The sequence below is a fragment of the Pleurodeles waltl genome, chromosome 5 (assembly GCF_031143425.1).
Source record: "Pleurodeles waltl isolate 20211129_DDA chromosome 5, aPleWal1.hap1.20221129, whole genome shotgun sequence".
Taxonomy (NCBI): Eukaryota; Metazoa; Chordata; class Amphibia; order Caudata; family Salamandridae; genus Pleurodeles; species Pleurodeles waltl.
This window is the reverse complement of record NC_090444.1, coordinates 1,017,999,139-1,018,071,227: the sequence shown is the minus strand read 5'-3', so window position 1 is coordinate 1,018,071,227 and position 72,089 is coordinate 1,017,999,139.

The window sequence follows — 72,089 nt, the reverse complement described above, 5'->3', positions numbered from 1 at the left end:
ACAGCAACAGGACACAGCACAAAACTCAGAAGAAATCACTATTCCTCAACCAGCACCAGCTCCACACAACCTCTCGCAATCACAGACTAAAAGACTGTAAAGTAAAAGTGAAAGTGAACTCACTGTACCATGTTTGCAGCAAGGATGTCCTGTTTCTTCACCTCCTGGGGGTGTGTGTCACGTTTTCTAATATGCGTTCTTATTTTTTACGGTCATGCATGTATTTTTTCCTTGAAGGCTGACAAGGTCTATTGACTTGCGATTGATGCACAGGGGCCAAGAGTCATTTTATTGATATGCAATGTATGGAGAATTGCCATTTGCATCAAAACCTTTGACACATAACAGGAATGTGTGGATTTTGTTGGAACGGCTGACAGTGCACCCAGATTCACATTCCTTGTTACAGGGGCCATGCGTCTATGTAGTCAGTATGGTATGGCCACGTGTGTGTGCATGTGCATTCATATATGTAACTGTAACATTTGAATGCGTTACCATATATTTGTATGTTTGTGTGATGCAAGTGATTACTGATACCGTTTGCATATGTGCATGTTTTGGTAGACTTTTTCCACATACATGTTACCACATGTGTACTAGGAATGAACATATGTGATTTAACACATATTTGTGGGAGTACCACATTGTCATGTCTTATTTTCAAATCTATGTTTCACAACACCGCTTTAGATATGATGGGCTATGTCCAATACATGTTCATGCATTTGATACCCTAGTCAAATCATACACAAAGGATGCTGTGGACTACGGCTGAGTTGATTTCACGTAGTCCAGGGCAATGTGAGTGCATGTGTGTCCACAATGTGGTGTGTTATATGATCCAGGGTTCATGTTGATATGCTACACGTGTATCGTATGGTTCCCCATGGATATATGATGGAGGAGATGGTGTACTGACATGTGTCAATGAAGGTCAGTATTTGACATGTGTGTGGAAAGATATTTTTCATGTAATATGTGTAATGAATGCCAAAGTTTGTGTTCATGGGATATTACACCGCCCAAATCTATCTTCCAGCATGCACATATGTTGGCCTTTGTTTCAATGCTGTGTATTCATATCTGTGCCACATATGTTTTCCTATGTGGGAATATACCTGAAGTTCCTATAAGTCTGTGCATAATCAGGTAATACATATACATTTTTATTAGTGGAAAGTTGACTTTTATGCATATTCCAATACACAATACCAAGCCTGAGCCATTGAAGTGGTATTTGTGTGCTGAGAATTCAGACATGTGTAAAATACACACACTTGATACATTAAGTCAACCAAAACATTTTTGTTTTGACTGTTACATACAACGGCATATAACTGTATTGCAGGGTTGCTGTCAGGCAATGATGGCACCCCAGTCATCATTGCTCCGTTGGCACTTTGTGGGCCCACGCTGACCCATTGTTGCATGTATTGACACAGGTTGACAGTGCTCCACTCAGCTCAGTCCACTGTGCACAAGCAGCAGGCCAATGACTGTGTCAAGAGTCATTGTAGCCTCACCAAGGGAGTTAGGGGGTGTAGGGCGGGTATCTACTTTCATCATGATTGCTTTTCAGCAGCGCATTGCGCAGACACCTGCACCAATGTGATCCCACTGCCTAGCATGTTTTGTTTCCTTTGGGGTATTTGATGTCAGGCTTGCCCTACCATGCACAGGGGACTGGCTGCTTGTTCAGGTAGGACATGTCTCATCATTTGGCATGGTTTGACACAAATGGTTATGTTTGGATTTTCCATATGATGCTTGTTTAGGGCATTTATATCTTGTATAACCTGCTTATATTTTCTGACCTGGGGACACATTATGTCATCTGTCAAAATAGTATGGAATGGCCAAGTACATAGTTGTTGCTGTTGCCAACAAGAATGGGTTATGTACTGACCTAGACATCATCTGTCAATATATGTCTGTTGTTCACATGATAACACTCTTGTGTTGTACAGTCAGTACTGGTCTATGTGTGTTCCTTCTCCAACATTAAAGGAATATCTTCTTTGGAATGGATGTAGTCTTACATTGCTGGCATTTTTAGGTTCCTTACCCTTTGTACACACCTTCTACTGCAGCATGTCCTGTCATACGTGGACAGGATGCTATGTGAGACTTGTGTATTTTGTAGATGAACACATCTTCTTCTGCTGGCTAAGTGATAGTATCCCTCCCATTCCCAGGCTTTGCTAGATCACATGACTTCCACCCACACATACATATAACAGTACACCAGCTCCAGCACTTGTGTAGTATCAGAGTGACCTCCCCATGTTGTATCGCCAAGTGTCTGAGGGAGTCTCTCAGCTGTTCTTCAACATCCTTTGGTGTACATGGGCATGCACTCACATCTGCATTCCACAACCTATGTCACTTTCCCAATGAGTGTATCTTGTTGGTGTGTGGAGTCATCTCAGCTATGATTATGTGAAATGCCACATGCAACATTTCTGTCTCCTTCTTCACCCATACACTTTTGGATGAGTCTGTGACATTTTTGGACAAAGCTAGACTTACATGCATAACCCAAACATGATTGGCTGTGGGAGACCTAGACATTTTAGGGTTTGGGTCCCAGTATGTCACTTTCTCTTGGTTGGTCATGTGAGTGTCATTGAGAGGTATGTTTTCATATGTCATTTGTGATTGTGTCATACAGACGTTACTGGGTTACCTTGAAGACACAAACCAACCATTGTAAGTAATTGCTAACCCTTTCCTGCCTAGGCCACACACCGGTACAGCAGTCTTCACATGTATTTCTAGTTTAGCTGCAGGCATAGGTACAGACAACACAATAGTATGACATGTGTCTACGAGTTACATTGAAAGTGCTACAGACTGTGCCTACATTCCACCCACACATTTATGTGGTGATGCATTCTGCCCTTGTATTAATCAGTCCTGGCTATGGGGCATATGTGTGGAGAGTTGAGCAGTACCCATTGCTGCCTCATTTGTCTTGTGGCCCTTAGCGCACTCCACAGCCATCATGTGTGTGCTATATTTGAGAGACAGCACACCATGCGGCAGGGGTGGGGGCAGTAGCACCCAATGTAACACCATTGATATACTGTGCAAGGTTAGGGCTAACGCTGACCAGTACATAATGGTCCAGATATACCAATGGTGTGCCCCCTTGTAACACCTGCTCAGTGCTGGCATTACAGCTACCATCTGAGATGTGACACAGTTTAGATCCCTAGTTTCAAGTCCACCATTTTGAAACACCCCTTACTGTAGCTACACCCCCCTTGCATACATCTTGCCTGGCATAGGCATGATGTGGTGCCAGGGCTTGGAATTTGTGCCATACATATATTACGCCACCTAGTATTTCTGGTGTGTGAATCTAGGCCTTAGAGAGACAGATGAGCATGAGTAATGTGATGCACTTGTGCGGCATGGAGGTATTAGACCCTCAAAAATCACAAGCTATGTTCCAACATTCTTTGCAACTGTTGTATTTTTTTCTGCTCTCTGAGGTATGGGCTTCTTACCAATGGTATATAAAGCAGATAATGAGTATGGCATGGACAATCTGGTGCAAAGTAATTTAGTGGTGATATTTGCAGGGTGACGTTTGTTGTACCAGTCTAGGTGAAGATGTTCAGTACAATTTGTTGTCTCCTGTGAACTCCTGTAGAAGTGTTTTGTTGTTCCTTTGTCACCTGTGCTGCACCATTGTCATCAGCCTCCTCATTAGGGGCATCTACCAGTTCATCCCAGGGGACATTAGTCCGAATACAAATGTTATGCAAGATTGGACATACAAGGATTATTTTGCATACAAGCGGTGGTGCATACAACAGGTTTCCTCCTGTCAGAGCCAGGCACCTGAACCTTGACTTCAGGAACCCAAATGTTCTCTCCACCACATTTCATATCCTTCTGCGGCATTCATTGTATGCCCGCTCTTCCTCCGTTGTCAGGTTGGCAAAAGGTGTCATCACCCAGGGCTGGATGCCGTAACCTGGGTCGGCTGGAAAAGGAATGTGAGAACATGTGTCAGTCATGCATATTTGTGGTTTCCTATGTGCCATGGCAGATATTAGTTTTAGGTGGAATGGTGACTCAGACTTGCATCTGGTATTGTATGTGTTCCTTTTTGGTTGAAAGTTTTCATTGGTGTGTGGTGGTGGACATTACTATCTTGGGTTGTGCTTCAGGGACCTGGGGATTGTCAAATTAAATCTGGACTGACACTTTGACCATGCCAAATATGTGTTGTGTTGACCATATTTGAGGCTGTGCCCTCATGTTAGAGCCTACCACTTCCTTGCACCATAACAGCGTCAATTGTATTGACACTATGGTAGCCCTGCACAGACAAATTCAGGCCACCATGTTTCCATGTGTCACTGAGCATGCAGTGCGACACTTAGTGACCCTTTGTGGCAGATTACACCTTTGCCAGGCATCATGTGTATAAGGGGGACATTCACACAATAGAAGGAGTAGCAACATTGGTGCAGAGAATTCTCCAAGGTTCCAGGCACGACTTTTCACAGATGCTTTCAACACCTGCACAGAATTTGATAGTGCTCATACCTCTGGAGACAGTAGGGTAGTGGTGGTCTTTGAGACCATCTGTGGCTGCAGTGGCAGCACCAGATGGCAGCCGTGTCGAGGTACGAGCGCTGAGGGGCTGTGGCCTGGGCTTCCCAGGAGGCAGAGACAAGGTGAAGTCGGGAAGCGGTGGCAGAGCACCTAGACTGGGTGGCAACTGGTGCCGCAGGGTTCTTCTGCACTATTGAGCCGGTGTGGAGGCCCTAACTCTCGCCCCCCCCAAGAGGAGATATACAATGCTAGTCAGAGGATTTGAAGGCAGCCCGCCTGGTAACAGTAAGTCTCCAATGACAATCAATAATAAGTGCAGGCGAGGGTGAGAGATATATGGACATGCCTGCTATATGAGGTGCCCTAGGATAGCCACAGTTTCAGCCTGAATAGTGGTAGAGGTCAGGCCAACCCCATCCATCCCCTCCCTTGGGCAGCTGATGGAGTTCACAGATGCAACACCAATGAGGCATGGGGACTAAGGGCCAGATGTAGGTAGTTCCGATTCGCAAAATCGGATGCAGAATGGTGTCTCAGATTTGCTATGGGGTCGCAAAGACCCACCTCATTAATATTAATGAGGTGGGCCGCATTTTGCGACCCCATAGCGAGTCCCTGCAATCACAGGGATGGTGGCCTGCTGAAGACAGCAGACCTCCATGTCTGTGACTGCTTTTTAAATAAAGCAGTTTTTTATTTTTATTTTGCAGCCCGTTTTCCTTAAAGGAAAACGAGTTGCAAAATAAAAAAAATACCAAAACCATTTGGTTTCGTTTTTTCAGAGCAGGCAGTGGTCCATTGGACCACTGCCTGCTCAGAAAAAACATTTTGGGCAACATTCACAAAGGGGAAGGGGTCCCACGGGGACCCTTTCCCTTTGGCGAATGGGTTACCACCAGTGTGACACTGGTGGTAACTGCGAATTGCTTTGCGACCGCATTCGCGGTCACAAAGCAATTTAGCATAGCGATACAAGTCGCAAATAGGAAGGGGACACCCCTTCCTATTTGCGAGTCGCATTCACAATTTACGAGTCTGTACCGACTCGCAACTTGTGAATGTGCATCGCTATGGGCATTTTGCATGGCGCAAACTGTGATTTTCGCAGTTTGCACCATGCTAAATGCTTGCTACATCTGGCCCCCAGTACCAGTGCAAGGGACATCACTACACCTGAATAGCCCTGGCAAAGTCCGAGAGACTCTCCTGAGCCCACTGGTACCTTCATATTCCCTGTACAATCTGGGCTATTTCACCCCACGGGTCTGGGGGACAGAATTGCGGCTGCTCCGGTACTGGGGCTGCCGGCGTATTGTGGTGGGGCGCAGAAGCTGGTGCATTGGAGAAACGCCTTGATGGCAAAGGGTGAATTCTGGCTGTGCCTAGTTACTGGACTGGAGCTGAGAATCCCGGTGACCAACAATTGGAAAAGACAGGGGGCATACACAGGCGCAATCTAATATAGACCATGACCGGGTCACAGGACAGATATCTGTGAGCGCCCCACATGATAAGGAACATGCGCAAGGACAAAACCCCCAATCTTAGGCAACATCAGAAACCTTAGCTGGAATAAAATGCTCAAGGGTGGTACTGAAATCTAAGATGGGTACCATTGCCATGGAGGTTGGTTGCCTTTGACTAGACCTACGCTAGGGGCTGAATGTGTGACCAGCAGCAAAGAGAATATTCAAACGCTGCAACAGGAGGTTAAAACATTGCAAGCCATTGTGCCAGGCTTGTGCTGCAGTACATCACACATGGAGTACAGAATAGAGGATGCAGAGGGGTGCGTGTGCCAAAATAATATGCATTTGGTGAGCTTTCCGAAATTGGCGAAGGGACCATCTTCAGAACTTTTCCTGGAAGATTGGATAGTGAACTCCAAAGTCCTGTCTACAATTTTTCAACATCGAATGGGGGCACCCCCCAGAGCCTAAATAGCACAGCTATTTAATCACAGAGACCATGATGCTCTCCTGCAACATGTATGCACCTATAGCCCCCCATGTTTGAGGATAAACAAATTCTAGTCTTCCCAGACTACACCCACAGGGCTCAGGACCTCCAGATGAATTTTCTGCCAATCAAACGCCGTCTACGGGAAACTCATATAAAATATAGGCTGCTGTACCTGGCTAAACTCCAGATCCAACACAAAGGTTAAGTACAATTCTTCGAATCTGCTGCAGAAGCTGGAGAATGCCTCAAAAAAACAAGCTTTTGGGAAGGGACAACATTCAGTGGAATGGATGGAGCTGTGCAGATGGGGCCTGTGGTGATCCAAGAGTCGTAGGGCAACCTAAGAACATCTTTCTCAATGGCCTTCACCGCAGTCTGGGGGACACATCTTGGTCTCTTCTGATGGAACGCTCGGTCATAAGACATTGGGAGTTCCAACTCAAAACTCCTTCCCCCTGCTGCAAGAAGGTCAGGAACTTTGGAGCAACAGCACAGATGCAGAAGGGCAGGGTGGTTCGGGCTGCCTGCTGACCTCAGGAGATAGTGAACCCTGTCATCCTAACACAAACTCATGATATCCTTAGGTGAACAACCACTATGCATTGTTGATGCTTAGCGGGAGGTGGGCCTAGGGGTTAAAGCACTTGAAGTGGTTTATTAGGTGGGACGATTACCTACCTGATATAAACACCTGTACAAGAGGAATGGTCTGGGGGCCTAGTTCTACTGAACAGCTACAGTACACTCCTGTGGGTCGTGAGGCCAAGGTGGGGTAATGGCATCTGAGACAGTAATTACAAGTTAAACTACAAGTTGCATCAACTGTTATCATGGTTGCTTGAGACAGGGAGGGTTGTGAAATCAGGGAGGGTATGTGGGGTGGGCAGCTATAGACCATGGGTTGTGTCTGAGGATTCCGTCTATACTGCCTTTGGGTGGGTTTTTGGAAGGGACAAAGGGAAGTTTCACTGTTTTTGTGAGGGTTGTTCCAAGGGGAAGCTTCCAATGTTTTCCTACATTGTTCACTGCAAGGCTGCAAAGGGAGACTGCATCTGCAAGGAGAAACACCACTACACAATGCAACACCTGAGTGATAGTCACAATTGTTATAAATTCTTCACGTGGAATATGCAAGGTTTAAATAGCCCATGAAATGTAATAGAGTATATTCATACTTTAAACGATATGGGGAACACGTGGGCTTCATGCCGGATACACATACGTGGGAGATTTGTATATGTGTATTACATAGAAAATGGAGAGGACAAATATATGCCACTTCTTACTTTGGCTATGCCCGAGGGGCACACATATGGGTGGTGAAAGGAACATCATAGGAAGGTATGTGATTTTGGAGGGCAGCCTGAATGGACACAATCTGTGCATGGTGACTGTGTACACTCCTAATGTAGATGGTTGGGACCTTTTATGTCATGTTACGTAAGTTGATGTGGGTCATTACTGTTATTGAGGTAATTATTGCAGGGCACTTCAACTATGTCCTAGACAGCATGCAGGATCGGGTTCCCCCTGGAATGATATTAAACCCAAGATGTCGGCTCACTGGCACAATTCCATGGTGCGATGGGGTTCGTGGATGTCTGGCTCTTGCGGCATCCCCATGCCTGAAAATATTCCTGTTATAGACCTGCGTCAGGTACACACAGCAGAATCAACTATTTTGTGACCCGGGCGGCCGCTGTGCAGCTTGTGCACGAGGTGTCATACTTGGGAAATTACATTTCAGACCATGCACCTCTATTATTAAAGTATTCATTACAACAACAACCTCCTGTTGTGTGACTGTGTCATACTTGGGAAATTACATTTCAGACCATGCACCTCTATTATTAAAGTATTCATTACAACAACAACCTCCTGTTGTGTGACTGTGGCATCTTTAGGCTGAGGTGCTCACAGACCCTGCCTTCCTTACTACTCTGCGGGATGTGCTACTACAGAATCTTGTGCTTAACTGGGGTAGTATGACTAGTCGAGCGGTGGAATGGGAGGCACTCAATGTAGTTCTCAGGGGTGTATGTATGTCCACCACAGTGGGTGTTAGGCGGATGTTGGAACAGAAATTGCAACGAGACGAAAGAGAATTAGCTAGATTGGAAAAACTGCAGGCTGAACAGCCAAAGCATACGCAAGAATGGGATAGACAAGAGCAAAGTCACCTACCTAGTGGACTTGCGGACTCCCAGGAACCCCTTAAGGGTCCTGTATGTGAACCGTCTCAAGCCACACTTTGAGTGGACTGAATTGTCCATGCTCCTAGCGACAGATGATGGGGTGGAGGAAGAGAGTGAGCCTCTTCCTGACCTGTCTGCTGGAGGATGGGTCTGTGGAGGGAGGAAACCTCTCCTCTCCCCCTCCCTGACCTCAGACCATAAGAGGGACTGTTGCCAGGTATTGGGTCAGTTCGCCTCCTTGTTCTCCTCGATCCCAGGGGTCACACACTTGTGTACACATGAGGTGGACACTGGAGACAGTCCACACATTTAACAGAATGTTTACAGGGTGACTAATATGATCAGAGCTAGCAACAAAGATGAGGTGTCAAAGATGTTATCCTTAGGATTAATTGAGTTTTCTAGCACTCCTTGGGCCAGCCCGGTGGTCTTGGTCCAAAGGGCTGCTGCTCCTGGTGCCAACCTAGAGCTACGGTTCTGTGTGGACTACCGGGGTCTCAATGCGGTCACTAAATCTGACGCTCACCTCATCCTCCTAGCTGATGAGCTCATCGATCGGTTGGGAGCTGCCAAATACCTCAGCACATTTGATTTGACATCTGGTTATTAGCAGATTGCCCTAACTGATGGGACCAAGGAGAGGTCAGCACTGTCTACCCTTGATGGACACTTCCAGTTTAAAGTGATGCCATTTGGGATGGAAAATGCCCCTGCCACATTCCAGAGGTTGGTTAACCAGGTGTTGACTGGGCTGGATGCATCCCTGGATGACATTGCAGTGTTCAGTTCCACTTGGAAGGAACACTTGCAGAACCTCTGCAGAGTGTTGGAGGCCCTGCAGAAGGCAGGCCTCACTACTAAGGCAAGCAAGTGCCAGATAGGGCAGGGATCAGTAGTGTATTTGGGACACCAAGTAGGGAGTAGCCAGGTGGCACCCCTACAGCCCCAAATTGACACCATTCTGCCTTGGGAGCCTCCCAAGACACAGAATGATGTTGGGAGCCTTTTTAGGCCTCACTGGCTATTACAGTAGGTTTGTCAAGAGATATGACACCATTGTTGCCCCCTTGAAGGAGTTGGCTTCCAAGAAGCAACCAAGGAAGGTGATCTGGACAGAGGCTGGGCCCAAAACCCCTGAAAATTAGATCACTTCTGGAATCAAGAGGAAACTCTGCCGAGGAGAAGAGCTGAAGAGCTGTGCAGAAGTGCTGCCCTGCCTGTGACTGTACTTTGTTCGGCTATTCTACAGTTGCTGCTGCTGCCTGTGAAAGGGAACAAAGACTGGACTTTTGTTGTGCTTTCCTGCTTGAGAAGAATCTCCAGGGGCTTGAACTGAGCTTGCCTCCTGTTGTTGAAGTCTCAGGGCCATCAAAGACTTCCTCTGCCAACACCTGGACTCTCTGCTGAGACTCCTACCCTGCTAAATTGTGCCCTATACAGTCCCTGGGCCCTTGAAAGGTGAAGTTGACAGACAAGAACTGAAAATCCACACACAGAACACCATGCAGGGAAATTTACGACACACCTTCCGCAATGCAACTGATAAATGACGTGCCACCGGCTTCACGGCTGAAATCAGCACTCTACCTCATTGCTGCTGGGAGATCCACACAACACAGCTGGAGAAACGGCACGCAACACCCGCTTATGGAGGCTGATAACAATGCAAACCCCTGCAGTGCGGTTTTCTAACACCCTGCGATTGGATTTTCCGCTCATCGTCCCTGGGCATCCAAGTCAGCCTGACTCTGCGCTGATCCGAGTTGCCCCGTCTGGAAATCAATGCATCGCTCTCTTGCGAGGGAGAAAAATGACGCACTGCCGACCTGACCAGAGAAGGAAACGATGCACATCCTCACTTTCTAGTAAAGAATCAACACATCGCTACCCTTTTCTGACGCACACTCACCCGTGTGGGTTTATTTCTGACGCTAACCAGGTACTTTGTTTAACAACAGCATTCTCACTGTTGTCTAAGGATTAAGACTCTTCTTTTGAAAATTCATAACTTGACTTGTGTAAGTTGGATTTTTGTTGTTTTGGACTTGTTTGAGTTAGATAAATATTCCCTATTTTTCTAAGCTGGTGCGGTGTCCATTTTGTAGTGTTTTCACTGTATTACTGTGTGTGTTGGTACAAATACTTTACACAATGCTTCTGAAGTTAAGCCTGCCTGCTTGTGCCAAGGAGGTGAGTGTGGGGTTAACATAGTGTGATTCTCCTTTACCCTAACTAGAGTGAGAGTCTTTGCTTGGATGGGGGTAACCTGACTGCCAAACAAAGACCCCATTTCTAACATATATATTTTGAAACATTGTTCACAGAAGTCAGTAAGCATACCAACAGTCCCACTAATACTACAAATATGAAAGTTAATAACATAATCCTTCAAATTTGACAGCATGTGCTTCATCTTGACTTCAGGTTGGAAATCAAAACAGAAATAGTTGTGACAAAAACTAATTTTTTCTTTGGTCTATAACAAAATTAGCTTTCAGTTTGATTACTAGCTCTCCTTCTGGCAGATCTATTTTTAATTGATGTTTCACTCTCATTAGTTCCCCAGACTAGCTGCTTACTCGCCTCTTGCTATGCTTCCCAATGTTTTTTCTTGTAAGTTGTCTTTCTGTGAACTTTTTCAGGCCACAACTCTTTAGTGACAGTTTTTAGGTTTTGGTTTCTTTCAGACTTTCATTCTCATTTTGTCTCGTTCCTTGTTCAAATTTTCTCTTGTCTGTTGTTTGTACAGCAAATCTTCCGGAGGTAGTATTTATAATTCTTATTTTCAGCTTATTTTGATCAGAGTCTACATCTTCTTTCTTCTTTCTGCCACTCATGTGTTGTTTTTTGCACGGTAGCAGTTCTTCACTTTGATCACCTTGTAACTAGACTTCTGGTGTTTCATGCTCTTCATTGGAACTGTAACTTACTTAAAACTGTCTTTTTAGCTTTTTCTTGAGTTTTCAGCTTGTTTTCCAACCTTCGTTTCAACTTGATCTTCACCAATTACAAAATATTACCCCTCTCTGGATACACACTGCAAATTCTACTTGGATAGTTACCGAAACTTTCTCTATATTTGGCAGTCTGTGCATCTTGATCATCAGTTTCTGCCTCTTCCATTGATTCAACTGCTCTAACTCTCTTTGTATGAGCAGCATGGTCCTGTGAGGTTCCCCTGCATACTTAACTGCACTATTGGCAGTTAAGATGACATGGTGAGGGCCATTCCATCTTTCATCTAAACAGCATTTTCAGACATGTTTCTGAATGAGAACAAAGGGACTCATTATAAGTTTGGCGGTCTGACTGCCAGACCGCCATGGGTTGTGATGCTATTAATTGTGTTTGACCAATGACTTTGTGTTTCACCACTGCGCATATTAGTTGCTCAATGTTCACCAGTAGCACATTACATGTTGTGTTCAGTTTAGCTGCTTATTGGCTTTAACATGGAGTTAGATATTACATTCTGTATTCAGGTCAGCTGCCTATCGGCTTTAACATGGCATTAGACATTACATTTGTTAGTTAGGTTAGCTGCCTATTGGCTTTAACGTGGAGTCAGACATTGCAGTTGAGACATTGCAGATGAGCTGTGTTTTTACAAGATGTGTTTTTCCACATGATAGATCAAGCTGTGTTTTTCATACCAGACCCTAGCTGATAAGAGTGCGTAGATTTTGTGTTTACCTCTCAATCCAGTCTGAGAACGAGTGAGGCTTGGAGAATTGGCCACTCTCCAAGTTTCTTCGGTTCTCACACTGAGTTTGCTTTTAAGGGGTGGCTCTGGACAACAGTGTTAGATTGAAACTATCTTGACTTCAGACAGGAACGGAGACATCAGTTGCCTGTCTCCCGTTTGGGTAGAAAATCTCTTTCTCGCAGTTGAACCGGAGTCATCAACTTGCAAACCCCAGAAAGATGAAGCTGAGTTATAGGCCCTACGGTGATGCAATTTTGACTTTTATGCTTTGCTTTGAAGTTATGCTATATTATAATCACATGTATTTGCTGTGTACATTGCAAGTGAGAAGTGATTTGATATATTTTGCTTTCATTGCTGTGACTACTTTTGAATGTGTGCTTCCAATCTACTAATTTCGTCTCTCAGGTACCTCGTGGTGAAGTAATAATAACAATAAATGTCTTCTTTAAACTCAGAAGTGCATTCCAGAGAGGTTCTGTAAGCTCGGTCATGAGATAAGAGAAGGAAAGCAGAACATTTTGGCGTGTCGTCAGTCTGGGAGTCAAATTGGAGATTGGAAGTGCATTATTTAAAAGTGTAATTTTTTTTTGTTGATTAGAGAATTAAAGAAGCACAGCAGATCATGTTTGAAAATGCATGTGAAGTTAAACTGCCTTATGGTGCTGTGAGAAACATGTTTTCTTGTTTATCAGGACTGCGTGAGTCTTGGGATGAGTGCGGTGATAAAGCATATTTAGAAAATGTACCTTTTGAAAGAAATGATGTTCCTTTTGTTCTTGACAGAAGGGTTTGGATACTTTTTTCTGCTTACAGAAAAATGCAGGAGCGATGTAGGCAGTTAGAACATGAAAATAAGAATTTACGTGAGCAAATTAGCCAGAACACATTAATGCAAGATAATGCTGAAATCTATAAAACTGCTGTTTTAAAAGAATCTGGCTTTTCCCAGTCCAGTAATGAGAAGGTTAAAAAAAAATAGCCTCAGTGTGAGCAGAGCAGCCCACAGTTTTTGGCAGTTGAAGTGCATTCCTTAACAGATAACACTGAGAACAGAGTTAGGGATGTGATTTACAGACCGCTTTTGCAAAGTAAAATTAATTCGGACAAGACAGAAGTACTGTCGCAAAATGTGCAGTTACTGGGAATTCAATGGAACCCAGAAAATAGACAGATGTTGTCACAAGTAGAACAAAAGATTTGAGAGTTTCTTACTATTTGCACTAAGCAAGAGACACCAAGTTTCATGAGCTTGTTTGATTTTTGGAAACAGTATAGCCCTCATCTGAGTGAAATCTTAACACTTTGGTACAAAGTAACTAGCAAAAAACATGAGCAGCTGCGCGCTTTTGATTTGGCAAATGAAATAATTCAGACTTTAGGTTTCTGCGCAGTGCAAGAGGGAAACACTGATTTACATGTAAATCAGGAACAGGGGAAGACAAGAGTGCCCCTGGAACTTTGGAGTAAGCTTTTGAATAATGTAATTCTGAAACCTGAAATATCAAGCATGCAGTGGGTGATGAGTTCACATAATTCTCACAGTTTAGGACAGGCACAGGAGGCTAGTATCATACACTGGATCTGGTACATGCAAGACAGGGCTAGAGTCACTGCAGCCCTACATGAACAGGTGTCACAAGCCCCTTCTCAGGATGAGGAGAGGGTGCAGGGAGTACCACAGGTAAAAGAGTCACCAATGAAATTGAGTGCACCATTTGAATGTGTATCCCCTGAGGATAAAAAGCATGTTTGTTTGACTATTGATTCAGATTTGTACAATGTGTGTCAGACTTTAAAGCAAGAGCTGCTTGAGATGTGTCGTTTTTACACTGATTCTTGGTTCACTGCCAATGGTTTAGCCGTTTGATTTTCCACATGGTTTGTACATAACTGGTTCAATTCCCTTGCAGATGTTAAAGAGAAAATTTCAGAGAGAGAAGTGTCCACCCAGAATTCTGACTTAGTGGAGATGGCTAAGTGGGTGCACCAGAAATGTGGACAGCGTGGAGAAAAAGCCACTTACAGGTGGGCAGAGATTAGAGAGATGCACATTCCCCTAGATTTGATAAAAAACTGTGATTTTGCAAATTGATCAGGTTTTAGGGGGAGTGATTGCTGCAGATCATCAAGGAGAAATCAAAATTATGCTGATAACTAGAAGAGAATCTTATTTATTCATGCAGATTGGAGACAGAATTTCCCAACTTGTCAAAAGTGCAGTGAATGGAGGTCTGGTAAAGAAGGAGTCTGCCCCAGCCCTTCTGACATTGCAAGGAAAGGGAAGCTGTGGTGCAGCAGATAAAAACCTCAGTGCTAAGTGTTGGACCTGGCTTTTTGACAGGGTCATCCCCAAACTTTTTGCCTTCCTCCTTCTCTTTTTCTGACCTCATTTTTGCTGGTTTTTAGACTCTGCGCACTTTACCACTGCTAACCAGTGCTAAAGTGCATATGCTCTCTCTCTGTAAACATGGTAACTTTGGATCATACCTGATTGAACTATTTAATCTATTTATAAGTCCCCAGTCATGTGCACTCCAGGTGCCGAGGGCATATAGATTAAATGCTACTAGTGGACCTGCAGCACGGATTGTGCCACCCACTTAAGTAGCCCCTTTTCCTTGTCTCAGGCCTACCATTGCTAGGCCTGTGTGTGCAGTTTCACTGCCACCTCGACTTGGCATTTAAAAGTACTTGCCAAGCCTAGAACTCCCCTTTTTCTGCATATAAGTCACCCTTAATGGGTGCCCTGGGTATCCCCTAGAGCAGGGTGCTGTGTAGGTAAAAGACAGGACATGTACCTGTGTAGTTATATGTCCTGGTAGTGTAAAACTCCTAAATTCGTTTTTGCACTACTGGGAGACCTGCTCCCTTCATAGGCTAACATTGGGGCTGCCCTCATACACTGTTGAAGTGGCAGCTGCTGATCTGAAAGGAGCAGGGAGGTCATATTTAGTATGGCCAGAATGGTAATACAAAATCCTACTGACTGGTGAAGTCGGATTTAATATTACTATTCTAGAAATGCCACTTTTAGAAAGTGAGCATTTCTTTGCACTTAAATCCTTCTGTGCCTTACAATCCACGTCTGGCTAGGTTTAGTTGACAGCTCCTTGTGCATTCACTCAGACACACCCCAAACACAGGGTACTCAGCCTCACTTGCATACATCTGCATTTTGAATGGGTCTTCCTGGACTGGGAGGGTGGAGGGCCTGCCCTCACACAAAGGACTGCCACACCCCCTACTGGGACCCTGGCAGACAGGATTGAACTGAAAGGGGACCTGGTGCACTTCTTAGCCACTCTTTGAAGTCTCCCCCACTTCAAAGGCACATTTGGGTATAAAACAGGGCCTCTGCCCTACCTCATCAGACACTTGCTGGAGAAGAAACCGGAACCAGAAACTACATCCTGCCAAGAAGAACTGCCTGGCTGCTCAAAGGACTCACCTGTCTGCTTTCTACAAAGGACTGCTGTCTTGCTGTTGCCCTGCTGCCTTGCTGAACTCTTGTCTGGCTGTGAAAGTGCTCTCCAAGGGCTTGGATAGAGCTTGCCTCCTGTTCCTTGAAGTCTCAGGACCAAAAAGACTTCTTCCTTTCACTTGGACGCTCTGTGCGCCGAAACTTTCGACGCACAGCTTGTTTCGCGGCGAGAAAAACGCCGCACACCGACGCTGATCGACGCGACGCCCTCGGGGCGATCGAGACTTCGACGCACAACCTCGCAAGGACAAAGCCGCTCGACTTTCCAGGAGAAATCGACGCGACGCCCACCGTGAGTGCGAAACTTTGACGCACGGCCTCGCAAGGACAACGCCGCCCGACTTCCAAGGAGAAATCGACGCGACGCCTGCCGTGAGACCAAACTTTCGACGCACGGCCTCGCAAGGACAACGCCGCCCGACTTCCAAGGAGAAATCGACGCGACGCCTACCGTGAGATCGAAACTTCGACGCGCAGCCCCGCAGAACGACGCGCAGCCGGAAAACAAGCAGGAGAATCCACGCACAGACCCGGGACATCTGGTAATCCCCGCGATCCACAAAAAGAGACTGTCTGCGCGCCGGAAAACGACGCCCGACTTCCCCGCGTGGAAAAGACCGACGCAAGTCTGTGTGTGCTGAGGAGAAATCGACGCACACCCCCCTTTTTCCACGCATCTCTTCTCCTGTGGCCCTCTGAGGAGATTTTCCACCAGAAACCAGGTACTTTGTGCTTGAAAGACACTGTATTGCATTCTAAAGGACTTAAGACACTCTATATCACTTCCCTGTGATATTTCTACAATTTTCCATTGCAACTTTATGCTTTTTGACCTACAATTATCCTGATAAATATTATATATTTTTCTAAACACTGTGTGGTGTATTTTTGTGGGGCTATATGGTGGTATTGTATGATTTATTGCACAAATACTCTACACATTGCCTTCTAAGTTAAGCCTGACTGCTCGTGCCAAGCTACCAGAGGGTGGGCACAGGATAATCTTGGATAGTGTGTGACTTACCCTGACTAGAGTGAGGGCTTTTGCTTGGACAGGAGGTAACCTGACTGCCAACCAAAAACCCCATTTCTAACATTGGTGATCAGCGGTGAGGATAGGACTTGTATTTGTGCAGTGACATACAGTAGCTAAGTATTTCACTACATACCCACAGTTGAAGGTCAACTTGGTTTTTATCTCTTTTTGAAAATCCGTTTTTTTCCTGACAATTTTCAAAAACTAAATCCTCACTCAACATGTCTCTGACTGGGTCTCAGACAGGGGACTTTGACCTAGTCCAGTTGGATACATACACGGTCAAACAACTAAGAGGATTCTGCAGGGCATTAAGGGTACCCACCCAAGGGGCCTCCAGAAAGGAGGACTTTCAAGTGGCGCTGAGGGCCTGGGCAGAAGCCCATTTAGAGGATGATGAGGAAGAGGAGCCAGAAAATGGCCCCTCAGAAGGATTTCCACTATCTATAGATGGTGTTACCACTGCAATTGTGCACCCTTCCAGACCAGGGAGCAGTGTCTCCATGCAAAGCCTGACCGCAGAGGAAAGGAGAGAGGAAAGGGAGTTCCAATTGCAAATGGCAAAACTGGAAATTGAGGCACAACAGGAGGAGAGGAGGGCAGAAAGAGAAGCCAAACAAGCTGAGGCTGAAAGAGCAGCCAAACAGATTGAAGCTGAAAGAACAGCCAAACAAGCAGAAGCTGAAAGAGCGTTGGCTGAAAAGAAACTATTGTTGGCTCATGAACTGAGTCTCAAGGAGCTGGAGATCAAGGCAAGACAGTCTGAATCCAGCAATAATGGTGGCAGCATACAGACAGGACCTGCTGGAGAAAAGAAGGTTCGTATACCCAAAAATGTGGTGCCCAGTTTTGTGGTGGGAGATGACATAGATAAATGGTTAGCTGCTTATGAAGTTGCACTAAGGGCTCATGAGGTTCCTGAAGGGCAATGGGGGGTAGCTATGTGGGGTTATGTGCCGCCATTGGGGAGGGACACACTTCTCACATTGGATCCACCGGATCAAAACACATACCCACTCCAGAAAGCCACTTTACTTGCCAAGTTTGGGCTGACCCCTGAGGGATACCGTCAGAGGTTCAGGGACAGCACCAAACAAACCACACAAACATGGGTAGATTTCTTTGATTTCTCTAGTAAGGCACTGAATGGATGGGTGCGGGGCAACAAAGTAACTGATTATAAAGGTTTATATGACTTGATTCTGAGAGAGCATATGCTTAATACTACTTTTACAGAGTTGCGCCAGCACTTAGTGGATAGTAAGCTGACTGATCCCAGGAAGCTTGCTGAGGAGGCGGACCTCTGGGCAAGCACCAGAGTGTCCAAAAAGGTATCTGGGAGTGACCCCGAGAAGGGTAGTTCCGGTTCCCCCCAACAAAGTGAGGGGGAGGTTAGAGATGACCCAGACGAGTTCCAGAGTAAGGGGGGAAGAAAGGGTTCCCATACCCCCTCTGAGAAACAGGGTGGGGGTTCTGGTGGGCAGTGGCCCAAAGCATCCCATTCCCAACCCCGCTGCTTTGAGTGTTCCCAGATAGGACACAGGAAGGGGGACTCTGTCTGTCCAAAGAACTCACCCACTATTGGGACCTCTACAGGGGTGGCCAATGTGGCCTTAGGGGAATGTCATCCCCAGGGGCAGGTCGTAGATCATGCCTCCATCTCCTTCAGTTGGGAGGTGGACTCAGAGGGTAAACTGGTGATCCCTGAGGGTGGGAGTCGTCACTTCCACCAGGTGGGACTGAATGGGATCCCAGTCACCGCTCTGAGAGACACGGGGGCTAGTCTTACCATGATTGTGGAGAGACTAGTGTCACCAGAGCAGTACACCGGACAGGTGTGTAGAGTGACTCCAGCCATTGGGGAAGATTTCTTCCGCCCCCTGGCCCGGGTGTCCCTAGAATGGGGTGGGGAGGTGACCCAGAGGCGGGTCATAGTTAGTCCCCAGCTGCCCATTGACTGCATTCTGGGGAATGAGTTTCCCTTAGTGTCAGGAGAGCTGAGAGGGCCGACCCCCAAGGGTGCCCTAACAGTTCAGATATCTGGCGGTACCACTCCCCCGAGGAGGGTATGGAAGCCCAGATGGGGAGGCACGGGGAAAAAGGACTCCCCCCTGTCCTCTGTTCAGCCTCAGAGTACAGACCCTGGGCTGAGGGACCAGTATCAGGGACCCACCCCTGACCTGGTGAGAGTGGAGAAGGGGTGCCAGACCCCTGGGGTTACTACCCCCCATTCTGGGATGCTACAGGAATCCCTTGGGAGCTCCCTACCAGCCACCCAGCTGGAGGAGAAGCTCAGCCAACGGCCTCCCTCCGGGTCTCCACCTAGCAGTGGATGGTCAGGGGCCTGGCTCATGACACTGACAGCTGTCAGTAGCATCTATTGGTTTCTGTCCTTGTGGGCAGAGTTTTCCCTGGGTTGGGGACAGAAGTCAGACCCAAGGAATGGAATGGGCCACATCACGTTGTTGGCCATGGTGATACTGTCTGCATACTGGGATACATCTGTAAGCAAATTAAAGTTAGGAGCTGTACAGATGGGGTCCTCAGGTGATGAGAAGGGTTCCCCATGGGCCAGATCAGTGGCCCCAGAGAGTATAGACAAAGAAGCCTCACTGAGTTCGGAAAGGCGTAGAACTGGCGAGTGCCCCTGCAGTAGTGGGCCATTGTCCATGTTCTATCGCCTTAAGCAGGGAAGTCCATCAGAGTGTTGATTAGTCTACCCTGGCTTTAGGCTGGGAGGGGGTCATGTTGGACCTGGCTTTTTGACAGGGTCATCCCCAAACTTTTTGCCTTCCTCCTTCTCTTTTTCTGACCTCATTTTTGCTGGTTTTTAGACTCTGCACACTTTACCACTGCTAACCAGTGCTAAAGTGCATATGCTCTCTCTCTGTAAACATGGTAACTTTGGATCATACCTGATTGAACTATTTAATCTATTTATAAGTCCCCAGTCATGTGCACTCCAGGTGCCGAGGGCATATAGATTAAATGCTACTAGTGGACCTGCAGCACGGATTGTGCCACCCACTTAAGTAGCCCCTTTTCCTTGTCTCAGGCCTACCATTGCTAGGCCTGTGTGTGCAGTTTCACTGCCACCTCGACTTGGCATTTAAAAGTACTTGCCAAGCCTAGAACTCCCCTTTTTCTGCATATAAGTCACCCTTAATGGGTGCCCTGGGTATCCCCTAGAGCAGGGTGCTGTGTAGGTAAAAGACAGGACATGTACCTGTGTAGTTATATGTCCTGGTAGTGTAAAACTCCTAAATTCGTTTTTGCACTACTGGGAGACCTGCTCCCTTCATAGGCTAACATTGGGGCTGCCCTCATACACTGTTGAAGTGGCAGCTGCTGATCTGAAAGGAGCAGGGAGGTCATATTTAGTATGGCCAGAATGGTAATACAAAATCCTACTGACTGGTGAAGTCGGATTTAATATTACTATTCTAGAAATGCCACTTTTAGAAAGTGAGCATTTCTTTGCACTTAAATCCTTCTGTGCCTTACAATCCACGTCTGGCTAGGTTTAGTTGACAGCTCCTTGTGCATTCACTCAGACACACCCCAAACACAGGGTACTCAGCCTCACTTGCATACATCTGCATTTTGAATGGGTCTTCCTGGACTGGGAGGGTGGAGGGCCTGCCCTCACACAAAGGACTGCCACACCCCCTACTGGGACCCTGGCAGACAGGATTGAACTGAAAGGGGACCTGGTGCACTTCTTAGCCACTCTTTGAAGTCTCCCCCACTTCAAAGGCACATTTGGGTATAAAACAGGGCCTCTGCCCTACCTCATCAGACACTTGCTGGAGAAGAAACCGGAACCAGAAACTACATCCTGCCAAGAAGAACTGCCTGGCTGCTCAAAGGACTCACCTGTCTGCTTTCTACAAAGGACTGCTGTCTTGCTGTTGCCCTGCTGCCTTGCTGAACTCTTGTCTGGCTGTGAAAGTGCTCTCCAAGGGCTTGGATAGAGCTTGCCTCCTGTTCCTTGAAGTCTCAGGACCAAAAAGACTTCTTCCTTTCACTTGGACGCTCTGTGCGCCGAAACTTTCGACGCACAGCTTGTTTCGCGGCGAGAAAAACGCCGCACACCGACGCTGATCGACGCGACGCCCTCGGGGCGATCGAGACTTCGACGCACAACCTCGCAAGGACAAAGCCGCTCGACTTTCCAGGAGAAATCGACGCGACGCCCACCGTGAGTGCGAAACTTTGACGCACGGCCTCGCAAGGACAACGCCGCCCGACTTCCAAGGAGAAATCGACGCGACGCCTGCCGTGAGACCAAACTTTCGACGCACGGCCTCGCAAGGACAACGCCGCCCGACTTCCAAGGAGAAATCGACGCGACGCCTACCGTGAGATCGAAACTTCGACGCGCAGCCCCGCAGAACGACGCGCAGCCGGAAAACAAGCAGGAGAATCCACGCACAGACCCGGGACATCTGGTAATCCCCGCGATCCACAAAAAGAGACTGTCTGCGCGCCGGAAAACGACGCCCGACTTCCCCGCGTGGAAAAGACCGACGCAAGTCTGTGTGTGCTGAGGAGAAATCGACGCACACCCCCCTTTTTCCACGCATCTCTTCTCCTGTGGCCCTCTGAGGAGATTTTCCACCAGAAACCAGGTACTTTGTGCTTGAAAGACACTGTATTGCATTCTAAAGGACTTAAGACACTCTATATCACTTCCCTGTGATATTTCTACAATTTTCCATTGCAACTTTATGCTTTTTGACCTACAATTATCCTGATAAATATTATATATTTTTCTAAACACTGTGTGGTGTATTTTTGTGGGGCTATATGGTGGTATTGTATGATTTATTGCACAAATACTCTACACATTGCCTTCTAAGTTAAGCCTGACTGCTCGTGCCAAGCTACCAGAGGGTGGGCACAGGATAATCTTGGATAGTGTGTGACTTACCCTGACTAGAGTGAGGGCTTTTGCTTGGACAGGAGGTAACCTGACTGCCAACCAAAAACCCCATTTCTAACACTAAGGTTTGGGTTGAATCCCAAAATGACCCTCCAGAACCTGCAGAAATTATAACAAAGGGCCCCAAAAACATCTTGCTGATGATAAAACAAGGAAAGGAAGAGGAAGGGCACATTTCAGATGACATATGTTATTTGTAAGAAAAGTCATACTTTTTTCTTTTGCAGATCCTTCCACGACTCTCCACTGACCATGAGTGTGCTGTGTGGTCTCCCTTCGGGTGTGTGCGTGTGGGGTTGGGGGAGGGACCGAACCCCCAACCTGAACCTGATTGAGTAAAGTACAAACCCCATGGATCCATTTTGCACAACTGGCGCCTTCAGTTCAAGTTCAACTTGTATGATTACATTCTTCAACTGGAACTAAGCAACCTTATCAGTTAACTGTCTGTGTTTTTTCGTGTGGAACTCTGACTTTCGCTTACATCCCAGCAAACCTTTCAGGTGGACTGTGTACCTTTACATGAGTAGAACTCATGCTACATCTAATTGCTATTTTAGATTCAGTCTTTTCTGTGTAGATGTATCTGATGTGAGGTTATGAGACCAATATGTTAATCCACTTCAATTGCTTTACAGTGATTGCGTTTATCATTCAAATCTGATTTGCTTATAATGTTTTTTGTGTTGATGTTTTTTTTTTTTTTTTTTTTAAATAAGAGGTATGTAAACAAAAATTAATTGGTCATAGGGTGAAATATGATGCTATTAATTGTGTGTGACCAATGACTTTGTGTTTCACCACTGTGCATATTAGTTGCTCAATGTTCACCCGTAGCACATTACATGTTGTGTTCAGTTTAGCTGCCTATTGGCTTTAACATGGAGTTAGATATTACATTTGGTATTCAGTTTAGCTGCCTATTGGCTTTAACATGGAGTTAGCCATTACATTCTGTATTCAGGTCACCTGCCTATTGGCTTTAACATGGCATTAGACATTACATTTGTTAGTTAGGTTAGCTGCCTATTGGCTTTAACGTGGAGTCAGACATTGCAGTTGAGACATTGCAGATGAGCTGTGTTTTTCCAAGATGTGTTTTTCCACATGATAGACCAAGCTGTGTTTTTCACACCAGACCCCAGCTGATAAGAGCGCGTAGATTTTGTGTTTACCTCTCAATCCAGTCTGAGAACGAGTGAGGCTTGGAGAATTGGCCACTCTCCAAGTTTCTTCGGTTATCACACTGAGTTTGCTTTTAAGGGGTGGCTCTGGACAACAGAGTTAGATTGAAACTATCTTGACTTCAGACAGGAACAGAGACATCAGTTGCCTGTCTCCCGTTTGGGTAGAAAATCTCTTTCTCGCAGTTGAACTGGAGGCATCAACTTGCAGACCCCAGAAAGATGAAGCTGAGTTATAGGCCCTACGGTGATGCAATTTTGACTTTTATGCTTTGCTTTGAAGTTATGCTATAATATAATCACATGTATTTGCTGTGTACATTGCAACTGAGAAGTACTTTGATATATTTTGCTTTCATTGCTGCGACTACTTTTGAATGTGTGCTCCCAATCTACTAATTTCGTCTCTCAGGAACCTCGTGGTGAAGTAATAATAACAATAAATGTCTTCTTTAAACTCAGAAGTGCATTCCAGAGAGGTTCTGTAAGCTAGGTCATGAGATAAGAAAAGGAAAGCAGAACATGGGTGCAGCCACCAAAAGACTGCCATGTTGGTGGTCAAACAGACCGCCTTATTGTGAGTTACACAGCCAGGACCACCAAAAGACAGCCAATTCCCCGACACTGCCAGGACTCTGGAGGATGGGAAAGAGGCAGTCCGATCCCTGGCACCGCCAACCCGTCAACCAACCACCGAACCTATCACAAGATGAAAATCCCCATGGCGGCCTTGTCATGGCTGTCTTTAAATGTCTGTGTGAACCACTGCGGTAGGCGGACCCCACAGTAATACACCACACCACAATGGATAAATTTGAAATAAACACAGCTGACACACATTCACACATTAGACACAACTACCAACCACACTATTAAGCACACCCCTCCACACACCACAGTCCTCTGCATCTTCACGCCAAACAAAAAAGCCAAAGGAACATCAGGGCAAACCAAACCATAGATTAGTCACCCCACCATCTCTCACAAACACATATCACACATCCTAACACCCCCAACAAACATATGTGCACCATATCACACTATTTACTCCCTGTCACTCCCTTATCACACAGCAACCTGCAAATGATTTTCTTCATTACTTCTATGTCACCACAGAAACATCCCTGTTTCACAGAGAATGAGTTACAAGTCATGGTGGATGAAATCATTAGAGCAGAGCCACATATATGTGGAGTCCAAGTCCAGCAGATCACTAGCACTAGGAAAATGGAAATGTGGTAAAGGATAATCGACAGAGTGAATTCTGTAGGCAGCTACCCGCGCACAAGGGATGACATCAGGAAGAGGTGGAACGACCTCGGGAGGAAGGTATTTTCCATGTCCGCTAGGCACCAGCTGGTGATTCACAAGACTGGCAGTAGTAGCCCTTCACCTTCTCCCCCACAGTTCACATCTTGGGAGGAGAAGATCTTGGCCATTCTGCATCCTGAGGGCCTAACAGGAATAGCTGGGGGAGATGAGCCAGGTAAGGCACATCAACATCATTTTCCCTACAAAATAGATTGACATGCATGCTCACTGGTCACCTTTCCCCACCTAAAATGTCACACCACTCAACAATCCAGTGTCTACCTGTCCATAAACTCCTTTCTGGTCTCCTACATGCCAATCACACCCACCTAGAGGAACAACATCTTGTATAGTATTGTAGTACAGGGAGTGACAGCACTACAGCTCCCAGCACGCACTGTTCCGCTATCACAAATACCAGAACGGTGTAACCCAATCCAAATCACCACCTTTGTCAACTCCACATTTGAGTGTAACCACCTGAGAGGAGTTAAACTGTGCAGTGTGTGGGTGGGATGGGCAAAGACAGCAATGCCAAGATCAGAAGGCACTGGTAATGTCACTCCACTCAGCCAATACTGTGTCTCAGCTACTAGGACCATTCCCCCTCCACTCAGCCTTTGCCATGTACTCACCGATGGGGATATAAACTGAATAGAGTGCAGTAGGACAGGCAAAGACAGCAATCCAAGGTCAGAAGGCACTGGTAATGTCACTCCACTCAGCAAATACCATGTTCTCTGTTACTAGGACCATTCCCCCTCTAGTCAGCCTTTGCCATGTACTCACCTATGTTCAGGGTGTGGGACGGACAGGCAAAGACAGCAATGCCAAGGTCAGACGGCACTGTCTAGTCAACGCAAAGCACATGCTCACTGTGTATCTGTCCTAATATCCATGTACATCAGCTCACTATGAAAGTCTACTCACCTGAGAGGATTACTTATATATGCTTTGTATAGTACTTGGTGTAACATGACTGTAAATCCCAGAAGGAACAGTCCTTCTAACTCGAATAACCAGGAAACCATCAACAATGACAGTGTGCTGCTGTCTGTTAATTCACAAATGTGGGTTACTTACCTGGGAGGGACTAACATACAGATCATGGTACACTCTGGGATGTGCATAATCAACTAGATTCATCTTGAGCAGATAAGCCAAGATGAAAATAATGTGGACAGGAAGGACAGCCCAACCTGTGTGCCCAATGAATGTAGGACAACTCAAAGATACCAAAATGCATCATCTAAATGCTTGTGGCAGAACACATAGTCACAGTGCATTGGCCACATGATGACAACTAATATATACAACAACAAGGATCCAGGTCTGCCTGCATAACAGTCTACTAGGTCTTGAGATGACCTAAGCCACATCATGCACAGCCACAGTTTTGACTGCACTGCTGGAAAAGTAGGAGTCCATTAACAGACATCCAAGTGCCAAGATACTCAGACATCCTGAATCAAGGGACTTGGGGCCAGATGTAGGTAGGTGGCAAATTGCGAGTTGCAATTTGCGAGTCCTTCCGACTCGCAAATTGCAACTCGCAATTTGCTATGCAGAACGGTGTCTCAGACACCGTCTGCGACTCGCTATGGGGTCGCAAAGACCCACCTCATTAATATTAATGAGGTGGGTCGCAATTTGCGACCCCATAGAGAGTCAAGGCACTCACGGGGATGGTGGCCTGCTGGGAACAGCAGACCACCATGTCCGTGACTGCTTTTAAATAAAGCAGTTTTTTTTTTTCAAAGTGCCACCCGTTTTCCTTAAAGGAAAACGAGCTGCACTTTGAAACTAAAACCGAAACCTTTTGTTTCGGTATTTTTCAGGGCAGGTAGTGGTCCATTGGACCACTGCCTGCTCTGAAAAATTAGTTTTTGTGCCAGACACAAAGGGGAAGGGGTCCCATGGGGACCCCTTCCCGTTTGCGCCTGGGTTACCATCCACTTCAAGTGGATGGTAACTGCGCCTTCATTTGCGACCGCAATCGCGGTCGCAAATGAATATACATAGCATTGCGAGTCGCTAATAGGAAGGGAACACCCCTTCCTATTAGCGAGTCAGAAATGCATTTTGCGAGTCGGATCCGACTCGCAAAATGCATTTCTGCATTCCGGTGAGGCTTTTGCGACTTGCAAACGGCGTTTTTCACCGTTTGCGAGTCGCAAACGCTTTGCTACATCTGGCCCTTGAAATGGTATTGGCCTTTTCCCCAAATGTCAGGTCTATATAGTCAATAACAGGTGTTTTTCTCACATAAGGGAAAAATGCAAAGCCAATCTGTACATGACCTTAATCAAATGTCACTGTAAACTGTTGTAGGTACATGTCACAATATAACCTGTAACATTCTGTCTCAGAGTTTTTCCTACTCATTAAGTTGGTGAGCATAAGCGACTAAAATCTTGCTCAGACCACCTCCTGGCGAGATTTCTCAATACGGGCAGTCACGGATGGCTGCTACCGCTTGAGTTGAGAAACTTTCCGCTTGCATTGAGAAAGCTGCAGCTCGAGTAGAAAATCTACTTGACAGGCAGAAAAGAAGCAGCACCCAAGTAGTGGATGTTTTTGTGCATTGTTTGCAGTGTGGTTCACCTCGCAACTGCCACTTTGTGAGATGTATTCCATCGTGTTCTTGGTTAATGTCATGTGATTTGCTCATGTCCCATCAAAGTCGCTGTCAGTGCAGGGCGTAAGCTGGGGAGTGTGTATTGTGCAACCTCATGGGAAGTGTTTGCAGTCATGTCCCTGAGTCCAATGCATCAGTGCCACAGATGGAAAGGATGTTCAGGACAGGATGCCTTTAACTAGGTGCCCCAACATGTATGTGACTCAGCCATTTTGTACGGGACTTGCGGACATAATATTCTGTCTTGTCATTTGCATCCATGCAGGTCAATGACCATCAGAAGAAGAGGATTTTGAGAGCCATCACCAAGAATGTGCCGACCCTGGGGGTCCACAGCCGGCGGATCGCCCACTGTTGGAAAAGGTGGGAGAACCTGAGACTCTGGGCCCGGAAGACCACAAAGGCCCAGCTGGGGATGTCCTCCCATTGAGGAAGGGGTGCCTGTCGGACCATGACTCCCCTAATGGCCCACATTTTGGTTGTGGTCTCTCCAGCTTTGGATGGGCATTTGAGTTCAGCACAGCGACTGCAAGGGGTGAGTCCATAGAAAAATCATGATTGAACCTTCAGCAGGTGATTGGGTGAGGGATAGTCTGCTCCCCTGACAATGTAGAATATGTCATATGTCACATATCTTCTGGGCTGAAATTGGTGTAGACTGGACATGTGTTTTCAACTGGTGTGCTCATCCTTTTGGAGCTGGAACCTGGGACTAAACTATGGTAAACCCTCAGTCGAAATGCCCAGCATGGAGCTGATATGTCTGTGTTAGTGTTCAGATATCCTGTTTTAACTGTTCTGGTGGTTGTTAGTTTCCACCAACAGATCACTCCTGACAAATGTTACGGTCCAAACGTAAGTGGAATGTGGGTCGCTGTCCTGTGTCATGTATCTGGGGATATGTGTAGGTTGACAGCTTCAAACCAGATGCAAGTTTTCTCCACTGTACACTTTCTGCTGGTGCCTCACAACAGACTGTTATGCATGGTTGTCCATCATACATCATACATGTGACATTACTTACATGGTAAAATCTTGGTAGCTGTAGCAATAGCATACTACTTTTTGTAAGTGGGGAATGTGCATTGTCATGGGTGATGTATCATCAGTGTATTAAAGATACCTTGTGCCAACGTGTCTGCATGTGCTCCATTCCCTCTAGGATACAGATATGCAGTAGATGTATGGCATGTGCATGTGTTGTTGAAAACCACTTAAATCTATGGTCATGGTGTCCTGTTGTCGCTATGATACATCTGAAATGGTTGTCCAGTAACTGGGATGTCCCAGACAGGACTATGTGACCATCATGTGTAGTCAGACAGAAACATTCATGCCTCATAGTAAGTCATAAGTCATGTGTAACTGCAGTAGCTAGGATGGACATGACAGGTAGGGGCAGGGTGTTGATCAACTTGATGATGATTTGTACCCTTGACATGGTATGATCTTTGTAGGTCCTGTGTGTTGTTTGGGAATTGTGCCCTGACTGTATAGATGTACTATGGAGTGACTTGCAGTGATGTTTGCATGACATGTGTTTGTGGTCAGGGATTCACCCACAGTAAGATACCATGCTTGTCGTGTCTGATATATGGGCAGTGATGTTGATTCTCATTATACAGCAATTTTGTTTCCTCCTGATAGTGATTGCAAGATCTGTGCCCCTCATTCCTGCACAGTACAGTTGTCTACTACACCAGCAGTCAGAAGTAAAAATGGAAATGGGCGTGAGACATTGGTGGGAGATATGTCCTGGGCCTAACAGGGCCATTCGTGTGTGCATTCTGGAGCCATCTCTCCATGAGGTTTGGGGCCTGACTTAATTGTTGTTCCATGCAAAACCACATGTGGTGCACATCTGGGTGACCTTCTACTACCTCCTTAACTCACTTTTGAAAGCTGTGACTTATGGATTTGTACATTGTTGGGGTGTGTCCATTGTGACATGGATGTTTCCATGTCCCCTAATCTAGGGATGTCATGTTTGAACCAGTGTTGTCTGCCTTTCCTTACCAACAGCATTTATTGTAGAGACATCATATTTGTGCAAGTTAGATGTGTGCATAGGCTTGTGTGTAATTGGTAGGGCACCTTACAATGGTATCCAATTTGTGGTTACTGGTTTCATGTGGTGGGCTGCCTGGGGCACAAGTTTGATGTGGGGTGGTCACCTAGTTGGGTTATGGTTAGTGTGGTAGCTACACTATTGTGTGGTAGCTCCATGCTACTGCAGTTATCTGACACCAAGATTAGCTCACGTGTTACCTTTGTGATTCCAGATGGCATGCATGGTTCTGTGTTGGCACATGGAGCCGGCACTTTGCTGTCACTTTATGCGGTGGGCCACTTGACATGATGGTATGGTTTGTCTCTCAGAGTTGTGATTGATGTGTCATCATGTACATTTTATGACCTTACCTTACCTTCTTTAGGCAGCATCAGCACTGGCAGGTAAAGGAGGAGGGCCTGAACCTAGTGGGGAAGCATCCGGTCATGGGATATCAGGTCACAAGACCACTGACAATGAGGAGCCCAGTTGATCAGTTGGTGAGGGGAGTGCCCGGGGGAGACCAGATTTGGCTCTACATCATCGTATTCCTCCTCCAGCGGCCACTACCTGGTGGTGGCGGACCCATCAGGTACCACCCCAGCACCATCTTTGTCCTCCAACTCCCATTCTATCACCGCCCTCCCTGTTGCTTCCCACCCAGTTGGCCATGCCCGCTCACCCAAGATTGGGTGCCTCCTCTGCTGTAGGCAACTCTGCACTAACCCCTGTTTGCCCTGCTGCCCTCAGTGAGAAGGCTATTGATCTCCTGAGGTTGATATCTGTGTGTCAGAAGACCATCAGGAATGCCATCCAGGGACTGACAGGCAAGATCCAGCAAAGTAATGCGTTCCTGGAGGGCCTTCACGGTGCAATCTATGGCCTATAGAGATAATTTGAGGCTCTGGCCTCCACACTGATGGCAGCCAGTCATCCCTTGTCTTCCATCTCCCCTCCACCTTCCTCTTCCATTCCCAATCCCCTCCTTCCCGAACTCACCCAAAGCACACAGACAGACTCGCATGCATCCACCTCATCAGACAAGGCTAGCGCACACAAAAATAAGCACCACAAGACACCCACCTGCAGGCACAACAACAGTCATGATTTCCTCTGACATCCCCCGCCCCAAACATCACACAGACAACATCAGGCACACCTACAGGCTCTGCATCACCAGTCATTGATCTAGCCATTGTACCTCTTATACCTGCAGACCCTCAAACATCCACCCCAGTCACCGTACCTGCAGACACCACAAGCACAGACACATCTACATGCAGCACATTTACCATAGCTGCAGTCACCACCACAACAGACACCACCCACACACAACAGCATACCCCTGTACCTCCCCTCACAGCCCCAAACTCATTCACCCACTCAACAGACACTCACCACACGCAAGCAAACCTTCCACAAACACATACCCAAAACATCCACACCTACACATCAGCTAAGCACTCCTTCAACCTCATAATCACGATTCCTTTCTGATGACCGTCCCCAGGTGTCAAAGACATTTTTCTTTTCTTCCATACCCATGTTCTCCCACCCGCATACCACTCCCAAAAGGTCAGTTTTCCTCCTCAAGGCCATCTCTTCCATCTCTGAGGCCTCCCATGCCTCCCCCTGCAAGCATTCATGTCCCTCCCCTCCAGGAAGTCAACCCCTCCCAAGAAAGTTACGCCCCCTCCCAAGCCCAAACCCTTCTCCCCCACCCCAATAATCTCTGAGGTGCCTGCCTGCCCCCTTGATATCTCTACCTGTGGAGGTTACATGGCAGTCAGGAGTCAAGTAGGGGCCCAACACTGTGCCTTTTGGATAGACATGTTTGGACTGGCCTATACTTACAAAAGGTTTATTGAATAATCCCAACCAGTTGTTAGTGTTTTGGATACACCTTTGTCCTGCATTTCCTTCCCTAGCTTTCTATTGTTCCTGGGTGACATTGGTTGTGTGCCTGCATTTGTGTGTGCTTGGCCTGGTTGCTGCTCCATGTGGTGTTGTTTGGATTATGTGAGTTTGTGTGCAGTGTTGTTGTCCCCCAAGGGAGTGGTGTGCGATGGGTATGTGCGTGTTGCTTCAATGTTGGTGTCATGGCATTGTGTTGTGTTTGTAGTGGTATGTGTATCTTTTTGTTTTGTGCAATGGGGGCATGTATAGTGAATGACGTGCCCCCTGATATGGCTATTGTCTACATGTGGTGTGTGTGTTATTGAGTCTTGTCAGTGGAGACCTTGAGTGCACATGTGTCTATTTAGGTGTGTGTGCTTGTTGCCTTGCTCTTCCCCGATTGTGTGACTGTGCATGACAATTGCCATTAGTATTGCTTGTCCCTGATATTCAATTGTGTGCCACTGCTGTGCCCATGTTGTTTGATGTCTTGTTAAAAATGATATGTGTACTAGTGCAGCCTACTTTCAAGTATGGTCCTGCTGCTCCCATCACAGCTGTGCAAGTGTTGTTGTGGTAGTGCGCTTTGTGTCTCTTCCCTATTTGTCTCTGTGTGCATTGAGCATGGCATTATTGGTCCATTCAGCTATGAGTGTGTGTGATGTGTGTATCGATTGCACCGTTGTTTGATGGGAAGTGTGTGTGTGCGTGCTAACTGAAGTGTGCATGTAGTGAATGTGTATGTGTTGCTGTATGTGTGTGTGTTTCCGGAATGATAGGTGTAGCTGTTGGCCTTGGCGTTCCCCTCCATATTGTGTTTGGTAGCTGTACACATTTGTTAAACATGTTGATATTACAGGTATGTGTGTGTACTTACAGTTGGTGTCATCCACGTCGGCATTGTATCCCTTGTCTTTCAGCAAGTAGGCACAGCGGCATGATGTTTATGAATGGCTCCATGGTGGCCCTGGATGTGTTTTGCTGTTTGCAAGTGAGTATCTCCCTTTAAACTGTTCATTTCCGCCTTCTGCTATATGGTGGTTGGACAGCGGCGGTCACATTAGCGGTGTGCAACCTCGTAATAAGCCTGGTGGAAACTTGGTCTCCGCCAGTCTGTTTGTGCCTCCAGATGACCCCAGGGGTCTGTGCTGCCTAGAGGTGGCAACGGACTGCTGGCGGTCTTCTATTTCATCAACCGCAAACTCATAATACAGCGGTCACGGGACCACCAAATTTGAAATCAGCCCCAAAGTCTTCTACTTTCAGATTATGAAACTGTGTATCCTTATAACCTGCATTAACCTGGCAGAGAACAGATTTTTACCACATCAGCCGTACCTTTCAATAATCTAAAATAATATTGACACTAATGCTGCTGAAGGTACATGTGTAAGTCTCATTGCTCTTCTTATAATAATATAATAGGGAGACAGTCCTGTTTTCTTGTTTGGTGTACTTCTCATATTCAGCATCATAAGAGGAAGTGCATTGGGTTACTTAGACCAGTTGCGGTACATACTTCTCCCAGTTTGTTTTTGAGAATTCCATTCATTCTCTAAACCACACAAGAAGATTGTGGCCAGTAACTGCTGTGGCTTTTGCTTGACATTAAAAGCTGTACAAATGAGTAGCACAATCAGTTTCAACAGAGGTAGGGAGACCAACTCTTAGAATCAACTCTCTTAAGAACAGTTTCGCTAGTGTAAGGCCATCAGCTCTCCTTGTGGGAAATGCTTCAACCTATATAGAGAACAAGCATACTACAGCGGCATCTCAATAAAACCTGCTTGCAGTCTTATAAATGGGCCTTCTGATAGCCAATGTGATTTATTACAGTGATAGTTTGTTTGCCTTGATTGTTTAGGTGACAAACTAAATATCTTTCACATACATCTTCAGGTGCGTGTCAAATTGCTACATTCTCCCTTGCTCAATAAACACCCAGCCTAGAATGTCTCTCCCTGCGTGTGTTTGATTATGCAAATATTTACACACTGGCAGCATCATGGCAACAGGAAGAATATATTTCTGATATTTATTTACATATAAATCATGATGACTTCTTTTTATAGCCTAATTTTATCATTTTCAATTTTTCATTCTCTGGAGCAGTATTCTCAACTTGCTTAAGGAAGTTTTGAATGAGTCCATAAAGAAACAATTCACATTGTTTAAAAACTGTGCAACATCATTACTTACAGAATTCTCATTTTCATTTTCTTGACTCACTGCCCCTTCCTGCAAGGCACAATTCTTTGTCATTTGGTCAGCACAATTTTTCTGAACAAATCTAACATGTACACACAATTTTTTATAGGAGCACTTAAAGACGTCATAGACCCTTGCTGCAACCGGAGCTGACCACAGTCAGTTCAGTTTAGAAAACCTTTATTCAATTTAAAATAAAATCATAAAAGGACGGATGCAAAATACATCATACATAAGACTGCAAAATAGTGTTCCAACAGTGATAATAAAATATGTACAAAATATAGAGGAAAAATGTCCTGCTGGCCAATTCCAACTGTGCTAAGGCCCATATTTACAAAGGCATTTTGCATTTTTTAACAGTGGGAATCACTGTTTTGGGCCTTTAGGAAATGTAAAATGTCCTTTGGGTGTTACGAAAGTCATTTGCTGTTGTACAAAAAATGATTTCTACTTTGTAGAAATTGCATTTTGGTCATCGCTAAATAGGAAATTGCGAATAGGGATTTCCAAATAGCAAATCACTATGCACATGTACAAAGGAGTTCCTAATTGTGACTAGTCGCAAAATAGATATTTATGAAATACAATCACCATTAATTCGGAGCAGGTGGTAACCAGGTGCAAACTTTAAAAATGCATTAGGCTCTTTCACAATGGCAGTTTTCTACATTCTGGCGAGGAGGATGAGGATTTTGGCTATGAGGCAGAGAAGGAGGAGGAGACAGGAGAGGATGTTTAGGATGACGGTCACCCTGTTTGAACAGACAGAGGAGAATATTGAGAGGTACAGACTGAGCAGTAGGATAATACTTGATTTAATTGCTGAGTTACAACCTGAGCTTCAGGCCCCAATACTCAAAAGAAGCACAATGTCACTAAATGTGCAGGTATTGCGTTGCCTATACCTCTTAGCTACTGGCGGTTACCAGAGGGTCATAGCAGTGAGGGTGAGGGATGTCACAAATTGCGTTTTCCAGGTTCTTTCACAGGTTCTCAGACATCATGGTGAGCAAAGTTAACTAATACATATAATTCCTCAATATCCCCCAATTATTGCATCAAACCAAATTGATGTTCTACAGGGTAGCACAGTTCCCCTATGTCATTGGCTGAGTTGACCACACACATATTGCCATATGTCCCCCCTAAGCAACTGAAGACATATAAAGGAACAGAAAAAGCCCAAACTCACTCAATGTGCAGGTAGTGTCTGATGCATCCTTTATCATAACAGACCTTGTGGCTAGATTCCCAGGCGGTACCCACAGCTCTTCATGTTCTGCCGCAGTGGAATACAAATCCATCTGGAACAGGGTGAATTTGGCAATGATTTCCTACCATGTAAAATTATAGCAGGCTCAATTATTACAGTGGCCAGGTTGGTGTGTGTAATGTGACCTAATGGTTTTCCTTCTCATGCTCTTAAGATGACAGTGCACATTCCTTACATCCCTGGCTACCGACACCATAAATGACTCAGAGGAGAAGAAATTAGAGGCAGTACAACAGGACACACAGGAAAATGTGTTCAATAATAGAGATAACTTTTGGAATCCTGAAGTCCTGCTTCCTTTGCCTCCACAAGATAGGTGGGGCAGTACTGTAGAGACCGGATACATGCTGTAAGATAATCACCACTTGTGCCATATTGAACAATATTGCAATGAAGAAGGGTTTGCACAACATCCTCAGAGAGTCTAATTCCAAATCTGATGATGAATACCACCACCACAGGTGCAGCAGGATGGCACACGAGTAGCAGAGAGACATGCATGACACACAGAGATTACCAACAACTATTTCTCTGGTAAGAGAAATTAGAACATCCAATAATGAGACATCACACATGATGGTAATGCTTAGTGCTTAACTGAGAGACCAGCTTTTATTCAAATGCAAACACATTCTGTCACTCAAGGATCAACAGTATCCTTGTGGATGTAACATTGTTAGTAAATAAACAAAACAAAAAAAAGTAATGCCAAACAGAGCAAAGGACGGCCAATTCTTCTGAGTGTACAGTCGTTCACTTATGTCGGCCTCTTGGGTAGGGTGCTTTGTCAGCAACACTAGACTGTGAGAATGGTGACATGTCAGTACCAGAAGCCCAGATGCGTGCATGCATGAACCCTTGGTACTGCATGCCTCTTGAACGGATGTACCAATGAGGTTAGAGTCCTCTTCACTCTCAGATGGGGGCAGGATGTCGGGTCACAAAGGCTGTGGTACTGGATATTCTCAATGGCTGTGGTCACTTGCACTAGCCCAAGTGCTATGTCCTTACAGCAGTGTTCATGTGGTCTGAATGTTTACAGTCTGCCTTGTTAGTGTTTTTGTGACTACTGCCATGTGGTTGATGAACCAGGTGAGCGAATCAAACCTTGCCAATTACAGCCTGTGCCTCTGCCTCTCCACAGGGTGCTCCCTCCCCATTTCCACTAGCAACTAGTCCCGCCCTTTCTCTAAACTCAACGGCTACTAAGACATTTATTGCAGCTGCCTACTGACAGTCCGTATTTGTTTTGTCTGCAGGACCTGTACGGAGAAGATGGACCTCTCCAACCTGCCTTGTACAGGTGACTCTCTGACATGTCACCTGACACAATCTTGGGTCAGCCTGCAGATCTATGCCCTCTGAGCTATCTGTGCGTCATGATCTCTGATGTTGTGGGGTCCCTGCTCTGTGACTGACACTCCACTGTCCACAAACTCTGGCAGCGGTGAGATGGTTGCTCTCCTGCCAGTTGGAGTAGAAGTGATGGGCTGAGAGGATTGTGATGTTGCTTCCTCAATGACCACATCAATGTCAGTATGCCCTTCAGCTGCAATGGTAATAGTTTCTGTAAATAACTGGCTAAAGTTTCCCCACATTATTGTTGTGACTCTGCTTCATGTATGTTTGGTGGAGTCCTCAGCACACAGATCAGCAAGCAAATGATGTGTACTAGATCTCCCATGATGCATGGCCAGGGTGGGGCAAACATCTCAATGGAGTTATAAATGCTGTGATGTATGATATATTGATTTTCTAACAATATGTTTTGTTAGGTAAGTAAAGGGAAGATGACTTACCCTGGATGGTGCCTGATGAATTGGATGTGTCAATGCCAGCTACTCTCGCCACACTCACTAGTTCCAGGGTACCGTCTATGAGTGTCTCCGAAGAAGTCAGAGGGGGGGCGTTTTGAGTATCCTCCACCTGTTCCATGTTCCTCAGCCATCTTGCTGGCCCCTTCTCCTTCATGTGAGAGCTCAGTTCATACCACCTTTTTCAGATCTCAGGAATGGTCCTCTGGATAACTCCTTGTGGGTTAACCTTCTCCAGGACGCTGGTTCAGATCTGAGCCTTTTGGCTCTTTAGCACGGACAAGGAGGCCTTTCCATATGGACCACATATTCTCCTGTCAGAAGCTCCAGCTCCTTCTCTGTAAATGTGAGCTTCCGCTTACTGAGTCCTTTTTCCATTCTTATGTAGCCATGGTCTTCTCCAGGGATGGTGTTTGTCCGTGGCAGTGGCGATGCAGGAGCACTCCTTACTTCCATCCAAGGCCACTGAGTTGTGATCACACCCTATATTTGTAAACTTCCTATTCTGACGTCATCATTCTGCATTCAAAAAGCTCTGATCCTATTTTGCATTTTCCTAATTGTGAATGCAAACCTGTAGCAATCGTTTTTGGTGGAAATGGCAGTTACATAATACAGTTTTGCGATTCCCAAATAGTGATTTCTACGGATTCACCATTTGGAAATCACAAATACAGAATTATATACAAATGGCTCTAAGTGCATAATGTGCATAATGTGCAATAATTCCAAAATGTAATAAAGAGGCATATCCAGTCACCTATCAAATGATTCTGTTAACAATAAACATCTCTAGGTCCACTATGTAACAGAGTTTAGTAGTGAGCTTATGTGAGAAGTTTTTTGAAGGAAAGGACATAAATCCTTGAGCCTTCTTATGGGCAAATTAGCTGGCTGTATGCATAAAAATAACTGCCTGAATAATATATTTAAAATGCAGAAATGGAAAGTGATAATATTGAGTTATCCTTCCATAGATTTGTGTGCTCTTACTTCTGCCTTGAGGAAGGACCACACTCTAAAATACACATCAGAATTATCTCGAATGCAATTCTGCACTGCCTGGAAGCTTGATGCTTTAAAAAAGTTTTAGGCAAGATTGAAAAAAAAAAACATTTACAAAAAAATATAATAAAGACTGTGTGGAGGTGAAATCACTGGGACAGGCTGGGAGAGTACAACTGTACGCACCAGACATGTGAGGAAAATGTAACAGGTGCCAAACTGTCCCAGGCTTAAAATGGGCTAAAAGGGACCTTTCCACCATGTGTGAGGGAGATCTAAATACAGCGCTATATCAGCTATTCCCCTGATGTGAATGCAGTCCTTAATGAAGCTCTTGAACACATCCTCACTGAGTCTCTCGGACCTGGTCAGCGCCAAATATCAGTGTCTTTTTTCAATAATGACTCAGGCATGTCAAAAAAGTATGGAAAGGCAATCTTACTTAATGAGCCGTTCAGGTAGTCAAGCAAGGATATCTTCATGTCATACTCATTGGATAAGTAACCCCTAATAATCTCCCTATTCAGGCTGTTTTACTAAGTCCATATTGATACCCAGAGCATCAAAGAGGCCAGGTGCACTTGATCTGAAACATACTTCAGTGAAAACTCCATATGCATAATCTAATGTGAAATGGATGATGGGACTGAAAGAAGTTGTCTACAAGTGTAGTGTTTCACGTACTGGAGGGGTGATGAGTTGGAATAACCCCGGACACCTTCCCCATACAAGCAGCCAAAACACACAGGGAATTATTAATTGTAGGTAATGTCAGCAATGCTGTACGACCTTGAGAGTGTGGTAGATTAAATTTGGCTCTAGTAGATTTGGACATTAAGGCAAGTGTTTCTAAACTGGGTACCCCAAGTACCAGAGGAGTAAACAAATAACTCCTAGTTAAGGAAAACTGTTGACTCAGGTCAAAATTCTACTGCCAATGGATACATCTGAGATGTTGCCTTTACCCAGGCTGCAGGCCATAATATGCAACTCACTAAAATGAGTTACTAAGTCGCATTTGCCCATAAAAGATACGAAGGAACCCACTAGCTTACTAAGAGCATTAAGTGTGCGTGCCATGAGTACAGCAGCGTTCAAATATAACAAAGCCAGTACATGGTTTGGCCACTTCACCGGGATATCATCTGAAGCTTTGGCTAAAAAAGGGATAAGATTGTTAAATCGGAAATGAATAATAACAGGACAAGAATGCATCCTTGACGAACCCCATGAGAGAGGTCAAAAGGTTCAATGATTTCCCTGGAAGGTCCGTAGTGAGTTCTAGCAGCCAAATAAACATGAAGGGTGTGGAGGTAATTACCAAAGGTACCTCTACCCCTAGATACAACGAAATCAACCACAACTTGTTACGGTTGACACAATCAAAAGTTGTGGACAGAACCATGAAGGGTAGTGTGAGAAATCAGGTTGTTGGTTGACTGGGTTGACCTGGTGAAGCAGCAACCACAATCCTTGTCAGGGTAAGGCACAAGCAAACCCCAAATTAACCTGTACCTACCCTCTGGTAGCGTGGCACAAAGCAGACAGTCTTAACTTGAAGGCAATATGTAAAGTATTTATGCAACACTTCAAACATCAAAACAGTGAAAACACCACACAAAACAGATCCCATTCCAGGTTAGAACAATAGAACTTACTTTAATACATGAAACAAGACCACAATGAAAAAAATCCAATCAGTAGAAATTGAGTTATGAATTTTGAAATAATAATCTATAGAGCAGTGTTTGGAAACATAAAGCTCCAACTGGTGCTAACAGGTCATGCTGAACAGGGACAAAGTAAAAAATACAGACCGACTGAGATGGAGCACAAACCAGCAACAGGTTCCCCAAACAAAAGTACTTTAAATACTGATTGGAAAGCATTGCATGGATCCAAGACAAAGATGCATCCACAACCAAGGTGATCCATCAGTTCCAAGGTGTGACGAGGCTTTAGTGTGAGATCCTGTTGCGTCGACATTGAGAATCCCATTGACAAGGCTGGCAATGCGAAGGCCAATGTTGGGGGTGTGTTGCACAGTCAAGGGGATGCATTGGTTCCAATGAGGGGTGTAGCATTGGCATCATTGAGGATGCTGCCAATGAGAGATGCAGTGAGCTGCTTTGGAGTGGCGTCGCGCAGCAGTGGTTTGAAAGGCAATGCGTTGAACCCATAATGCAAGATGCAGTGGCGATGCAAGTCTTTTGGGCTGGGTCCAATTCATGCAGCAGTGGTGAAGCATTGGTTCTGTTGGAGAATGCACCAATCCGCTTAGAAGATGAGTTGGCTCTGTTCAGGGATGCACCGCTCAGCAAACATATATTGATTTCGCTGAGAAGCATTTTAGGCCCACTTCCAAGGGTCCAGGACTGGGATGGCAACATTTTGCAGGGTAGACTCATGGATGGCAGAGTCCAGGTACATGTGCAGGGTGCGTGAAAGTCTTTTGGGTCCCTGAGACTTCAGATCAGGAGGCAACTCAACTATCCATTGGAGTCACTCTGGTTTCTGGGGTAGAGAAATGCAGGTCCAGTACTTCTCACAATCAGGCAATAGGACAGCAGGAAACAGGTCTTTGCAGCAAAGCAGGAGAACAGCACAGTGCAGTTCAGCAGAGTGGCACAGCAGTTCTCCTTCCTGGCAGAGTATCCACTGGTCCAGAAGGGTACTGAAGTGGTATCCAAGGTCCAGTCCTTGTACCCAGTGGTGCCTTTGATGTGGGGGAGACTTCAAATACATTCCTTTGCAGTGCACAGATATCCTGCCCTCCCTTCCCCGACTCCAAACTAACTACAGGGGGAATGCAGCCCTTTGTGTAGGGACAGGACTCAGCCTATTCAAGTGTAGGAGAGGCTCTGTCCAGCAAATCCCTTCCACCCTGCCCAGAAAGGCCCATCAAGTTACACCTAAGCCCCCTTTGTGTGTAACTGTCTAGAAGGAATACACATAACCCAACTGCAACTACACCCAGTCATGTGACCAAAGACAGGCTGAAGTCACCAAATTGCTATGACATTTTCAGAATTGCAATTTAAAATGTGACTTCACCATAGATTCCACAGACACTAATCTTGGGAGTGTTACCTTTTCCCCTTTTGGAAATTACACATATAAAGTGTGATAAGCAAATTTCAGTGTTAACCTATGGGAGAGATGGCCCTTGCAATGGTGATAAAATGAATTTAAGAGTTCTTCAAAACCAGGATGTTTAAAACTAAAAAGTACATCCCCCTACTTTTTGAATGCATTGCACCCTGCCCTCTGGGCTGTTCAGGGCCAACTCTAGGGGATACATATTTTTATTAAAAAGGAAGGTGTAGGCCTGGTCAAAGGCTAATTTTGGTAGGTTGAAATGACAGTTCAGGACTGCACACACAGGCTCTGCAGTGGCTGGCTTGAGACATGTTTAAAGGGCTACTTAAACGGGTGGCACAATCAGTGCTGAAGTCACATTAGCAGGATTTGCTTTACAGGCCTTGGGCCCATGTAGTGTACTTTAATAGAGACTTATAAGTAAATTAAGTAAGTTGATTAGGGATATGCCAGTGTTACCATGTTTTAGGGAAAGAGCACAAACACTTTAGCTCTGGTTAGCAGTGGTAAAGTGTGCAGAATCCTAAGGCCACCAAACATAGGAAGTATGAAGACACAAAGCTAGGGGGAAACCACACCAAGTCTAACAGGTAGGTAGATTGGACAGTGTCTAGTGATGTTGTACTTGCCCAGGATGAGATAGAGGTCCAAACACTGCTCCACTGTGTCATGCCCTGACCTGAAACCATACTGACACAGGTTTAAGATGTTATTTTGTTTGGACCACAGATGAAGGAGTGAAAACACAACACTGACTGTGGTGTTCACAGTGCTGTCAAATAAACAGGTCTATAGTACCTAGGGTCATTTGGGTCTCCCTTCTTAGAAAAAGTGGCGATCAATGATAACAGGCAAGAGTTGGATAACTTGTTGCTCAGGAACACATTGATAAGCAAGGCCCCTAAGATCTCAGGCTTATACTTTTTTTAAACATAACTTTTTGCTTTTCAAAAACATAAACATATACAGGCAACATAAAAAGGCAATAGCTGGATCATGCATTGAGTACATCAACAGCACGGTAAGTATGAATGGTATAAAATTTACAACATCATGGTATTGTCTGTAACATGCATAATATATCTGTATCAAGTATTGCCATACATTATACCAATACTGATATATACGCTGTGGGTGAGAATTCTGAATGTTTATCCTCCACCCACTCAACACAAACACCAAGATAGCCCACTCTACGACTTGGGAAGAAGACATTAATATAAAAATAGAGCATGTCTATGTCGATGTGTATAGAAGCATTTAGCACCATTCGAGAATGTTCGAGGAGAACGGACCAACAGAGGACATTTGTGGCCTTAGGGTACACGTGTTGATTACAAGACAATGCGTCAAGTGTTACTCTACATCTGTTCCCTGAGCCCAGAATTGCTCTAGGAGCCCATCCCAGGTCATGGCATTAGACATTTTATGTAGTCATCTGTACTCCTCCCTACCTAATGCTGAGCTCTTGGCAGCTCCCTAACTACATACCTCCTCCTGCCAGCTCAGCACCAAAGTCGGAGTGGTCGACTTCAAATGGTGCTTCATTTGCCGCTTAGCGAAGAAAAGGGTCAGGTCTACAAAATGCACCTCAGTCAGGGAACCCCTCAATCTTGAGTAAAGTCGCAATATGCAATGTTTCCCTTGCCCCAGTGTGCGTGTTCGGTTAGGTATTAAAGCATGTTACGGACTCCCTCCCAATGAGATAATAAGTATGGCATGTCCATTGCATATGTAGCAGGCCCGCCTCATCTGTGTGACATCGGGGACAAGAGGATGCCACTGTGAGGAACAGAGTGTGTATTTTGGAGGGTGTCAAGTGTGCCCTTCCTTAACATGAAGTGGGAGGGCAAGTTCTTCTTCCCATTTATCCTGTAGGGGGGTCAGTGCTACCAGTAGGTGGGAGCACAAGCCTTTGTACCACAACGTAACAAAGTGTCTGCCCAAAACCATCTTGTAAATTGCTCGCACGGGTGCATGAATGTTTGGTTCAATCCCAGTTGGTGTTCCGTACTGAAGTACGTACTACAGAAAATTGGCATGTGTAAGGAAGAGGGTCCCCAGAAGATAGTGTTTTTGCAAAATGTCCCTTTGTGGGATCAGCATGCCTTTGTCAAAGAGATCCCCAAGTGTAGACACACCCAGCTCCTCCCAATGTTTCAGTCTGACAGTTGAGAGTGTACCCATTGGGGTGGGTATTCCTCATAGCGGAATAATGGGAGTATATGGAATCTTGGCTCGTGTAAGGCAGAGCTCTGTGCGCCAGTTAGTAAGTGCATTGTAGAGGAGCAACGGTAGTGTGCTAGGGTGTTGCTTACTCCCTGTCAATAACAATGCATGGAGAATCCCGCTACGTAGTTTAGCAGGAGTAAAACCTATTTCCTGTAAATGTATTCCAACTAGCCAATAAGAGATCCATTGCAGTTGTGCCACTAGGAAGTATGATTTAAAATCTGATCCCTCCAGACCCCCTCCTCGGTCAGCAGCTGCAAATTGAGGAGATTAATGTGGTGGCAACCCAAGGCCCATATAAGGTCAATCAAGAGAGAGTCCAATAATTTTGTTACAGATTGCAGGACAATGATGGGGAGGTTTACAAAGTAAGATAACAATTTGGATTGCATTAACATTTTGGCTAGGGCCAATCGCCCAGTCACCGACAGAGGTGGGGTGGCCCAAAACTTCACCTGGGCCCTCAGCGCAGAAATAGCTGTCAATAAGTTCACATCTAATAAATCTGCATGGGATCTATAGACCTGAATGCCCAAATACCGGAACACATGTCGGGCCACCAGGATATCATGTGCATTTAATGGGAGTACCCCTGAAGGCAAGGGGTCTTGAAAGGAAAGTGCTTGAGATTTTGTATGATTGACCTTCAAGTCAGAAAGGTCTCCAAATATTTGGAGGGTATTAACAATTGTTGTATGATTCATGGTTATATCACAGGTATGTATAACCATGTCCTCTGCAGATAATGAGACCACATGTGATTGGGGCCCACTGGTGATTCCCATTCTACTGCACTTGGCGTAGCCTTTCTGCGAGGGACTACATGGCTAGCATGAACAGTAGTGGTGACAATAGTTAGCCCTGTCGCGTTCCCCGGGAAATCAGGTATTCAGTAGAGATATGTGGGCCTGTTTTAGCTTGGGGTGTTGGATGGGCATTAATCACTTTGAACCAGTTGATGAACGCTGCTGGAATGTTAAATTTCTGTCACATTGAGAATATTTAATCCCAGTCTAGCGAATTCAAAGCTTGCTGCAGGTGTAACCAGAGACAGTTTACATTGGTTAAAGGACTCTTAGCCAGCTCCATAACCTGGTATAGGCACCGAATATTCAAAGAAGTACTCCTGCAAGGGACAAATCCACACTTGTCAACATGCACTAACCCTGGGAGCAAGGGGAGCAGTCTCTGGGCAAGCACCTTGCTTAGAATTTTGTATTCAGGGACAATGGGTTATAAGAAGACAAATCATCTAGGACTAGGCCATTTTAAGCAAAGAGGTGACCAAGGCTTGGCCAATCACAGACGGTAATGAGCAAGCCTCTAAAGAAGCTTTGTAAAGTTTTTCCAAATGAGGAACTTATCATGTGGAAAATGTAACTTGAATTCTAGAGGTAGAATCCATAGCCGGCATCTTATTCTGTGCCACCCCTTTATTTGTTGTACATAGTACTTCTACTGTTATTGGGGCTGCCAGTGTCATATGTGCTGCATTTGAAATTTTTGGAAGTCGCAGATTTCCCAGGAATTTGTCCCTATGTGCTGGTGACGGTGCAGGACCTGCCTTCTACAGAGTTAGCATAATAGTCCTGGAAAGCCTTGTTAACGTCCAATTGTGTAGTGCAGTGTACCCCAGTTATCGCGGTAATGTTTAGAATTGGAGTAGGGAACAATGGAGGTCGTATCATGCAGCCCAAAATTGTTCCTGCCCTGTCCCCTTCAGAGTGCACCTTGTGTATAGGTTGTGTAATCTAATATCCTGAGTTGCTCTAAGGATTCTGCATGTAGTATCCTAGAGTCTTGCAGATTTGCCAAGTGGGATGGACCACACACTGCCTCCTATTCGAACAAACTCCACTGATTTTTAATTCGGAGCAGCTCAGTGAGAACGGAGAGCTTAGCTTAGTTATAGACACTCCCCTAATTATGACCTTGAAGGCCTCCCACTCCAAACGGGTAGTAAAGTATGTGTCAATGGTGGTGCCCAGGGCATCTCTAAACACTGCGTACTCCAGAAAGAACATTTGCATGCTCCAAGTCAGGATTGGCCTGGGGACTCTGTCCCTAGGGCCAACTCAAGGGTGTTTATGATCTGAAAGGAACTTCCCCAAGTAAGTCACATCAGAGAATAGTCCTGTCATTTGAGTCGGGCATAGTATAGTAGCTACTCAGGAATGAAGGCCATGTGGTATAGAGAAATAAGGAGTATTCATGTATGCCTACATTATGTGCCCTCCAGATGTTAGCTAGGGACAGTCAACTTGCAAGGGCCTGGGCTTTTCTAGCTGTGTTAGTGTTAGGCAACACCTAGTACTGCATTAAAATCCCCACCTATGAACCAGGGAAGATGTGACCATTCTGCAAGGATTACAGAAAACCACTGCAAGAACACGTCTTGCTCTGGATTGGGGTATATACGCCACCAGGTCCCTCCAAAACCCAATCCAATTCACCCTGGACAAAGACATAATGGCCCAGTGTTACTCTTTTAGTAGTCTGTGCTTGGAAGAGTACTCCTGTCCTAAGACAGACAGCCACCCCGTGAGCAAACCCCAAATAGCTGTCCTCTTCATTTTGTGAGCAATTTGGCTGCTTTGGTGGATGAGATGTGTGTCTCTTGTATGTATATTATGGAGGCCTTCTGGCAGTGCGATTGTGTCAGCACCCTATTTCTCTTGTAGGGTGAATCCAACCCCTTGACCTTCTAGGTCAACATCTTGTAGTGTTGTATGACAGTTGCCATAATGCTATTACAATATCAATCACATCTGTGAGGACATACCCCATATAACAGTGACCATGTAGAGCCCTGTGACGTATCTGGTATACAAATAACATTTCCAAAATACAGGCTCCAACAGGTACCAATTGTTTGACCAAATAATAATAAACAAACTGAAAATAAGAAACCAAAAACACATTGAACAAGTGCTAAAGGAGGGGCCAACCACTAAAGGAAACCCAAAATAGTCAGACTCTCCAATTCAGAGATCAGACAGCCCTCCACTGACATTTGACCTGTATAAGGCCGTACCCCAAGGTGACCAAACAATCAAGTGTATAAAAAGGATGCAAGGATTCCCAATTTTGTATTGCTCCATCCAGGAGCTACTTGAAATACCATTCAGATGAGGGGGAGGAAGAATGGAGAGCAGAATAAAGATGATACAGCAGCCAGGGGAGGGCAGAAAGGGGGAATGATAATAAAAAAGAGGATCATACATCAAATAAGCAAAATGAAGGGGAAAAGACATAAAGGTGAAGTGCAAGGTTATATGACTTTTGTGTACCAACACATCCGTGTTATGAATCAAATCAATGTGTCAGCAGTTTGTGGTGTCATATAGGGAAAAGCACCATACTGGCTGGCGTTCGAATATGACTCTGAGTTCATAGTGGCTGAAGAGATTGAGGAGGGCTTTCGTATCTGAGGGGCCCAGGAATGCCACAGTCATTAGGATGGCCACCCTGCCCTCCTGGACCTCCTGAGATGAGGGTGCTGCCGCAGAAGACATCTTCTTCAACTGCTCACGGTGGCAAGACAATCCACGCACCATTTTGTGTCTGTGATTTGATGGATGTGGGCAGCGAACAGTAGGATACTGTCTTTCCAGCCAGTCCTACACAGCTGTGGGAGTATCAAAAAACAGTGAACGGTCATCATGGAGGACTTTTAAACGAGCAGAGAACATCAAGGCTTATGTAAGTCCTTCATTTCTCACATGAGGTTTGATCAATTGGAACAATGCACCGAGTCTTGGTACCTCTAACGTGTAATCCAGGAAAAAAGAGACCGTGACATTGTCCATAGTAATAGGTGCTGCTCGACAAGCCTTTTGAAGAAGGTGATCCCTGTCCTTGTAGTCAATACCTATACCACCAAAGGATAAGACGATGCTCCAAGGGGAGGCCGACGAGCTGGCACTATGGGCTCATTCTACCATAAACAGAGGGCAGATGCCCTGAGGGCTGTGGCTTGTTGGAGCCAGTTCTCGATATACAACATTGGGTCAGTACCCTTTGTTCCCCCCAGCATTCCCACTGTTCGTACATTATTCTGACACGGTCAGCCCTCAGCGTCCTCTGCTCATTCATGCAATGTGCTAAGTTGTTTCTGTAGTTTAGCCGTGGCTGTGGTATTCGAAACCTGTTGGGGGACTAGTTCCCTTATTGTAGCATCAGTCGTGTGTAGTCTGTCTCTTATTTAATGATGATCTTCGTATAATATACCTAGAAAAGCTGACAGGGAGTCTATGCGGTGTCCAATGACAATTCTAGAATCCCGTATTTCCTGAAGGATCAGATCAAGTTTATCCAGTGTGGGATCCAGTTTCGTAGGTTGGAATCAGACCTCCAGCAAATGGGAAGGAGAGCCTTCGGGTAAGGATTGCCCCGTTAAGGAAACAGGGCAGCGCGACGTGTCTCCCAGCCCGCAACAATCCAACCACAGGGGAGCTCTCAGACTTGAGACAATTCTGAGTACGGTGTGCAGAAAGGGCAGGCAAGGCTCCCCCTTCTCTACAGTCAGGCCCGAGTCTCATATGGCTAGCCCCTCTGGAGGCCCTTGCCTTGCTAGGAGGTTGGGCAAGCTGACTTAGTGCACATCATGTCACTGTCACAATGGGTGGCTTAGGCAGCAGCTCGTGCTAGCCCGACAGTAGCCAGGATATATATGGAGTTTCAGGCACAAGCTCAAGGACCCAGCGAAGAGGTGCACCACAACAGCCTGCTATGCAGGCCAATTCTGTTCCTCACACTCAGCCACCCTGAGTGATGTTCTGAGCAGTGCATGGACTGGGACCCCTAGACAAGCTCAAGCAGGCAGAATAGAATTCAGGCTCCGCAGATTCCAACACACCACTCCAGAGTATTTGGATATGAAAGTGCCTCAGCTGTCTCAGCCTAAACGGCAATCTGCATCATAGCAGTGGGTCACTACACCCGGTTCATGTGCCCTGGACGATTATATCTGGTTTAATAGGGGCTTCCAGGAACAACTGAAGGCATTAACCAATTTAACTGCCGGCCCAGTATCTTCATTTATGGCCTACAGGATCACAGATTTCTTCTAAAGAGAACAATTCTTCCTATGTCCACTCAACTCTCAAGAACATAGCAGGGCTGGGTTTATGTTCACCATTTACTGCAGAGATCCATTAGCCACGATTTAGTTGTGGCTGAGCCTCCAACTACAAAGCTGCTGCCTGTCTCTTTAGTATTTCCAGCCCCCCCGGACCTGCATCAATTCGGCCACAGTCTGAGCCTCAGGTCCTTTTACCAGGCTGTCCCCCGAGGCAATGCTGCAACTCCGAGGGGGACAAAGAAAGACGCCGCTGTTTTCAACACCCCCAGCAGCACTGGACTACCAGACTTCGGTGGCACTGCGCTAGAGCCCTCAATCCAGGCGAAGTACACCGTCGGTCCCTGCTCCTCTCCTCCTCAAGTGTATACCAGTCACTGTATTCTATAAGCTGCAAGCAGGCCAGCTGTGCCCCAGAGCATCCAGCAGAGGCCAGTGTGCAGTTCTGCCTCTTGTCTGAAGTGGTCAATTCAAAACCGGCTCTGTGTCTATCCCCAGCTGATGAAAATGGGGCAGCGGATGTGTCTCCCAGCCCGCAACAATCCGTCCACAGGGGAGCTCTTAGACTTGAGACAATGTTGAGGACGGTGTGCAGAAAGGGCAGGCAAGGTTCCCCCTTCTCTACAGTCAGGCCCGAGTCTCACATGGCTAGCCCCTCTGGAATTGACATGAGCAGAATACCGCATTGGAACAGATCTGGAGAACTTTGGCAGTGTCAGTGGGTGTGTTGCTGCACTAAAAACAGGTGTCACAGGGTGCAGCGGGGTCACAGGATAGAGGGTGGATACATTCGGATTCCCAGGTGGCAAGCGGGAGCTGTAGTTAATCGGGCCGCCATCTTCTGCGGTTGGCAATGCCCTGCTTCTCAGGTTTATACTTGATCAAATCAATGACCATACCTTTAGGCCCTGGGGCTATGTATGGTCCCAGTTCAGAACATCTGTAATCTGAGTCCTCAACATAGTTGACTAAGAGCTCCACAATCTAGCTTTCCGTATTAAACCTTAGCGTACCATTGAAATCTCCATAAATATTACAGTTTGTCTACGTCTCCACAACATAACAAGGGAGCTTAAGTTCTTAAAAAAAAGAAGCTAAAATTGTTGCAAACTGCGTTAGAGAAATCAGTGTTATAAAATTAATCAAAGAAAAATACAAGGAACTAGTGGTGTCCTTGATTAACAAAGCTTGGAAGGCGGACCATACGTATCCAATGAAAACTCTGAGATATTGAGTGATAAATTAATCCAAATTGAGAGACTGCCCTTACCGCAGCCACAAGGAGAAAATAAAGTAGTGACTGAAAAACATGCAAAACCCACATATGAGAGAGGACATCCGGTGATGGGAGGGCATGCCAAAGCTGAAGAGCTACAGGAGCAGAGCCTAGGCCCATAGACAATCTTTCTTCAGTGAGAGCAATATGGCTGCTAATAACACTCACTGACCTCACCAACATTCGATGGATGGACTTGCTTTTAACAGTTGAAGTTGCTGTTGAATGTACACCACTGGCAACGCATTTAACCATGATAAAATTATAACATCAAGAAAACTTAACCCACCCAGATGCTACTAGACTTTGACACCAAGTTTACCATTAAGCTCTCATGAGCAGTACAACAACAACAGGCTGGACCCTAATCCCTCCTCTGGAAGCTACATTGGGATAAGGAGCAAAGAACCACAGTGATTGAAAAAGTTGGTAACAAATAAGACAGTAGAGCAACAGTACTGAGAAAATGAAAGGCCAAGGGGGTTTAGCCAAGCCCAGCCACCTCTGGGCTCCAATGGCTTCGTATTGGCACAACCCGTGCCTCAGGAGATCTAAAGCACTTATATGTGCTAATGGTAGTAAGGCCTCACCTCTTCCCAACACAGAATCAGGTGTCTGCCAGGGCCCGGGGTCCTAAACATCCTTGCTGTCAAGTCCAAACTTTGGTTGATCAGCAGCGGGGAGAACCCATATGGCACTGGCTATCTCCTGTTCTTGCCCTGTGGGTCTTTAGTCACTTCCTCAGCTTAGATTTTGCTTACTGTGCCCAGAGTAAAGGACTCCTCATAGATCCCCAGTTCTTCTTGGAAGCTGGCTGGGTCATGAACCAGGCTATGTTTCTGAGCTTGAAGGGCAGCTGGCAACTCCATTTCTGCTGACAAGGGCAGCGGTCTTTTCCTCTCTGCCTGGGGGCAGCTGGACAGGTGCTGCGAATCCACAGGGAGCTGTCCCCCATAATCCAAATGCACAGTCAGCCCAATAAAAGGAACTCAGAATGTTTTTGCCCTTTTTCAAAAACTAGAACCAGTCGGAGAACTGGTCCAAGACGAGTCCAACTCTCACTTCCCATATCTTTTGCCATTCCTGTACCTCAGGATCTTCTAAGGAGTCAGCAAAGGGCATCAAAGGGCATGGTCTGCTGCCTCACACTATACCTGACTGCCTTGCTGCCTTTTGCCTTAGTACATCTGCCCACAATCCTCTGCAGGAGGCTGACGGAGGACAGCAGGGTAAGTTTAAATGGGTCACCACACCTGTCCTCACTGATTCTACTTCCACAGCCTACCTCACTCCTTTCCCCTCTCTCCCCTGATCCTAGAGTAATCACCTCTTATGTTGCCTGCTAAGGGGGCTACAGGACATTCACTGCTTGCCCGCATTGTCTCCAGTAAATTCCAAAAGTTACAAAAATGTGCCCATCTGTGTGAAACAAGCCTCTCTGGTGGCCATCTTCCTCAGTTTTCACTCCTGACCATATTAATGCACAACACCAAATCCATACTAGCTATCTATATAAATTGTCTGCACACAAACAGTCAGGGCTAGGGGACCACAAGGAAGAGCTGGGCTTGCATATAGTCGCATCCTCCCTGCCATAACACAAAACACATTAGAGTGAATAAGGCATATTCAGGTTACCATAGGATTCTTGCCTAAACTTCTGAGAATCTTATGAACTTGGGTGATCTTTGAGAGGAGACCAGATGTCCACAATAAGTGTATCAACAGGGTACAACCTTTGGAAAATGTGTGACTACAACACAACCCTCATTTATCTCCTCCATGGGTTGTTCCCTTGCTTAGTGCAGGGATCTCATCAACAACACTCTCAATCTCCATGTAGCAGAAGAATCTAACTATCTGTGCCAGTCAGTATGGTGTGTATGTGTGCATGGATTATATGAGTGGCACACATAGAATTTAGGAAATACAGGATCCCTGGCCTGAAGAAAACAAACCCTTTGGACCATATGGCTGAAACTTATTGACTCATTTGATATAGGAATAATGCCGACTCCCTGGCGTCACTATATATACATGTTTTAATAATCCTGCATCCCTGAGCCTAAATAAAGACAGATCTTTGAGAAGGTTTATCTTTATCCTGTTTACTGATCACTTTTTCCATTTTAATCTTCAGTTCTTCAAATCTTACCAGGCAATGTTTTCTCAATCAAACCTCTAGTATGAGGTCTTAATGTAATAAGAACCGTTTTCTTAATTTCATCATGTGTCAAATTCATTTTGTAATTTTATTTGACATTTCCATTTTGCTTACATCAACATCTAATTCATCACCCAATTCTTCTAATTTATCATGTGCTTCATTGGCACATCTGACTGCTTCTATCTCATCTCATCAGCATTGTATGCCAGTCGTTTATTTAAATCCACACTACTACACAGCATTTCTCCAAATTCTATGTTAAGAGTCTCAATACAAATCTCTTTGGGTAGTGGCTCTACCACTGCTGTAGAAACAACTTGCTCTGTCTGCTTTTTCAAGGAATTGCCATGGTAGTCGGAAATTCTGCCAGGGTCGCTTGGAGCACTTGGGACAACTCCAGTAGAAGCTTGTACTACCACTCTATCTTCCTATCCATCAACTCCAATAGTATTTTGAGTTGGTTCTACTGATCTGTCTGTATAAGGAAGAGGTCCTGAAATCAATAATTAATTAAGGAACTCATCATCGTCATCTTCAGGCTCTGTCTTCTTTTTTCCCTCTTGATTTATCTGTTTTAGTCTGCTCTGACTCAGTCACTGTAGCAGGAAATACTTTGAAACTTTTCATTTTGCCTATTCTAAATGCTTTCTCCTTCCATCTATTTTGGTTTCTAACTATCCCCCGCAGAACTTCTTCACTGATCTATCCTTCTTTTCACTTTCCTTGTCTGCTGATATGCAATCCCATTTTTTGAAAGCTTCAAACTGTAGTTCTAGGTATTGGTTCCATATTTTTTATAAGCTGTCTCAAGAAATCTAGGCCCATATTTATACTTTTTTAGCGCCGCATTTGCGCTGCTTTTTGACGCAAAAGCGGTGCAAACTTACAAAATACAATTGCATTTTGGTAAGTTTGCGCCGATTTTGCGTCAAAAAGTGGCAAAAACGCGGTGCTAAAAATGTATAAATATGGGCCCTAATTTCTCAAAGTTAAATTTGCCTTCTATTGAAAACCGTAATTTTTCATTGTGAGTTGAATATTTATTCCATTCAGGAATCCAGACACACATGTAATTCACAATCTCTTCCACCATTTCAGATGCTTGCGTTCTTCCCTTTAGCAGCTTCTGACCATCCCTAGACTTATTCCTTCTCTTACATTTCAGTTTAATACTCCACCTATATTTACACTTTTGTAAGCTAAAAAGAACTCAAAAATCAAAACAATTCTGAAAACAAACTTGGAGAATAACAAGAAATAACAGCACTGCTCTGTCAACGGTCACCCAACCCCAATGCAGCTACTTACAAACAGCCAATCAGGGCATTGTTAGTGATGATGTTGTACCTATCCCTGTGTTGCTCCCTAGCTGATCAGATAGTCCTCTGTGAACAAGAAAACAACTACAGAACCGCAGTAAACCTTAAAAAATAACAAACATTTTGTCTGTTTACCATAGAACGGAAAATTAAAACATTATTCATAAACGAAATACACTCTCCACAGTAAAAACTCGATTTTGAATAAACTGAAGAGAAACAAAATCAGAAAACAGAGAACAAGATTGAAAACTGCACACAACCTTCAGAGCTCTCATTAGGGAAAACTCTGTCCAGAAGAATTCTCCCTCTAGTTTAATGTACTATACTCTGTGCACTCAAAGTAATCACAGTAACCCATGTTAATCTCCCAAACATAGAAAATTGGAAATCTGTTAATGCAGATCACTGTCGATGTGTAAGCGGCCCCTCGCTCTACACACCACAATACAGATAAGGTACTAATATTATCTTGAGATCCTGAATTTACGACACAATCTGAGAACCAGCTCTAATTTTGTCTATAAACAAAATGAAATCAAATGATATCCAAAATACAAATAATACAACTTCAAACTGTAATCAGCCCACCAGCTGAAGCCACAACCATCATCACATAACCAAACAACTCTCCACAAACAAAGAAATCCTTCAATACAGTAATTCACCTCACACTTCACAGTAGCACAGCATGTAACCCTTAAGGAAGATGCAACACAGGAAAAGTTGTAAAAACTCCAAAACTCCCTTCTAATTTGTTTTAAGTCCTTAAGTGAAACATTTCTCCACATCTCTTTTGAGGACCCCTTCAAAAAGAGGTGCTTCAATGCTAACCATCCTCTGCTACTACAATTGTGAGAACCGAATCCTGATAATTGTCTGAGGTAATCACCCCATAATTTTACCTAAGAAATTTAGCTTCAGGGTTTCTAGTTGTTTTGACGAGTAGAGACTAGGGGCCAGATGTATCAAAGTTTTTTGCATTCGCAAACGGTGCGAATGCCCGTTTGCGAATGCAAAAAGCCATTTCAGAATGTATGAAAGACATTCTGAACGCAATTTTAAGGAATCGCTAAAATAGCGATTCCTTAAAATTGCGACCCTGTTTAGAGAGTCGCAAATTGCGACTCTCTAAATAAGAAATCGCAAATAAGGATTCCTTATTTGCGATTCCTTAGCACATGTCTGAAGCAATTCCTAAATGCGATTTGGGCATTTAGGAATCGCTATTTACCACCATGTTAAACTTGGTGGTAACCATGTGCAAATTTAAAAAAAGCATCTAAAATGCATTTTTAAAATTTACATGTAAAGCACACATGCCCTTTTGGCATGTGTGCACCTTACATGGTGAAAATAATAATTTTGGGGTGCAGCAGAGGGGGCCTCAGCACCCTGGGGTTTTGCATTTCCAAAATTGCGATTTCTAGTTAAGAAATCGCAATTTTGGAAATGTAAAAATATTCGCAGATATGGGCCAACAGGCCCATAGGTGCGAATGGGGCCGGTATCGCAATTTGCTATTCAGTAATAGCATTTGCAAATTTTTAAGAAATCGCTATTACCAATTTGCATATGTGATACATGGCATTGTGCGAGTCGGAAATAGCGATTTCTTAAAAATCGCAAATTCTGAATCACAAAAGGCCTTCATGATACATCTGGCCCTAGATTCCTCATCAGGAGGACACAATTTAACAGAGTTAAACAGAAATAAATGTTGAAAGTGTAAGAATTGACTTGTGGGCCAGAATTAAATGAAAAGTTTATTTTCCATATGGATAAGTTTTCAACACTTTACTGAGAAAAATGCTGAAATGCCACAATGGCTCGAAATACAGAATTACAATTTTAATGCAAAATCGTAGAAAAAAAGAATCTGTAGTAAAGAGAATTCAAGTAAATATGTTAAGTGTCTGACACATAAAGTGTATATACACATTTCAAAGACAGTCTAAGTCAAAATGGACATAAGAAAATTAAGGGCCTGATTTAGATCTTGGCATTCTTACCGCCAATCTGCAGCGGCTGCGGATGTGAAAAGACTGGCAAATCAAAGGTCTTCCGCCCGGCGTATTTAGATGTATTGCGTTTGAGCTGAAAACCGTCACAACGGAGTGCTCTTCCTAGCCATTAGGCTGGTGGGTTCCTGAAGAGCCTATCTAAGTGTTACAGCCATGCAGGTGGTGTACTGGCAATGGATTGCAGACGGAGGGAGATCGTCACTGGACCCAGTGGACATCAGACAACGGCACTGACTATGGAATAAAGATAAGTCACACACACTGCACCTTAGTCATATGTATACCCCTGTACTACACACCACACAACACAACACATACACACTATCTTCCATTGACATTCCACCACAACATAACATGAACATGCCAGATCATCACTGGATCCAATGGACATCGGACAATAGCACTGGCTATGGAATTGTGGTAAGTCACACACACACATCCTATACCTTAGCCATATGTGTCCTCCTGCACTACACATTACACAAGACAACACATACAACTATTGTCCATTGCCATTCTACCACAACACAAGAACATGCCAGAAACACACATTGCCATACATCCATGACACAACACACACACATCATTGACACTGCACCCACACACGACACAACCACAACAATCAACACAATTACACACTCATCTACAGAAACAAACACACAAGTGTAACTACACACATCATGGCAACGACAACCACACAACAAAAACACTCACCTGAATGTTACACACAGCAACACAACACACAACTAAACATACACAACAACATCGAACCCACATGCAAGTGGCACACATATAGACACAACCACATTTTCCACTCTACTTCCTCTGCTTTAACCAGCCAGTCACATTGCACATACACATTTGCATACTGACTCACATACACAACTCGTAGAATGACATCACAGGTACAGGTCCCCTCACAATGTGCATACTTGGACATAGTTGATAGGTGTGAGTTTACCGTCACTTTGGTCACAGCATTCATTTGGCAATGAATACTTACACTACAATGATAGTTTTGTGTGTGTGATATGTGTCATGCACAAGTGTGTTCTCATCCATCACCCACACAAATGTATCCAAGACATATACATGTCACAGTAATTTAAAATATTACTAAGATGTATATAACTGCAGTGGTCCTGTGCCCATATGCGGGGCCGACACAACGTACACAGCCAATTTGGGTTCCTTACCTTGAAGTTTGGCGTTTGGGTGTGTGTTTTCTCCATGGTCAAGTGGCAGCAGCAAACAAAAGGTGTTGTACAATCGTGTCCATTTGAAAATCGAAGTGGAATAGAGAAAAAAGTAAGTTTTTACCGCATTCCCCTGCAATCCGCCAACTCAGGTGTGGAGGTTAGACTGCGACAGTTGCCTTGGCAGTAAGCCACATCTAAATCTGCTTGTTGGTAAAGGTGGCTGGAGTCCTGCCGTCAGCCCTAATTCTTAAGACTACCATGGAGGCGGCAGAATATTCTTGGCTGAGTCGAAGGGACTTGGGTGATCTTTCACTTATGGGACCTCTAACCTCTAAGTCTGGTAGGCGGGTGGAACGGCAAAGTAGCCGACTGAATATCGGATGGAAAACCGGTGGCAGGACCATTACCGCCAAGATCTAAATCAGGCCCTAAGTCTCCAGTAACAGCAGTCTTAATGACAACTGTAAAATCCAACAGAACCCCAACCCTAATTAAAAGCAAAACCCAGGCTACACTTGAACAGCTAGAGCCCAACACCTTTTATATATAAATCATACTTTCTAAAATTAGATTCTGCTAATTTAGCATGGCATGATCATAGTTAGGTTCACATTGGCAAATCGGAAACATTTACATAGGTGAAAAAACATTAACACTAACCCATTTCTTAAGGCAAGAGAAATTTTCAATCTTCTTGCTCAGCAACCACCTTCTGGAGATGATCAATACAAAATTAAACATCCCTCTAACAATGACTCATAGATTCTGCATGTCCACACCAACATTTCCAGTAGAAGTCTTTAAAAATGAGACTGGGTATATGGTTTAAGCTTCATTCCTAATACAGTCTTTCATTAATGTTTTAAATCACCATTATAGTTAAGTCATTTACTTAGTATTCCACGGAAAGTGGAGACATAACTTTGACGAAAGACACCGATTGGCGGGTGAATGAGCAGAAGCAGGTTGAATAAATCATGAGAAACTACATCCAAATTTTAAATAATGGCATTTCACACAAAAATGTGACATAACTATTGTCTCATTCGTTACTCTTCCATATTTCTTAGGTAATTCATTTTGGTTGCAACGTCATTAGTTGATCGGTTACAACTCTCTGCATTATTAAAAAAACACTAATTATGAAAAGTAATAGTCACACAAAATGTGCACACACCCCTTAGCCAGTACGGTGCAACTCGTAATCAGGTTCCTAATACCCAGGCTTTAATTCTTGCACTGACCTAGGGAGAATTGAGTGTACAGCTTTGATTTAATTATGACTCTTAAAACTTAGCTTGAAATGAGGGCCCAATTCAGAAAGGTAAAGTTAGACCAAAAGTCTAACTGAGACCAAAAGTCTAACCTAACTACTTTTCGGTATTCACAAAGGTAAGTTACTAGTAGTAACTTTACTGTTGGTCTAAATTTACCTTTGGAATACCGAGAAGTAATGAAGTTAGACTTTGGTCTGACTTTACATTTGTGAATCAGGCCCTGAGTGATTATAAATACCAATGTATTATATAATCGCATTATCACATATTCATATATATTTGTTTTGGAGTAACAAAAACCCCATAAAGATTTTCCAAATACATCTGCAACGTATTGTTGCATAAGGAATACCAGGTAATTTTGCGTATATTCGTTCATTAGGGTGTGAATAAATATCGATATTATAAATAACTACTGATGCATTTCTAAGTCCAATTTCCTTAAGTAGAATATGCTGTTAAACGTATAAGCATCTACTTAGCTGGTCGTAGTTGAAGCTATGGACAAGTGTGCATAAATAAACATCAACAAAAACAAGGTTTGTTATTGAGTGCCAGTTTAGAGTTTAGTGTGCTTATCTGCACAGTTCATGTTTGAAAATGTGGCCTTTCTTCTTATCGTAACTGTATATGTTAACCTGTCATGCAAACATGAAAGATACTAGTGGCCAATTCAAACAAACAAGCGTTTGCCTGGGAAAGTCACTCCTGGTTTAATCTACAGCCCTCAGGTCCTCAGGGAAGGCCTGCGGCCACCAGATCTTTCTCTAGACAAGACTCTTTGGGCCTCAATTTCCAGTCCCAAGAGATCAGCTGGGTTTTCCTCAGAGCAGAAAGCCCTTCTGCCCTGTGTACCCGTTAGCAGCAACAGGAGTCCAATCACTTGACACTTGGTGAGAATTTCTAGTATCTAGGTGCCAGAAGTAGTAATGTACCCTTCAGTCTTCTTTCACCAGCAGTCAGGCAGAAACGTATTGATTCAAGAGGTTCATTCTCAGGTCTAGGAATGTTTGGAAGGCTTGATGTGAGGTTACAGTTTGATCCTTTGCATGAGTCTGAGCCTAGAGAATTTTCCACACCCTTTACTGATTACCTTCATTTTCCGGTGTTTCCTCCTTTATCATGGACAAAAATGGTTTTATCTCCTGCTGGGACTGGAGCTAAAAAGTCTATGGTTGACTTGCGCATGAATGATACCTTTTTCTGCCAACCCAATTTGGCTGATAAAAATCAACATCCCTGTCTTCCAAGATCCATATGCCAAACCACATTCCTTCAACAACAAGATACTTAACAGTCAACCAATGAAGTATACTAGGCCTTTGGAGTAATGCTGAGAGGCAAAAAAATGATAAACTGGTTTTCTGCCAGTCAGCAAAAAAATTAAAAAATTTAAACTGACTTTTGTTCTACATTTATCACATATCTACTTCCACCACTGAATTGGATTTTTTAAAATACGGTGAAAAATAACTTTTAAATTATCACTCCAGTATTTTTCGAGGCAGAATTTTCATATAAAGTTTTATTTGTATCTAAACGTGTTCCTGGAATATGTAGGTTTACTGACACAGAGAAACGACTTTTGGGTAATTGTTTATAGTGAGAGCATTCTAATCCCAATATATACCATGTTAAATTTTTACATCTTAAGTTTACAAACAGAATTTTAGGGATGGCTTAGCTAATATATAAAAGTTGTTTTTTCTACATGACAAATGCAGTTTACATTTTCATGTGATACTGCTGTGCTTTTAAACTGCAGCCCAGGCAGGGTGCAGTGATGATCTGTGAATCCCCATATTTTTCTTGTATATTTGGGTGATGTAAATAGTCACTATTGCCCACATGTGACATTTAAGATCCATGCCACAGGTGTAATTTCTGCACCAATTTACAATGACCTTGCTTGAACGATAAGTGCCATAATCTGTTGAAACCAATTCAACAGTACAATTTTTGGGCTAGAGTACATGCACTGGTTCACTAAACACCAGTGTCATGATACACACAGTTACAATATCATTAAAGATTGATTCTTCAAAAAGCCTGAAAATCTGGGGTGACAACACAAAAAATATATACTTGCTATAGAGATTACATGTGTATCATTTGCAGTTGCTGCTGAGAAGAATATGCACTTGAATAACATTGGTTTGATTTAGTTTGAAATGGCATGCTGTTGTTTCTCAGCAGTCCACATTTAAACTTTAAATTTGCTTGGTCACCCTTTTGTTGTGAATTATGCACCTAACAAATTCCACAGGAGCCTTTCAAGATTGTAACTGTATGTGCATAAATGAGAAACATTAACATAAAAAATAAAATTAACTCAGAAATTTTTTGATGTTTTCAAATGAATGTCAGCACATTTATCAAATATGGTTATTTTGCACAGGCTCAATGATTCGTGTTATGTTTCAAATTGATAAATGCTCATCTTGGGATGCTAAAGAGTTATAGTTAGGAAGTTACTAGATAATACGTCGTAACACAGTGATATATGTATGTATGGGGAGATTGAAATTCAGGAAACAAAGTGCATTAAATATACATTTCTCACAAAAGCATGTACAGTATTTTCAAATGCAGCTTTGGATTGAATGTTTATTTGAATGTGGAATGTATGTGAAAAATTAAGGCCTGATTTATATTTTGGTGGAGGAGCTTCCACCAGAAATCTAATGGGTATCTCTTTCTGTTGGCTTGGGGCAATGGAGTACAGACCAGCTTGGGATATCAATGTCCTTTGCATTGTATACAGGTGTGTATAGCTCCCTTGACTGACCCAATTGCATGTGAAACTGGTATCCTGACTTTTTGTTGGCCCTGCACACATGCTAATTAAGCATGTGCCTTGACCTGTCTGTGGAAATGCCAAAGTCCAGAGGCTATTCTGTGACCTAAAAGAGTGCCTCCCCTTAGTGTTGATATAGGACTACTGCCCATGTCCTGGGTTGATCACATAGAGTGGTGGTGGCAGAGTAGGGAGTTTTGTGAATTTGTAGTCCTGACCAACACTTTTTCCTGTGTCATAAGGGAGTGTGATCTACTGACCACATTCAGGTAAAGTTCCACTTTAGTGTGACCCTTGTGCATGTTGCATACATGAGTGTATAGTATATGCGTGGATCATGCATGACACTGGAACTGTGTGCATTTTAAGCATGAACCCTGTAACCAGTGGAATACAATTTGGATGGCCCCTGGTTTAGCATTGCTCAAGATGTAGGGTGTAGACAGCTTCCCCATACACTGAAAGCCTATTGAGTGCATTTCTGTAGCTGATGCATGGAGACCTTGGCACTGAGGTGAAAGAGGATGTAGGCAGGTGTACTATTAGAAATTCAATAAAGCAAGGGGCTGCTGATTTTTACATTTTCCTGAGCACTGCCATTTGGCGGATGGTGAACAAGAGCAGTCTGTGACCACATTTTGGGCCTGATTTGGATGTTGGAGGTAAGGGTCCTTCCTGGCGTCGTCTTTTCGACTAGAAACCTGCCACAACTGTCTGCTTGCCATGTTTAGATGTTGACAGTCCCACAGGCAAAGACCGCATTCGAACCACCATCTCCGCAAGAAACATCAGCAGCGTCGACGACAGGAAAGGGAAAAGGGTATGCTGGGGAGGACCGCAGCCATCTTTCCGACTGTGCAGAATTAGATATGCCTTACCGCCAAAGAAAAAGTGGCGGTCCGACTGCCTCTCCTTAGTTTGTGGATTGGGGGGGAGAAAGAGGTTGAAAACTCACCTTTTACCACTACCCCCACATTTTCCTGGCCACGACAGGACAACACCTGCCCTCGCTGCTACCACCGACAGACAGGGAAAATGCAACGGCCCCCCCTGTCTACAGACTATAAAGTAGGGGCGCCGCATTACCAGTAGGCTGGGTGGTCACTGAGCAGAAGGTGGGGACCACTGGAGACATATGCATGTCAAATCAATGTATTTAATCTCTGTGACATGCATATGTCGGGACGTAATTTGATCAGACATGGGTGGGGACACACGGGTACACAACACATCCCGCACAAATACATAACTGTCGGTATGATGCCAGTATTTACTGGCAAATGAATGCTGGCTCCACAATGATAGTACAGTCACACCTACCAACTGTGTCCATCTGTGCACCTTGCCAGGAAACCTGTACCTGTTGTGTTGTGCTACGAGTTGTGTGTGTGAGTCAGAAAGTCTATTTGTGTATGTGATTCGATTGGCAGGGTGAAGTGGGGGTGTGCGTGAGTGTGTTTGTGTAGCTGAATGTGTAGTTGTGTCGTTTGTTGGGGTTCTGTGGTGTGTGGGTGCAGTGCTGGTGAGTGTATGTTGTGGCATGGATTTGTGTCAATGTGTGTTTTCAGCATTTATGGGTTGTGTTGTGTCAGAATGGCAATGGGTAAATGTGTGTATGTGTTATGTTGTGTGGTGTACAGTGTGGGAATGTACCTATGGCTAAAGGAAAGTGTGTGTGTCACTTACCTCCTTTCCATAGCCGCCCCATTGTATGAAGTTCATTGAGTCTAGCCGCTGTCTCCTGCCGTCAGCGGACAGCTGCCAGGATCTGCCCTTTTGCTTTTCTCTGATTGTTACTTCAGGAAGGCTGATGGCAGTTAGATGCTGAGTCTTCACACTTCATTGTGACAATGTTTTGAATACTCCAGCTTGTGGCCAGCATCATCACTACCTGCTGTGAGGGCCATCATCATGCACAAAGGCAATATCTGCACACACACTGGAAAATGAAGGGAAGCTCCCCAAACCGGTTCCTCAGACAGTGAATCAACATATCCTGTCTAAATAATAAGTATAAATGTGTAACTCAAACCATCCCACTTTGTTCCTTTTAAGAGTTGCTGAAGAGCCGCTGTGGAACCAGGGCTGGAGTCTACATGATAGCCAGACTCTCTGAAGCCTGCAAACATCTGGGGAAGCTGTGAATATGCCTACTATCTAGAAACCTGCCTGCTCAGAGATAGAAAGAGAGTGCCTGGCTCTGCTGGAGGAGAGATTGTCCAGGAGGAGAGACCAGCTGTGTTCCTGCTTGAGAAACACCCAAATGGAGCTGACTGCCAGTGGGAGCAAAGTTGGAGAAACCCCATGTTGTGAGGGTACTTCCTGTCTCCCAATGTCGGTTCCGTAGTGGACCACAGAAAAAAAAAATCAAATGCTAAAAGTCATTGTGACAACTGGCACTCCTGCAGTATGCAAAAGGACTGGTGCTGCTGCTGCATAATGTCTAGTGTACCTGGTGAGTGAGCTACTATTGACTTTGAACCAGTAGCCCAGTTCTACTCCAGTCAGCAACTGTTGTAAACAAACACCAGTTTGTTCCTGGCCAGGAGGTCGCACCTGCTACAAACAAACAATTGAGGAGTGAGTCTGGTGTCACAGTCCCACATCACCAGAGCAGATACTGAAGGTGCAGGACCACAGCCACCATCACCATACAAGCTGCACATGTGAAAGCAGGAAAGAGGGGTCTGTGCATATGAGACTGAACTAATTGCACAGGGTAAATCTGTCATAGGAAAACTAACTGTTACCAGACAGAATACATTTGGGAAGAACTATTTGAAATGATCTGCAAATTATTCCCATGGCATGATCACAATTGAACCTCGCCCGTGCCTTGCCTATGCCTAAGATTACACTCTAGTATATGTCACTGTAGAGATTAAGCAAGCTCCTAGAGATTGAAAAGGGTACATAGTAGGGGTACCAATTGACTTGGAATATAAAATGAGTTTGTGACCATAGCATAGACCGTAGCTGAGCCGTAATGAATTGAGTATATGTTTTATTTTACTGTAGTAACTAAAGTACATTTTGTTTACTGCTTCGGGTTGGGCAGTATTGTGTCTCGTTTCCCTGTTGAGTTCTGAGCTCTTGATCCATATTACGGGCCTGATAAGCCTTTGAGTGCTTACTTTCAGTTCCCTCTGAATTAAGTGTAAAAATGTTTACTTAGCATAGTTTGATAAGCCATAGTACAACAAACCCCAGGACACCTGTGGCAAACAATCCCAACCCATGTGCTCTCTGTCACACCCCATAAGGGATCTGGCTGCCCCAAAAACCTAAAATAAGTAATTTTTCCTGCCTGTGCATCCAAAGGAGTTGAACAACTTGCTGAGGACTCATCGTGGAGAGCACACCTCAGTGGGCAAGAAATTCATTCCTGTGAAGTGCAAGGCTTACCGACAAAGAATTAGTCTTGGTGCAGTTCCAGGTGTGTTGACTAAATGTAAGGAACCTTGTGAACAAAGGAGAAAGATAAGGTTGTAACACACTAGAGAGAGAGGAAGGACTAGGCAGGAAAGGAATGAACAGTAAGTTAGAATAGATAGAGGGGTAACTGAAGGACAAATTTACATAAAGAAAGGAAAAAGGACATTGGCTGTCAACAGAAAGAAGAAGAATGTGCTAAAAGCATCAAAGCAGATAACTGAATTTGACCTAGAGAGGAAGTGAGAGGACCACAGAAGGGGCACAACGCAGGACAAGAAGAGCAAAGATAGGACAGTCTATCCATGACACTTACCCCAAAAAGGCCCTCAGCACTTCCTGAAAGTTGAGCAGAAAGAGGAGGAAGCCAAGGCATCCCCCCGAAGTGGAGTCTGCATGATTCGAGGAGGGATCATGGACAAGGCAGGGAGGTGGCGTAAAAGTCAACAACGCCATTCACTGCTTATGACCTCATATGTTACATCACTGATGACATCTTCAATGACAGCACTGATAACATCACTGATGTCATCCTCTAAGCATGTGACAGTCTGCTATAAGCTTATCAAACTGTAAGGTATTCAGCAATGTGTACCTAGACCCAATTTGTTTAGCCTCTGTACTGCTATTTGGTGTAAACAATGTACTTGGCCACCTGATGGGTCTTGGGTGTCTGAAGGTAGGCAGCTCTCTATGAATGGTTGTGCACAGGGCGAAGACTGTGTGCAGTAGGGACTGTGGGGGTTATTCTAACTTTGGAGGAGTGTTAATCCGTCCCAAAAGTGACGGTAAAGTGACGGATATACCACCAGCCGTATTACGAGTTCCATAGGATATAATGGACTCGTAATACGGCTGGTGGTAAATCCGTCACTTTTCCGTCACTTTTGGGACGGATTAACACCTCCTCCAAAGTTAGAATAACCCCCTGTGTCTCATTGATTGCTCATAAGTAATTGACTATTCACAAACGGTTTGCTACCGGGGAAGGTTGTACATAGCAGGTACTTTGCCACGGGGGCTTGTGTGTCTGAAGGGAGTAGGGCCTGCATGAGAAGTTGTGCATAGGAGCATAGATCATGTACCAGGTAGTTTGTTCCCCATCCATGTGTGCTTGACAAGACGTTGGCTATCCTTGTAGGCTTAGGTATAAGTCGAAGGGTGTACATAGTGGGATCTTGGACTTCTCTTGAAGGTTAGGTGTCTGCAAGGAGTTGTGGTGACATGATGTTTTTTTTATGACTGTAATGCACACAGTTTAACTTTTATCACAGCGAATAGGACTTGTCTTCAAGCCAACACTATTACTATTTAGTTCCTCCATCCCTGTTCAGGTAACATGTGCCTTACATGATTCTGCACCATTTAGTACTAACTTTCATGTTTGACGGTGCTGTACTGGTGTGTAGAGTAATTTGCACAGAATTAGGTTGGATAATGTCATCCCTGATGTCATCAGTGATATCAGGAATTAGTTGATATAACATATCATCAAGGATGCTATCAAAGATGTCATTGGACATGGCATAAGAAGTGTGATATAGGAGGTTATAAGCAGTGCAGAGCAGGGGTGCAAGTTATTGTTAGCATGTTGAGCTGTAACTAGTGAATTTTGCATTTTTCAGGCTTAAAACATTACATTATGTCTGGCATCGTCAGCTAACTAAAATATTACTTTAACCTTTGTTTTTTTTATGTTACTTAAGTTCTTTTTCCGATACCGTAGCGGTAATGTCATTTAACCTTTGTATTTTTTTTTGTGAATTTCAGAGGGTTCTTTAAGGTACAGCAGGATCTGTATACCATACCTGATTATAACATTTCTGTAACCTTTGTTTTTAATGAATTTCTAAAGTTTTTACAACAAAAGCTATGCTCTTTTTCTATCCATCACTATAACATCATTTTAACGTTTTTCTGTGAATTGAAATGTTTTGTTCAGGTAAGGTAAGATCTAACTAGCATAGATAAGTATAATGCCACTCTTATGTTTAGGGCTTCCAGAGGTTCTTTAGTAATGGTTTGTAATTTCACAATTTAATGCAAGATATACATTTTTGACCTCCCAAAGGCACCACAATAATCCCCCTGGACTCATTGAAGCAATGGAAGGGTCCGAAGGGACTCCCATAAGGGGTTTAATTCCGGTTGTTGGTCATGAAAGAGTACAGGAGGACCTGTGATAATTAAAAAAAACCTGTGTTTGGTATGTGTCAGGTCTCTGTCTCTGCAACTTGAACTATTGCATTTTACTGATGAGCTATGCATGTTGTCTCTGTGAATGGAATCAAGTAGCTTTGTTGACCCAATTAAGTAATTCAGTGCTTTGCTTCCATGGTAGTCATTTCAAGAGACCTTAAAAAGAGTCATATGAGCCAAGAGACAAAGCCATTAGAGCTCAAGGTTAGAGACTCACCTCTCCTCAGGACTACATTGTCCAGAATTCCATGGTGGTGGCCATTGTGGTGGCCTGGTATAAATAGGACCCACACCCAAACACATGTGCATAGTGTCAAGTGTCTTCAATGAGATAACATCTTATTTGGAAGCTCCAGAGTGAAACCAGCAGATTCAAGGGGATAAATATGGCAGAGCGTGAGTGTTGCCATGAGAGTCATCGCTATAAGGTTAGTGCACTGGTGAGAAAGTGGGTTGCTGGTTGAGAGGGGTATGAGCCTTTCTCAAGCAACAGCCACAGTCCCTGTCAGGGTGAACCACAACAGTCACTAAATTAACCTGTGCTTAACTCTTTGGTAGCTAGGCATAAAAAGCAGTCAGGATTAACTTAGAGGCAATGTGTAACGTATTCATGTAGCACACTAGTAGTAATAAAGTGAAAACACAAGAAAAATTCCAACCCAAGTTAGAAAAATACAGTACATTTGAATTAAATTATTTGACACCAAAACAACAAAAATCCAATCAATGTAACTGAAGTTATGAATGTTTAAAGTGATAACTAGAACCTAAAAGAGCAAAGCTCCAACTGCAGACATCTTAATGCGAGAAACCGGGGCAAGGTCACAAGTTATGGCTCACTATGATGGAGCGTAGTTTGGATACATAAAGTGAATTGGACCTGGTCTCTGCTTACCTTTCGTACTTAGAAGAAGTTCTGTAGAAAAAGATCTGAGAAGGCAATTTCAGTGGAGGAAAGCAGCCAGCAGTGTTTGAGGAGGAGGTGTCATTGTCAGGCTGCTGGATGAAGTTGTAGTTAAGATTTCACAATACATATTTAGCCTTTTTTAAGGAAGTTGAAAATCTTCAGCAGGATAAAGCTGCAGGCTCTAGCTGACATGGGCCCCACGAGGCCTGGTATCCCTTCTACAAGGAGAAACTGAACAGGATTTGACGCTGCAGAGAAGAACATAGTTGTTGGAAAATGGGTTATTGGTAGGGCAGGTAGGTACCTACACCTAGCAACAAGCCACAAACCTCCACAAAAGTACAGTTAGGTCTCAGTAAATTAATCCCAGCTCTACCCTTGGTAGCTTAGCATCGAGCGTCAAGGCTTAACTTAGGAGACAAAGTGTAAAGCATTCAAATATCACAAAACAGTAATTAAATAAAACACAGGAAACAGTTTAAAAATCCAAAACCAATTTATAAAAATAGCTTATATTTTTATCTTTAAAATGACACAAAAACGATTAAAATCGGTTCAGGGGAACCGGAGATATGAATTTTTAAAGTATTATTATTTTCTAGCGCTCAGAAACGAAAAGCGCCAATCGGGTCATCTGGTTGCACCAGGACCGGGGCAAAGTCAAACTTTCAGGCCGACCGCGATGGAGCCCTGCTCGGCTACAAGTCGCGGGAGGCCTCGGTCAAAAAGTTACCTTCTGACTTAGTCTCTTTTTCGATGTTTTTCTTCCCCGGGACGAACCTGCCAGTTGGATCCGACCTCCTGGAGCCCTTGTCCGGATACGCGAAGTCGGTTTCCTCGGTGGTGATTTTTACCTTCGGACTTAGTCGTTTTTTCGAGACGAAAATCCTTCGACCGGGGTAAACCTGGATCTTGATCCGACGTCCGTGGAGCCCTTCTCGGATACGATGGCTGGAAGGTCCCGGTCAACTTTTTACGTTCGGACTTAGTCTTTTTTTCGGATGTTTTTCTTGACCGGGACGAACCACGAAGTCAGGCCGGGTCGCGGTTGAGGCAAGCCGGCTAGAATTTCCGCGTCGAGTCGGTCACTTTATGGAGCTTTTTTCTAAAATTTCTCCAATCTTTTCCAAACTTCTGGGGCTTCACCCAGATGTTCTTTTAAGGTTCTTTTGGGGTCCACAGCTCACCCCAAGGGTCCAGAAGTTCTGTGATGGTCCTTGGGAAGTGCGGACTTCAACTCCCAGAGTGCACCTGGCGCAAACTCCTTTTTGGCCACTGGACAGTGGTCAGCTGGTCACTTTTTCAGGAGTTGGTGCAGGGGACTCTGGTTAGCAATTTTTCACCTGTAGCAAACAGGGAGTCCCTCCTTGAACCAGTGGAAGCCAGGCAAAGTCCTTCTTGTGGTGAAGCCCAAGTGTGCAGCTGGTGCAGTCTTTCTGAGTGCAGGGTCCAGGTGCAGGCCAGGGGTCCAGCAGGGCAGTCCTTCTTCTCCTTGTAGTTCTTTCTTCTTGAAATTTGGTGGGGATCTCAGGCGTGGGTGCAGGTCTGCCAGTTTTATCCTTGCTCCTGGGTGAAAAGCAGGGGGGCCCTGGTCCTCCAATCAGGGACAGGGTCGTCCCCCTGTGATGACCACTTCCTGGGAAGTGTGGCAAAAATCCACCCCAGAAGGCAATAGTCTCTAAAAATCCAAAATGGATGAATCTGATTTTTAGAGGAGAGATCTGGCTGAGCCCACCCACTGGTGTGGCTAAAAATCATAAACACACCCCTCTCCTGCCCTCTCCTAATCTAATCAAGGGGGCACCTAGCTGTCTGGGGTTGCAGGATGTGGGGGTGTTGCTGGGTGCTCCAGATGTCCTTCTCTGCCTTTGAAGACCAGTTTGGCAGCCCTCCCCCTTCCTGCTTCCCCATCTGCTGAGGGGAGATTCTCTCCCCCAAGCACATTCCTTTGTGTAAAGCCAGGCCACTTCACACCTCATAAAAGTGGCCTGGCAGAAGCTGCTGCAGGCTGGCCAATCAGAGCACAGCAGCAAAAACAATGCAGAGCTGAAATTGGCAACTTTTTAGGTAAAGTCTAAACTTTTTACCTGCACTAGTTATATTAAATCCAACAACTGGAAGTTGTGGGATTTATTATAACAATCAATTTGATACCAAATTCTTGGTATGTAACATTTAAGGAGACTTTAAAATTTAAAATAAAGTCGGCCCATTCTAGCCTATGAAGGCCATTTACTTCAATGAGGGAAAAACGAATTTGGCTGTTTTTACCTCACCAGGGCTTATAAATCTATTTTTATAAAGTCCCTGCTTATAGTTACATGGCACCCAGCCCTAGGGGCACATAGGGCACACCTTAGGGGTGACTTATATGTAAAAATAAGGTAGTTTAAAACTTTGGAAGTACCTTTAATTCCAAAGTCGAATTTGCATATAACTTTAATTTAAAAGCAGCCAGCAAGGCAGGCTGGCATTTAAAATGACACTGGGCACCTCAGCAATGCACCTAGGTGTGCACCACCTATGCTGTGGTCCCTAAACCTACATGCCCTACCATATACTAGGGACTTATAGGTAGGTTAACTTAGCCAATTATAATTAGCCTAATTTGCATATCCATTTTACACAGAGCACTGGCCCTGGGACTGGTAAGCAGTACCCAGGGCACAGCCAAGAGTCAGTAACCACCAGTACCTATCCAGAAAGAGTGGGGGTGATCAGGCAAAAAAAAGGACTTTCCTACACTGCCCCCCCCCAGATGAAAGGTGATGGGTACTAACCTACACCCTGGTAGTCCTCATCAGCTAAGTGGAAAAACCTGGAAAGACCATCTGCATTGGCATGAGCAGTCCCAGGTCTGTGCTCCACTGTGAAGTCCATCCCCTGTAGGGAAATGGACCACCTTAACAGTTTTGGGTTCTCCCCCCTCATCTGCATCAACCATCTGAGAGGTCTGTGGTCAGTTTGTACACGGAAGTGAGTGCCAAACAAGTAAGGCCTCAACTTCTTCAGGGACCAAACCACAGCAAAGGCCTCCCTCTCAATGGCACTCCATTTCTTCTCTCTGGGGAGTAGTCGCCTGCTGATGAAGGCAACTGGGTGATCATGGCCCTCTTCATTAACTTGTGCTAACACTGCCCCAATCCCTTCCTCTGAAGCATCTGTTTGCACTACAAACTCCTTGCTATAGTCAGGGGCCAGTAACACTGGTGCTGAACACATAGCCTGTTTTAGGGTGTCAAAAGCTTTTTGACACTCTGGGGTCCAAATGACCTTCTTGGGTTGTTTCTTGGAGGTAAGCTCAGTCAGAGGGGCCACTATGGTCCCAAAATTCTGAACAAACCTCCTGTAATACCCAGTCAGGCCAAGAAAGGCCCTGACCTGAGTCTGGGTTTTTGGAGCCTCCCAATCCAGGATAGTCTGGATCTTGGGCTGGAGAGGTTGTACATGGCCTCCACCAACAAGGTGGCCCAGGTACACAACAGAACTTTGCCCTATCTGGCACTTGCTTGCCTTGATAGTCAGGCCTGCTTGAAGCAGGGCCTGAAGCACTTCCTTCAGGTGGACCAGGTGGTCCCTCCAGGTGGAACTAAATACAGCTATATCATCTAGATAAGCTGCACTAAAAGATTCCAACCCAGATAGGACTCTATTCACCAACCGTTGGAAGGTGGCAGGAGCATTTTTCATCCCAAAGGGCATCACCTTGAACTGAAAGTGGCCCTCTGGTGTGGAAAATGCTGACCTCTCCTTCGCTCTTGGACTTAAGGCAATCTGCCAATATCCTGAGGTCAGATCAAATGTGCTCAGGAATTTGGCAGCCCCCAACCTGTCAATGAGCTCATCAGCTCTAGGTATGGGGTGAGCATCAGTCCTAGTGACTGCATTTAGACCTCTGTAGTCCACACAGAATCTTAATTCTTTCTTCCCACCTTGGGGACTAGCTTTGGGCACCAGTACCACTGGACTGGACCAAGGACTATCAGAGTGCTCAATTACCTTCAGATCCAACATCTTAGCCACTTCAGCTTTGATGTTGGCCTTGACCTGGTCAGACAGCCTGTACAGCTTGTTCTTGACAGGCAAGCTGTCACCAGTGTCAACATCATGGACACACCAATTGGTGAGTCCAGGGGTCAGGGAGAACAGACTAGCAAACTGTCCCAAGACTTGCTTACAGTCTTGTTGTTGCTGATCTGTCAGTTTGGGAGAGAGTACCACTCCCTCCCCTGACCCATCTTTTTCCTTTGAGGACAGGAGGTCTGGCAGAGGTTCACCCTCCTCCTCCTTCCCTTCATCAGTGACCATCAGCATGGTCATGTCTGCCCTGTCCTGGTGGGGTTTCATCCTATTAACATGCAGGATCCTGTGAGGATTCCTGGGGGTGCCAAGGTCCACCAAGTAGGTGACCTCACCTTTTTTTTCTAGGATTGGATAGGGCCCAGTCCATTTGGCCTGTAGTGCCCTAGGAGCCATGGGCTCCAAAACCCACACCAGCTGTCCTGGGTGATACTCAGGCATGGTAGCCTTTTGATCATGCCAGAGCTTCATGAGCTCCTGACTGGCCTCCAGGTTCCTGCTTGCCTTCTTCATATACTCAGCCATGCGAGACCGCAGGCCTAGTACATAATCCAGCACATTCTCCTTGGCTTCCTTGAGAGGCTTTTCCCAAGACTCTCTCACCAAGCACAATGGGCCTCTTACAGGGTGCCCAAACAGTAACTCAAAGGGGCTGAATCCAACCCCCTTCTGTGGCACCTCCCTGTAGGCAAACAGCAGGCATGGGAGGAGGACATCCCATCTCCTCCTGAGTTTGTCAGACAAACCCATGATCATGCCCTTCAGGGTCTTATTGAATCTTTCCACTAGACCATTGGTCTGTGGATGGTAGGGTGTGCTGAACTTATAAGTAACACCACACTCCTCCCACATGGCTTTCAGATAGGCTGACATAAAGTTTGTGCCCCTATCTGAGACCACCTCCTTTGGGAATCCCACTCTGGTGAACACACCAAGTAGGGCCCTAGCCACTGTGGGTGCAGTGATTGTCCGGAGGGGTATTGCCTCAGGGTACCTGGTGGCATGGTCCACTACCACCACAATGTACCTGTTACCTGAAGCAGTTGGTGGGTCTAGGGGACCAACAATGTCAATCCCCACCCTCTCAAAGGGAGTCCCAACCACTGGCAGTGGAATTAAGGGAGCCTTTGGCTTGCCCCCTGTCTTGCCACTGGCTTGACAGGTGACACAGGAGCTGCAAAACTCCCTGACTTTTTCTGACATTTCTGGCCAAAAAAAATGGTTGACCAGCCTGTTCCAGGTCTTGGTCTGTCCCAAATGACCAGCTAAGGGGATATCATGGCTTAAGGTAAGGAGGAATTCTCTATACTTTTGGGGGACCACTACTCTCCTAGTAGCCCCTTCTTTGAGGGTCCTAGCCTCAGTGTAGAGAACTCCATCCTCCCAGTAAACCTTGTGGGTACCACTGGTATCCCCTTGTTCTTGCCTGGCAGCAGTCTGCCTCAGGCCCTCAAGAGTGGGACACTCTCTTTGTCCCTGGCACAAATCTTCTCTGGTGGGCCCACCTGCCCCTTGCAGTTCTGCCAAGTCAGGCAGAGTTTGCAGGGAAGGTGTCCCTCCCTCAGAGTTCAGATCCTCCCCCTCAGGGTTGGATTCTTCCTGACCCTCTGTACTTGTTGGGGCTGGTAAGCCAGACCCAGTGCCCTTTCTCTTCTTCTTGGAGGCTTGGCCCATTGTTCCAGGGTCCAAGTGTCCAGCATTTCCCTGTTGTGCTGC